The sequence below is a fragment of the Ostrea edulis genome, chromosome 2, assembly GCF_947568905.1.
Source record: "Ostrea edulis chromosome 2, xbOstEdul1.1, whole genome shotgun sequence".
NCBI lineage: Eukaryota > Metazoa > Mollusca > Bivalvia > Ostreida > Ostreidae > Ostrea > Ostrea edulis.
Genome location: NC_079165.1, coordinates 21,083,546 through 21,155,634, shown reverse-complemented (window position 1 = coordinate 21,155,634; position 72,089 = coordinate 21,083,546). Strand labels below are relative to the sequence as shown.

At 36.2% G+C, this 72,089-nt stretch overlaps 5 protein-coding genes across 6 annotated transcripts; 4 read left to right on the top strand and 1 right to left on the bottom strand.

The window, feature by feature from the left end:
* Positions 1-1,097: 1,097 nt before the first annotated feature.
* On the bottom strand, positions 1,098-8,654 carry LOC125681872 (tetraspanin-9-like). Its single transcript, XM_048922131.2, has 8 exons — positions 8,476-8,654; positions 8,155-8,237; positions 7,579-7,809; positions 6,931-7,005; positions 6,722-6,832; positions 6,459-6,644; positions 5,273-5,356; positions 1,098-1,967 (listed from the first exon to the last, which is right to left on the bottom strand). The coding sequence occupies exons 2-8, from the start codon at positions 8,218-8,220 to the stop codon at positions 1,881-1,883; spliced, it is 840 nt and encodes a 279-aa protein (XP_048778088.1). The 5' UTR covers positions 8,221-8,237; positions 8,476-8,654; the 3' UTR covers positions 1,098-1,880.
* A 4,079-nt stretch (positions 8,655-12,733) lies between these two features.
* LOC125679781 (uncharacterized) lies at positions 12,734-21,147 on the top strand. Its single transcript, XM_048919245.2, has 11 exons — positions 12,734-12,764; positions 13,041-13,061; positions 13,192-13,563; positions 16,058-16,269; positions 18,413-18,577; positions 18,686-18,833; positions 18,932-19,089; positions 19,287-19,435; positions 19,528-19,652; positions 19,782-20,213; positions 20,839-21,147. The coding sequence occupies exons 1-11, from the start codon at positions 12,734-12,736 to the stop codon at positions 21,018-21,020; spliced, it is 1,995 nt and encodes a 664-aa protein (XP_048775202.2). The 3' UTR covers positions 21,021-21,147.
* Positions 21,148-28,517: 7,370 nt separating this feature from the next.
* LOC125681874 (uncharacterized) lies at positions 28,518-32,902 on the top strand. Its single transcript, XM_056156396.1, has 5 exons — positions 28,518-28,579; positions 29,248-29,516; positions 29,711-29,788; positions 31,290-31,517; positions 32,518-32,902. Exons 2-5 carry the CDS (start codon positions 29,258-29,260, stop codon positions 32,760-32,762), a joined length of 810 nt encoding a protein of 269 aa, XP_056012371.1. The 5' UTR covers positions 28,518-28,579; positions 29,248-29,257; the 3' UTR covers positions 32,763-32,902.
* Positions 32,903-36,627: 3,725 nt separating this feature from the next.
* On the top strand, positions 36,628-47,176 carry LOC125681864 (sodium/glucose cotransporter 4-like). Its single transcript, XM_048922118.2, has 15 exons — positions 36,628-36,945; positions 37,066-37,137; positions 37,323-37,427; positions 37,618-37,677; positions 37,820-37,924; positions 38,977-39,082; positions 39,365-39,445; positions 41,099-41,304; positions 41,412-41,547; positions 43,121-43,228; positions 43,592-43,742; positions 43,996-44,164; positions 45,029-45,244; positions 45,375-45,498; positions 46,427-47,176. Exons 1-15 carry the CDS (start codon positions 36,862-36,864, stop codon positions 46,657-46,659), a joined length of 1,956 nt encoding a protein of 651 aa, XP_048778075.1. The 5' UTR covers positions 36,628-36,861; the 3' UTR covers positions 46,660-47,176.
* Positions 47,177-53,572: 6,396 nt separating this feature from the next.
* Positions 53,573-71,412, top strand: LOC125681875 (complement C1q-like protein 3). 2 transcript variants are annotated; one of them, XM_056156395.1, is made up of 4 exons: positions 53,573-53,623; positions 54,179-54,231; positions 56,788-56,953; positions 70,956-71,412. In XM_056156395.1, the coding sequence occupies exons 2-4, from the start codon at positions 54,229-54,231 to the stop codon at positions 71,354-71,356; spliced, it is 570 nt and encodes a 189-aa protein (XP_056012370.1). In that variant the 5' UTR covers positions 53,573-53,623; positions 54,179-54,228; the 3' UTR covers positions 71,357-71,412. The 2 variants fall into 2 exon arrangements, with proteins under 2 accessions (XP_056012370.1, XP_056012369.1); XM_056156394.1 differs by lacking the exons at positions 53,573-53,623; positions 54,179-54,231 and adding an exon at positions 55,813-55,863.
* The last annotated feature ends 677 nt before the right edge of the window (positions 71,413-72,089 follow it).

Genomic DNA, 72,089 nt, shown 5'->3' with positions numbered 1-72,089 from the left:
ACGACACAAATGAAAAGAAAAAACCCAGCAACGGTGGTGTGTTGATGTACAGTTTGGCTCCTGACATTTTGAATGAAATATTCGTCTAGAAATCCATACCACAATATATTGTAGTCTTGAGGTTTTAGGTCACACGCAATAATGCGAATATGATATATCGGGTTCTATTACATGTAGCTAAATGTATCCCAATCTGTGTAATATACTAGCTTTGTTTTCTTCAGAGCTGTTTAAAAGATGCTTTCTTTAATCATGTGATAAAGTTTTAGTTCTCTTTGTAAATATATGTGTGTGAATGTATATATTACAGTAACTGTTGGAAGTCATTATACTTATAGCTGAGGAATCAAAGATTAACGAACAGTGATAGATACGCGTAACTACAATTTTAATAAGTAACATATCCACTTAATACTGAAAATTATTTTAAATGTATTTTTCGTCAAGTTTTGATGAAGAATTAGAAAGTATTTTGTGTATGTTTTCTTACCACCACGTACCGGTCGCGGTAGCTCAGTGGTACATGTAGAGCGTTGGATTCATAACCGGGAGGTCGTGAATTCGAGCCCCCTCGTGCCATGGCCGCGTCAAACCTAAAACGTTAACATAGGTAGTGATGGCGCCTTCGGTTGTATATTGTTTAATGTCCCTAACGAGAATATTTCACTCATATCGAGACGTCGGGTTGCAAAATTTAGGCCTATGCTCGGCGTTAACGGCCTTTGTGCAGGAAGGGATCGTTATCGTGCCCCACCTGCTGTGACACGGGACCTCGGTTTTTGCAGTCTCATCCGAGGGACCTTCGGCAAATGCTTGGTATTTAGAAGCGAGAATCACGGGTCTTTGGGATATGACCTTAAAAACGGAGGTCACGGCAGGTGTTGACACGCTAAAGGAACCCTCAATGCTACGGGCCTGAACGCTAAGCACGCGTATAAATTTGTGGTACTTCACCTACAGCTAATGACGCCTCAACGGGACGTAAAGCAAACAAACTTACCAGAACGTGAAAAATGTCAGGCCCTTCATTAGGATTTAGCTTGCTCGGTAAGACAGAGCGTGGGAAGTATTGAATGAAAAAACAACGAAGACACCGATTTTTCTGTGATGTATATTTATTTTCGTCAACATAACAATAATAGGTGTTTTCTCATCATGTTTTGTTACTGCGAGTCGTTTCCAAATACACATTTGTGTGCAATAACAACTTCAAGCTTAACTGATCTTTGATTTCTCACTGGTGGAACTGTTCAGCGTTTTGAAGGGGAAAAACGCACATAAATATGATATCTTTGTACTTCAGAGAAAACATAATCTAAACACAATAGCGTGTACAAAAAAATGTTAAAATATAATCGTATTTTTGAGGTCGTCTTAACACATTGTCCCATTATAATTTTCTGAACGATAAAACCATATTAAGATTCATTATCAATCATCAAACAGAGCTAGAACTGAAGAAACTTAGACCTGAGAGTGAGATTATCATATCTTAGAGTCTTAGCGTGACATAATAATCATGTTCTTGAGTGAGTCGTTAATATATACGTCCTAAAGTGAAAGTATAACCCTGTTAGGGAGGAATTTTTATAAACATATCCGATATAGTAAATTTATAACCATGTTCTAGAGAGTGGTTTTATAATCATGTCCTAGAGCGAGTTTTCAAAATCAGATTAGAGAGTGACTTTATAATTATGGCACAGTGCGAGTTTTTAATGAAGTCTTGGGAGTGAGATTATAATCATGTCGGAGATTTTATAACCATGCCCTTGAGTGAGTTTATAACCATGTCCTTCCAGATATTGGGCACAGCTTATCAAATGAGGTCACAAAAGGCATGAAGAATTGGACGGATTGTGAGCATCTGTAGTTTACATTTACACAACTTTGGCGGCACCGGATAAACCCACGCCGTCGTCGCCTCCTTGTTTTATAATGACAATGGATCCAATAAACGCCACAATCTGCAATACGATAGGTAGACAATTAAACTACAGTACTAGGAACAAACTAATACCACAACGCTCACCTGAGTCATCTTAATCATGCTGGTCCTCATCATCAGATCTTTACTCTCTTTAATGTCACGAAGAATATAAAAATGTTGAGCCCACACGAGCCCCAAATAATCACGCTTTCACCGCACTTTTATCTACATTGGGTTGCTTCGATATTAATATCGCAAACTGGTCTTGCTGTTCCGGGGAAGATGTGTGGATTTTTTTTTTAATCTTTACCTTATATTCATGTATTATGTAAAAAAAAAAAAAAAAATGCATCCCTCATTTTAGCCCCAGGGTCTGGAAAAAAGAATTGAATCCACACAACTTGCGAATGTTTGCATATTAATATGATTTAATATGATCTTGATTACTCTTACATATTCTCACGTAAATATACATGTATGTTTCCCTATTTTAGCCCAACCCTAGCCACATTGACCATGAATTGATCCAATATGAATCGGTAATACACTGCAATGCTTGCATATTAATATGACTAACCATGGACTGTGGTTCTTGAGAAGGCTAACGATTTCTTGTATATATTTCAATGGAAAATGGAAAAAAATATTTCCGTGGGGATCCGGGTTAGAATAGGTCCTCAGTACCCCTTGCTTGTCGCAAGAGGCGACTAAATTGGGCGGTCCTTCCGATGATACCGCAAAAACTGAGGTCCCGTGTCATAGCAGGTGTTGCACGATAAACATCCCTCCCTGCTCAAAGGCCGTAAGCGTCGAGCATAGGCCTAAACTTTGCAGCCCTTCACCAGCGATGGTGACGTCTCCATATGAGTGAAAGATTCTCAAGAGGGACGTTGAACAATATTCAATCAATGTTAAATGGCGATCCCCTGCTGTGGTCCCACTCTACTTCCCTATACCATGATTCAAACAAACTTAGATCTGCACGAACTGAATAAAATCATACACCAATTATCGCCCTGTTGTTCTTGAAATTAATTTTCAAAGTTTCTTCCTATATATTCTCATATTAAACTTTGAATCCATATTGTGGAACAAACCTAATTTCAAGAAACTTGTTTGTGAACTACCTTGGGATGCTTGCCTATCAATATGACTAATCTGACCTTGCTGTACTTTAGAATAAAATTTTCTCAAATATATTCACATGTAAAACTCTTACCCACCATTGAGGCTCTATCCTGCCCCGGGGTCATGATTTGAGCAAACTTAAATTTTACGCTATCTGAGGATGCTTGCATATTTTATATAACTACTCACAGTCCTACTGTTCTTGGGAAGAGGATTTTCCAAAGTATTTCCTATAGGTTTACATGTTGAACTTTGCTCCCCTAGTGTGGTTCCATCCCATCCCCTGGTATCATGATTTGAACAATTAAAAATTTACGCCAGATCAGGAAGGTTTCATATAAGTTTCATCTTTCCTCATCCAGTGGTTCTTGAGACATTTGAATGACGCCATCCTGTTTTAACCTTTTTCGATTATTTCCCCTTGGAAGGGACAAGCCCCTTTATTTGAAAAAAAAAATCTCTTTACCCAAGGATATTATCCACTAAATTTGGTTAAATTGGTCTTGTGTGCTTCTAGAGCAGAAGTCGAAAATGTGTATAGTTTACAAACAGACTACCAGGTGGGGAGAAAGCTCACGAGTTTATAGCTTACGTGAGTAGGGAGAAAACTCACGAGTTTATAGCTTACGTGAGTAGGGAGAAAGCTCACGAGTTTATAGCTTACGTGAGTAGGGAGAAAACTCACGAGTTTATAGCTTACGTGGGGTACATGTAAAAGGAGAAAACAGCAAATCAGAATATAATATGAACATAATTTCACAAAGACCAAGTGTAATTCACTTTGACGGCGAATTGGTATACGACTTATAAATACGTTTTCGAGATCAGCAATATTTGTGAAACAAGATGCACTCTGACCTTGATACAAGAATTTCACCACCTAAATATCAAACCCTTTTCGATCCCATTAATAATGTAAATGTTATAAGCAATTTTCAAGTAGCTAAAGTCTAGGTAAAAAAGTCCTAGGGTGAGTTTATAATCAAGACCTAGAGTGAATTTAAAACATCATGTCTTTTATAACCGCGTGTCCTAGAGTGATTTTATAATATTGTCCTAGAGTGAGTTTACTACTACATGTATAATTATATTCTTGAGCAAGTTCATAATAGCATGTGCTTAAGTGAGTTTACAATCAAATGTTAAAAACCTTTAACAAAGAGTACATCCACTTAATATCAACGCCCTAGATCTCTAATGTCGTAGTGTTCAAACGCTCGTACACGATTTTGGCGTTTTCGAGCAGTGGGTCATCTTCAAAGCTTACAGGTCATCAACTCTGGCATCTTTAAAAAGGACTTTCCTGGGGAGCAAACTCAGTAAACAAAATATATAGGTTATGTCAAGGTTTCATTGCACGTCAGGAACAGATAAAAAGCTAGGATACGGCATACCTATATGTTACCGAAACTTCGAATCGAGGGGGAAGGGGTACGGTAAGTGGGGGAGGGTGGATAAAAGACCCAAGCAATTCAAATACCTTACAATATCAAACTGATAATCAGAGAGAGTGCAGGTAACTTACGACAGTGGAGGGTGAAGTATAATATACTGTAAAACAATGTGGTGAAGTAATGGTGGTTGTCATATATAAACGGAAAATAAAATGATAGTTCAACCTGTAGTATATAATTATAATTCAAAACAATGGATAAGATCTATCTGTAAAGGAAGATTTGCTACATGCATGTTTCAAACATCACCTTACATCACATGCTCAAAGCTTTTCACCAACTGTGCAGATAACGAGCATGTGTATATTATACCTAGTTTCCATACTGTTTCCGGTCCTCTGCTCGTGACTGACCTACTTTATAGATCAGTAGAATTCCCGCCAAAATTGACAACAACTACAATGTCACAGAAGACTTGCTGCTTAGATCGTTGTTGAAATTTATGATATTCTGTATATTCTACGGGGGATTGTTAGCAGATGTTAACTTACGAAACACGCCCAACCGGAGTGGAGTGTTTTGAACATGCCAGATTGTCTTGTACATGTATTAATGTACCGAAACTCAATAGAGTGTTTAAATGTCCTTTGCACTGTTGTTTTTGGGGTTTTCTATGTGTATTTTCCTGGATGGGGTAGAATTGAAATGTTCATGTCATATCAATTGTTAAAATGTTATAAGGTGCATTATACATGTATATATCCTACACGTGTGTGTTTCATCCACAATGCTATACAATATGGCGGATTGATATACTCACCTCCACAAGCAAGATACAAACACCAATGGCGATGAACACGGTGCTGTATGTGTTAAGTAAACTGTACGTGGCGTCATAACAGCCCTGAAATGTGAAAGCAAATTCCGTAATTAGTAGCTGGCCGCTTAGATTTCCACCCAAGGAGAAACAACACAAACTTTCTAGACCCATTTTCTTCGTTTACTTGTTCTTGGGTTCTTGTTTGCATAACACTAAAGTTTGATGAGTACATTCCCAGTTTCTTTGATTACGTTCCACCCGAGTCAAACTAAATAATTATTTTCAAAGAGTATCCAGGAAAAGAAAATTACCATCTCGTCAGCATTGTTGATAAATACCATCTCGTCACAGTGCATGACAATTACCATCTCGTCACAGTGCATGGCAATTACCATCTCGTCACAGTGCATGGCAATTACCATCTCGTCACAGTGCATGGCAATTAATATCTCGTCACAGTGCATGGCAATTACCATCTCGTCACAGTGCATGACAATTACCATCTCGTCACAGTGCATGGCAATTAATATCTCGTCAAAGTGTATGACAATTACCATCTCTTCACAGTGCATGGCAATTAATATCTCGTCAAAGTGCACGAGAATTAATATTTCGTTGAAGTGCATAATAATTAGAATCTCGTCACAGTGCACAAGAACTAACATCTCGTCACAGTGCATGAGAATCAACATCTTGTCACAGTGTAAAAGAGCGGCATGAGTACATGTAATCACGTCAAAGTCAACGGAATTGAATGGCCTACTACTATACATTTGAAATAAATCCTGAATATGAATTGGTCAAAAAATAACTGGTCGTACACGAGGAGAAGGTCCCATGCTTTCGTCACTCACCAATTTTACCAAATCTATAGTCAGGAATGGTGATCTACACAAATGTGAAATGTGAATTACATTGATGTTACAATTTCTACCATTGGTGACCTGAAGTAACTAGGCTGCGGATGGTGAAACTCGGAATGTACCTATTTCTTTTCAAAGTAGTCTATAAACCACCTATAGTTTTGTGGATGATGGGTACTACCGACCCGCAAAAGAGGACTACTTGGAAAACATCAGAGATTTAAGCTGTAACCTTGAAATTTACCCATAGAAAGTCATGCTGCGATGTACAATCTTCAAAATGCCTATATTCATTGAGATATAGTTGATAAAGTGCTAAATACCTTGGTGTGGTAATTTGAAGTGACGGTGTCCGTACACGATGTGTCCGTGAAGGTGGCGTAGTTCGACGCCGTGGCGTTTGTACAACAGAATAACGGGATATGCTTAGTCCCAGCGGAACCAATCCACACGGAACTGTCAAAGTCGTTTGTTGTACCAGTGACTGCATTGACCCCACAACAAGAGAGCTGGAGGGAAAAAGAATATCATACAAAACCAGTACTGAGAAAGAGAGAAGAGATAGAGAGAAAGAGGGAAAACTTACAGTCATAAACATATAGTTCCAGGCAGTTGAGATTTCATGCGAGGTAAGATCTTCATTTTTGTAATTTGTTTGCATCTGGGTTAGTAGCTCTGTCTTCATCCAAGTTTGAATCTTCAAAGAGCAAACAGTAGTACGTGAAGTTTTTTAAGTTATGAGGTTTCAAACAACATTTTGAGATACTGTACAATATTTCGTTCCACAAAACTTACCTTGTCGTTCATGACAAACCACAGAATAACAACTACTAGTTTGGCCAGGAAAAACACCAGCACCAGGGCGGCATACTGAAATCGAAAAGAAACATCATAATCCTTTGTGGCAATACTACACAATACTGCACGACAGTGAGAGCTTGACTTGATTTATTTCGGACATTGTATTCATGCACCAGAACTTTTTCGTTTTGGAGTAATGCAAGGTGAAGATAACGTAAAGTGCGATAGCTGCTTTATTTTCGTGTTCCTGCCTTACTGCTTTCGGTGAGCAATATTCGTGTTATTCGTCATGTACATGTATTTACCTCACTTGAAAAAAGGCGCAAGTGAGTTTGCGCCTAGACTGGATCATCCCGACGTTTGTGAGTCGGCGTTTATACAAACGTCGGGATGATTCCAGACTAGTTTGCGCTGACTATCCGTGCAACGTGCGGACACTTAGTGAACCTTGCTTTCCTGTTCACACAAATCGTATCATTCTTTATAATAGCGCTAATTATAAGTTCTGACCTACCCAATGTGTAAACATTAATTCAGGTAATATATAAGCACGTGTGTAACTTGTGCCCTCGGAAACTTCAATAGGTAATCGCCGTATCAAGTATTGAATATAAAATTGGGTGATTGTCCCAAACAACTCACCACGACTAGACAGAACCTCTGCTCACAGAGAGCTCCACAACAGCCAAATGTAGAAACGATGAGCACGAAGGCGCCGAACACAATCAGCGTCACGGAGAGACCCTTGGCAAGGTCACCCACATTCAGTGCACCGAATGATAGTTGCTGCAGCAGGGGGAGTATGTTATCATTGATGACTTGGACATCAACCAGCATCAAAATTCCGGGAATAAGAAGGCCGAGTCCAAGCAGCTGAAAGTATGGAGTAAGTTGTATTTTTAGAACATGGCTAATGATTAACATATAAGGTGTTTTAAAATGTTGTTTTTATTGGCTACATTTAATATGATATACTTTATATTGTGAAATAACTTTTAAGTACAGCTATAAGGTCAACAGATTTCAAAATCTCACTTCGGCTTAAAGTAAATAATCTCGAACCGCATATGTCAGTGAATGTTAAGTTGAATAGAATTTTAAACGACGTTGTTAGCTACATAATATTAATTTAAGGCGAACGGTATTAATTTATCACAGCAGTGTGTTATAAAACACTTCTACAAACAAGATAACAGAATCATAACACATTTACTGTACCATAAAAATAGAGTTGATCACCACTAGAAAGTATTTCATACATCTTCCTCCGCAAGACAACGCCATCTTGGATATAGTCACACCTGAAACAAAATGTCGATCAAGAAAAAACAAAAACAAAACAATCGCTCAATTTCATTCAATGGATTCAAATCTTGCTTGAATCCGTGGACTGCGATCAGAATGACTTAAAAGTCAAAATCACACTCATACATAAAAATAATTAATATACGTAACTAATGTGGGTATATAACTTCATTATTCACTATAATTGTGACATTTGAATGGCAAAATTGAATTATTCAGATTTATCCGTCTTACCTTTTGATATTTTCCTCAGTTCAGTTCGTATAAAATCGCAGAATAAAAACTTTTGATTCGGTAATAAAATCTACGTAGGTTAATACACAAATTAAATATCACCCGGCAATCAATGCAAACAGTGATCGTAATTCGAATCGATACGCAGATAGAGTGGGCTCGATCACGCTTGAAGGAACGCAAAACACCCGTGTACGCTCTTACTCTTTAATAATGTAGCGCTATCGATCTCCTTCAATATTTACAACTGATGGAAAAATCATGCGATAACAGACAAACATAGCTCACTATTTATTTAATTCTTGTTTATATTTTACCTGACTTTAAATGTTCAGGTAATGGTGAGTTAAAATTCAGATTAAAGCTGACTGATTCCATGTACGAGAGAATGTCATATGCATTATATATAAACATGTAATATATTTAGATTCTTTATCTATCAGCCACTTAAACGTGTCCGTTGCGAGAAACTATACCCCGCACTAATTATATTGATTGCTGAAATACTTGAATTATTGGTAACTTGGAGTTTCTTTGTTAGATATATATGTGAAGAAGGTCAATGTCACATGGATTCCAATTAATGCGCAGAAGAACAACAATTAACTGATACGTTATGAGGAAACAAACACTGGAGTTCTTGATTATTGTTTGCTTCTTGGTATATCTTTTAATGATTCGAGGAAGAATTGCCGGTTTGTACGTTAGCCAAGGGTTACCAAATACGGACACGCGCACTAATGCCGGTATTCGTTATCAGGCCATCAATTCTGTGTAGAAAACAAGAGGATTACAACGATAAATTGTTTGGAGATCGAGGCAGCATATTTACGGATGTTTCTTCATGCTTGTAATCTATAAACCAAGAAAGATCACGAATGTTGATCGTCCAAAACAAGGAAAGTTGCAAATCTCCATTTTAGTTCGTCGAAATTAGAACACCCAACCATAAAATGAATTGGCACATTTATACACATGTGCATTTACTTCCAAAGGACGCTTGACACGTGTTAATTCAATTCTGCCTTTTACAAGAATATGCAATGAACAGTTCCAGCTAGAAACATTACTTCCAAGAAATTCTGTCAGGCTTTTAGATTTCAGAATAAATATCGGATTCTTTTTCTAAAACATGACTTGTGCTTTGAAGATAGCGAAATAAAAAAAGCTATTTATACGGAATAATGCTTTTAACATCTAACATCTGGCACAAGGATTATCTAGAATAATTTTAAATCATACTGGATCACACATATAAGACTTTTATTCATTTTTTTAAATATAAAGAACACGAATAAACCTTATTATACACTTATGAACACTTCTTAAACTTGATCTTAAATTTCATGTGTTAAAGTTAGTAATTGCACAGGTTGAAGGGGTGGGGTCAAAATGTGCTTTCCTTCTCTGCGCAAGTTTTACTTGCCATCCACAGCTTGCGTTTGGGACTGCATCCAGTATTAATTTCAACTTTAAGATCAAAAATTGAAGAAATAAGATTCTACGCTTTTCAAAACTGTCATTGATACTTTCAATTCTATGAGTATTGATTTTATCAGATTTTTGTTGCACTATGACCATTACTTAATTCATTTGGAATAACACGTGAATGACCGGAGTCTTAATGGGATCTGAGCACTAATAAAATCTATACTTGCATATTCCTTGTTCTGGAGCACCTGTTTGTGATATGCAAGGTCATTTTAAATCCTATACACAATTGTTTCATGCGAAACTATATATACCTACAGTGTATCTCAATAGCACTGCGTTTTTACGGGTTGAATAAGGTTAAGGAATGGCGGGGTTGTTACTCCATATTACTGTACAAACCACCTAAAGCTAATCGTGCAGAAATTATTTTATGCCGTCGTTGTTTTCATACCTCCATAGACATAAACAAAACATGGGTATATAGATAGATATACATATGATTTAGGCTTAGTTTGGTTGTAAAAAGTACAAATATAAAATACCTAAAATGAATAAAGGACTTGCAAATTTTCTGTGATATTTAAAGTTGAAATATATTATCCCTCTAAAGATTTTCCTCTCCGTTTTGGACTTAATTGAGAAACCACGCAAGTAAATGACATTTCATACAGTAAACTGTAGTAATTTCACTTCTGAAAACCTTTCACTTTCAATTTCATCATTTTTAAAAGTTGATAGTACATGTAGGTGTCGTTAAATGTATATCATTAAACGCTAATCTTTATAACCGAAGCATTACTGATAACCTAAACTATGTTAGTAGTAAACCTGAAACACTGAATATTATTTAGATTGTCCTATGTATAAAAATCTACCACAATATTTCTTGGTCATGTATCCCCTAGCATATAATGTAAATATTGATATCTATATGTCGTATGTTGTATATATGATATTGTTTTCACCAAACATTCTAAACATTTATTCCATATATTTATGATTTGTTAATTTTATTATTTCTGTGTCAAATTTATTGTTAAATGATTTTATCCAAAAAAATAAATAGATAAAACACACTGAAACAGTACAGGTTTGTCATTGGCTGTCACTGGGAAGTGTACCTGTAGATACGTATAGTACATGTGTCCATTTGTCAAACTATGGTGCTACGATCGAAACGAAACACTGGTGATTTATTCTTGGCACACTGATTTTGACTGTGGATAACTCCGTTTACCTGATCAGGATATAGGGCTCACGGCGGGTGTGACCGGTCAACAGGGGATGCTTACTCCTCCTAGGCACCTGATCCCACCTCTGGTCTGTCCAGGGTTCCGTGTTTGCCCAACTCTCTATTTTGTATTGCTTATGGGAGTTATGAGATTGATCACTGTTTGTTATCTTCACCTTTACATTCAAATGATACTACGCCCTCTATCTAATTTCTTAGAAACATCACCAGTCAAAGGTCTATAGTATCCAAAATAGTAAACTAGGAATCCACAGTATTTACATGTTACCACTGTTTTGCACTGCCATTCATACATGTAGTACATACAGCTTATTTAACACGATACTGCTCCATGTAGTGGTACTGTAGGGTAATCTACTGTGTACCTTCAGAAACTTACCGTGCACCCTGTGTACCTTCAGAAACTTACCGTGCACCCTGTGTACCTTCAGAGACTTACCGTGCACCCTCTATTGTGTACATTGTGTCCCGGTACCAATTTGCGAGGCAATTTGCGAGGACATCTTTTGAAACTGTCTAATTTGATTAAGACATTAATCAAATGTATCATGAACAAGAATTTAAATATCGCAGAGCAAAATGCGTCTTGTGAGCATTAAATATATTCCCTAATTCGCACTGGATAAACTTCCACCATAATCTATCCTAAATACCAACAACGCGATATCTTATCAGTTTAGCTGAACCAATCATGAATTGTCCAACCCAATCACCCGAATACTTATTCAGATGTGGGGCTTTTCAAATCTAATTTTTTTTTTTACTAAGGCCACACCCTTCATAAAAATTTCATTGAGTCTCTCCTCAATACTTAGGGATATAATGAACAAACAAACTGGAGCAAAAATACACAGCGTACAGATTGAAGTCACCATGGTGAGTAGATGCTGATGTCATGGTGAAAGTGACTTTCACAGGAACTGTTGCGGCTAGATCCGCCTCGTGAGATTTTATTGAACACTCTACTCTCAGAAAATTCTACGACGTCAGTTCCAGTAAACAGACTCTCACGATGTTATGTAGCATTCAATATTAACGATGACGCATCATTTAACAGTTCCTGGTTGAAATCTTCAAGAAAGATTTTCTTATCTTAGATACCCAATATGACTATTTCTTACAATTCATTGAGAAATACTCGATATATGAATTTGATCTAAATAGTACCGTATTTTTGAAAAAGTAAGTTCTAAAAAGTTTGTTTGGTTTTGTTTTTGTTCCGTTTGTTTTCTTTTCCATGCATACACTCCATGACCGGAAGTTGCTCTTTGAACTTTGCTGTGGTCACTATATTTTGACATGTGACTAATCAAATCATGTCTTCAGAATTAGAATTTTGAAAACAAATCCATTATATGTGCCCTTGTTGAAAATTCGATGACACGGTCAAGATAAAATTGGTTGTTTTTGCTTATGGGGGTGGGGACCGTACTATCGAACATTTATAAACAGTTTTGGCCAAATTCTGGGCAGATTAAATAGCTATAGATACGAAGTGAATGTTGTGGTGAGGGGACATATTACAACAAAAAAGTTGTGTCAAATAAGAGAACATTGTGTTAATACTCAAAAATGAAATTTGTGGGATTATTCTATGTAACAGGTTGGTATTTTGGGCAATAGAGATTCTATTTTGACAGAAAAACACCAAATACTAGTAAGAGGCATAGTATCTTTATGTTTTAAATTATTCATGACGCAAAGGGTATGGTCCATCAAAAGAAATATCAGAATAAAAATCTTATGTTAAGCTTCTTGCATAAATACAGAAAATTTCATTGAAATCAAAAATTGGATGATAAGTAGAAAAATGGTACAATGCGATTTTCTATTATATAAATGAATGTCAGTTTAAAAAATTAATTGGATTTTATTTCAGTATTTCCAGTCATCGCTCTGGGTAAGTATTCCGTATTCGTGATTGTGAAAAACAATGTTGTCAGTTCTAAATGTAATGTTTGGAAATCTTGCATTTTATGGTTACCTTTTCTATTACATGAATGAAGGACACTATGTGGTTGTCATTTCAGCGGCAAGCAATAATAAGGTTGTCTGTGAATTTGATACAAAACCTCTTTCATGTCCTACTGGGACCACCATACAGATTCGGACTGTAAATTTCGGTCGGACAAATGCCATCGTGTGCAAGAGGGACAAACACATCGACTGCTACTCTACAGGGCGTGTAACAGGGAATGTGGCTCGAAGATGTAATGGAAATGACCTGTGTCAAGTCTCCGCGGACTCGGGGATTCTGGGAGAAAACCCATGTCCTGGCATTCCAAAGTACCTCGACATCCTTTGGGATTGTAACCCTCTCCCGACCACCACTCCACCCACCACTACTACTGCATCCACTACTACCGTGTCAACTACAACCGCAGCAGCCAATCAAAATTTAGGTACAGAAAAGGGTGCTTTTGGCAGCAAGTTGTTCTTAATTTCTTGGAATCTCTATAAAAACATGTGTTATAATTTTAAACGCATATTAACGAATTAGAAATATTCAACATACCCAAAATGCAAAGTCGTGGTAGCTCAGTGGTAGAGCATTCGCTTCATAACCGGGAGGTCATGAGTTCTAGTTTCGTGCCATGGCCGGGTCAAACCTTAGACGTTAACAGACATGTAGATTGCTCCTTCGCCAAACGCTCGGTAATTAGAAGTGAGAAACACGGACCCTTTGGATATGACCTTCAAAACGGAGGTCCCGTGTTGCGGCAGGCGTTGGCACGTTAAGGAGATATGCGACACCAGAGAAATGTCATGTGGATGAAAAGTGGAGGATATGTACAACAATATTTTGAAGTTAAAATTGTTCAAATTTACTTCATTTTGTCAAAAAGTACAGTTTTAGTAAAAGTTCATCTGGGAAAAAATAAAAATAAAATTCCTGCTGTATTCGAACCTGCGACCTACAATTCAGCAGTCGGTATGCTAACCTACTGAGCTACTCAACTAGGTATTTAAATTGAAAAGAAAAAGTCAAATATTGCTGATATTGATTTTTTCTTCCATGTTTTTAAAGGAAGTCACCCATTATGACGATGTAGAGTACATGTACTTCCTAAAAGAATCCTGACTTTTACAGCCCGATGCGCTGAGCATAACAAACAGTGATCAATCTCATAACTCCTATAAGCAATACAATATAGAGAGTTGTGCAAACACGGACCCCCTGGATATACCAGAGGTGGGATTAGGTGCCTAGGAGGAGCAAGAATCCCCTGTCGACCGGTCACACCCACCGTTAATCTCAGCGAGATTCGTCGAGGTTGGATATTTGGACTGACGACTCTTCCGAATCTCAGACCAGTGTCACACAAAGTGATTCGGGAAATCTTGCCTGAACTTCGGCCGCTTGTTGCGATTAAATTGGGTTAAACTGAATTTCTTGTCCGCTTCAACTTTTTGCCTTAGACATCCTATTAACTCGCTATCACAATGAAAGATGCATTTCTTACCTTCACATGGTGTAAATCCCACAGTAAATAAAGTTGGCTATTTTCGAAGCCTCCATTTCATATTTACCTTCTCAACACTGAAGAGTTCCGATATACTATTTCATGACAATTTATACTACGATTGGAAATACAGAACTTACTGATTGACAATTACTGTGTACAAAGCATTTAAGCATAAAAATTAAAAGCAATAAAAAGAAAACTTTGTAATATTTGATCAATATATTTGAAGGCGTCCTAAACTATCGGAACTCTTCAGTATTGAGAAAGTAAATATGAAAGTCCTCAAAATCAAAGTAAATTGAACTATCAATGTGTTATCCGGAGTGTGTTTTATAAATACAGGTACAAATAAGTTATGTTTTATGTCAAAACGTATCTAAACTAAATATACAGTGGCTTAAAGTTGATAAAATCATATATAACTCAATTTCTTGATAATTACTACAATTGTAAATTATGACAAATTAGAGAAAGGGTTTATAATTTTTATTTTTTCCTTTTGGAATCTGAAAACATTGCACAAGAGTGGAGATTAATCTTGAACGGTGCTCAAATGGCATCTCGCAGGAAAGGTCTTAAGGCGCAGTGTTCGTATATAGATATGTAACACGTTCTCAGGTAAATCTTCCGACTCCAAAGATACATATCGGTGACCGTCAGTATGTACTGCGCTACCTTAATTACGGGTGATTCTCATGGGGAAAATAAATCCATTTACAAAAAATAACTTTTATCTAGGATTTTTACCAAAATTTCAAAATCCTTCGGGAATTTTGAAAACATTTTATGGTATTCTTTTTACCTTAGGAGAAAAAATTCATTGACGAAATTTGAAACATCCTGTTTAAAAATTTGAAATTATGTGAGATTCTATTGAAATACTTCAGGAATATCATTTCTCCTAAAGTAAATTTAATTTCCCTTTGGAAGTACAGTCCTGTAGCTATATAAAGATTTGTTATTTTGAACAAAATGACAAAGTTCAGATGCGCTTGGGTACAATAAATCAACTCAACGGATGAAATATTTGGTATGCATGAGTTGATTGAAGTCTTTTCTTGACATTTATGTAGAAAATTCGACACAGTCTGTAATGTCATTTAATTACAAATGATCATAGCTCATTTATTTACTTTGCAATGAGAATTCTTTAAGGTGGGACTACATGTATATGGTAATGGTAGAGATTGTGATCTGCTGCAGTTGAATGTCATCTGACTGAATATTCTAGTGTTCGTCACTTTCATTTTGAATGAACAATATGTCGCCCAGTTCGTGGAGAGGGGATCACGTTTTTCCTTCTGTGGTGCTTAAGTGGCCTTTCAAGACCCATGGTTTTCATCTAAGAACAGAGCTTGCGATAAAAGTCATTCATGTATCTTGTTTCAACAAACAACAGTTATAAATGTTTCTTTCAAATGTGTTTCAGGTCCAGATGTTTGTCATGAAAACCTAGTTTCCGGTCCGCGGGGGGTCGCAGATAGTCAGATAACCAGCTCCTCCACATACAGTAACTCATCTAGCGCTAACTACGCCCCCTACCGGGGACGACTATACAGTCCCAGCCTGAACTACCAGAACGGAACATTCTTAAACGGCGGCTGGTCGGCCAAAGTTAATGACAGATACCAGTACATACAGGTTTGTGGACTGGACGACCGATTGTCACCAATGCCTTTTTTATATTATATATGCAATCGAGTTATATATGAAGGAAGTTGGTTTGGTTACTAAGCAATTTTTTCACTTATTCAAATTACATATATCGTGAAGGATACCACGCGGACGGCTTTGAGAATCTACCTCTTTGATGTAATTTTAAGGTTTGCTAGCTAGTGAAAGGTAAAGATAACGAACAGTGATCGATCTCTCGTGATTCGGATTACGATTAATAAAAATTTGGTACTAGGAGTTTTCTTCACAGCATTTTATTCATAACGATTAGAAGAGTAATGAATAAATCAGAAAGAAATTTATAGATTTAAAAGTCTTACTTTCAAGTCTTTGATATAGACCGACGTTTGGCATTTTAGCCTATATATATATATATATCATTTAAACATCAGACGAAAAGGACACTTTTTTTTAAATTCATTAGGAGATAATGAGAAAGTTAAGTTAATGTCGGTTCACATTTTGTGATCTTTTACAAAGCGAAGTTAAAGTTTCGTCTTTTGAAAAGAACTTTGTTTCTCCGTAGTGAACCTCACACGCTTGAAAGTTCAGAGAAAGACACACAATGAGGTGACACGTTCACCTTATTTAAAGGTCTAGCGATACCATTGTGTTCCTATTTGATACTTAGGTGTAATGGTTAAGGTGGTTTATTACACCAACATTTTATTTCATGACTCGTTAAAGAACCTTACATGAAGTATGATTTCACCATCGAAGTAGTGATACAATTTCTAAATTATTTAATACGAAATTTTGTGTTTTTTAGACTGATAAATCCGCGTTTCATTTCCAAATAAGAGATTTTAAAATCCAAACTCCGCTTTGATTTGATGCATGATATGATTATTTTTAAAATAAAACCTGCCAAGACGACTCTTGTAGATTATCAAACTTTAAAAAATATATTTATGAAAATTATAACGGTTATTCTTTTCATAAATCTACGGCTAAAATCATCACAAAACATGTCATTTGGAACAAAGATACATTTTCCAAAGAAATTTAAATAAAATGACCAAATTTCAGAAATATCATTTGAACAAAACCTGAGAAGAAGAAAAAAATCCCAATCCCGATGGAAATTGATAGAAATTACTCAAATAATCAAATTGCTGTGAATTTCATGCATGATTGAATATGCCCGTGACATTTAGAACTTAGTTTCGTTTAAAATTTCATTCAGTTTGTCAACCATTTTCCAACAAGGGAATGTACTTTTCTGATTAAAATGTTCTCTTTTTACATTTCCATTGGGCCAGGTTTAAAATTGAAAAATCGAAATATTTCTGATTTTGGTGGCTATTTCATTTATTTTGAATGTATTGTTTCCCATACATTTTTTCTAATTGACATTTTACTTGAAGATTTTAGTCGTAGATTTAAAAAAAAAAAATACAAAATATTGTTTTTAATTTTTATAAATATGTTTTCATTTAAAAACTTAAAACGTCTATCTGAGGGTTTTTTTAGGTATGTTTTATAAGATATTCATAATACCTTAAATCACAGCAAAATCTGGACCCTGATATATCTTATTTGCAAACAAAACATCTTTTTATCATTTTAAAACACACGCATACAAAACTCATATATTTGATAATTGTATCACCCTTTCGATGGTGAAATCATATTTCATATGAGATGCTTTAACGAGCCATGAAATAAACTTTGATGAAATGAGTTACCGTAAGAGTACGTAATTAGTAAATTTACAAGATCAAAGTCATTACCAGGTATCAATGACGAAATTACTGTAATAAGCAGTACACCTTTTTTCAACAGGGGAAAAGTATAAAAGGAAAAAGAATTAAATAGATAAAGTATTTTTCCAGCCAAAATGTCATACTTTATCCAATACTTCGACGGATAATAGTACTGGAAAAAACAAGAATAATTCATGGATGGTGAGCATGCGCTGTAAGTCGCCACGTGGTATTTTCAAAAAGTCACATGTAAATGTCACGGGCATATTCAATCATTTAACACAATAGCTGTTGTTAATAGCAAAATAGAATTTATAAAAGGAACATTTAATACTTAAATAACACATTTTTAAATATAATTTACAGAAAAAAGCAGTACTATGTAACTAAGTATATACATTTAGGTCCAGCTGAATTCACAAAGCGTAATAAGAGGCGTGGTTACCCAAGGCAGGAATATAGACGCCATATCCCAATGCTGCAACGAACACGTGACGAAATACACCGTGGAGTACAGTGTTGATGGAGTGAACTTCGAGTCTGTTAAGGATTCTAACGGAAATACGATTGTAAGTCATAATTTGTATTTCAATGTGTTATGAAAAATCATCATCATCATTTTCTTCTTCATCATTATCTTTTTGTTCTTCTTTTTCATTTTGAATTATCGATTCTAGGAGTTTAACGGAAATAGTGATCAGGAGTCAGAAGTTACACATATGTTTGGATGCTCAATCATTGCCAAGTATCTGAGAATCCGTCCAGTGGATTGGAAAAACCATATTACTATGAGATTTGAAGTGTTGGGATGTCCTACTAAATCGGGTATGACAGAGCAAGGCCAGTCTGATGTTTATCGATGAATGGTCATTATGTGACATAATTTTTACATTTTACATCCTGTATTTTTATTCTTACTGCAGACCCGTACGGTGTATGTCCACAAGACTGGAAAGAGCGACCCGGAAGTGACACATGTTATCTGATTACGACACGCGAAGCTAAAACATTCAATGACGCACGACAGATTTGTCGTCTGCAGCAGGGGGATCTGTTGGTGGTGGAAGACAAGGCGGAGGCGGTAAGCAGACGACTACGCTAAACTGTCAAAGGCAGAAACTGGAATTGGAAGTGCAATATGACTAAGTGTTGAAATGTTAGCTTTATCTTCGATAAAGGAGCACAATAAGTCAGTCGTTTTAACAACTTTCACATATCATTTTATCATCAGGCAATTGAATTGAGAATTTTTATATGAAAATCGATATTCCTTTGTAGGCTTGGGTGAAACAGGAATTAGATCAAATCAAAACAACATACTTCCAAAACTTCTTATATCAAGTATGGATAGGGATGTCAAACGCCCCTCGCACTGACACACAGAATTACAGATGGGTAACTGGCGCCCCACACGATATTAACATAGTGTAAGCACAATTTAAAAGACTCGTGTAACATGGAGTGGAAACTTTATAATCACAAGTTTACTTTTATCTTAGTTTTATTTCATCATTCTCAGACCCTGGAAAAAAGGGATGCCTGATAACTACGCCAAATCGGAACACTGCGCAGAATTTGTGGACTCTGGACTCAATGACGTCAGCTGCACATCACCAATAAATTACATCTGCGAGAAGAAAAAATGTATGCAGATATATTTTTAAAAATCTTCAGCATGTATATAATGTTGAAATGTTCAGTCATTTTCCGGCTTAATTTTGAATTTCATGTTCACCACCCAGACGTTACTTCAAGCATTGTGATTATTTATAGATTGGTCTTATCCCGGACCGGCGACTACACAAACCCCTCCTTCTAAAAGCAATTCTCCAAGTGGAGGAGGGTCCGGAAGTTCGACGTCCGGAATTTCAGGATCCAGCAGCTCGGGAACCTCTAGTAGCGGCATCACAGGAAGTGGAACTGGTACAGGAATTAGTTCAGGTGGAACCGGAAGTAGTGGATCGGGAACTGGTACAGGAATTAGTGCAGGTGGAACCGGAAGTAGTGGATCGGGAACTGGTACAGGAATTAGTGCAGGTGGAACCGGAAGTAGTGGATCGGGAACAGGCGGTATTAGCGGAAGTGGAACAAATAATGGCGGAAATCCTGTCACAACGCCCAGAACCACCTTAACTACACGGAGAACTATTACAGTAACACAGTCGAAGACAACAAGAGGTCCATCGGGACAACCACAATTTTTAGGTAACCTTATAGTATCTAATCATAGGAAATTAAATACAGCGTTTTTCTGGAAAAAACGGAGGTTCTGTGTCACGATAGGCGTTGACACAATAAAGAATCGACACTACCACAGCCTTTAGTATCATGCATATATCAACATTTGTGGCACTTCACTTAGAACTGGTGACATATAGAGTGCCGTTGTGATATTCATTGCCAATTAGTCATATCGCTTATTCAGATGGGTGCTATCGCTATCCAAATGAGTAGTATCCACTATGTAGACATTTACAATTATTTTGAATGCGTGGAAGAAGTGGAAATTATTTAGAACGAGTGCTAAAACTGCGTGGCTGTTATAAAGCTCCAACTTTCAAAATAGTCTTTCTGATTTTTCCAATCAAAGCGCTAATGTTAAATGAAATGAATCACTTCTCTTTTTTCATAAAATCTTGAAAACAGAGCTCAGAATTACTGCAAGAAAGAAATTTATCTGACTATTTTCGTAATAAATGTTGAGGTTAAATTTTCAAAGTACATGTAATAACTTTTCAGATATTATACATGGAGTAAGATTACTTCAAGTAACCGACGAAAATCTATGCATTAATTGGTACTTTGTACATAAAAATTGATTATTTTTCAGCGGGCTGCAAAGTAGAGTCGGATTGTATTAGGATCGGGATCGGATACCACCAGTCATGCCGGGGGTGTAATTACGTCCTGAAGTGTCTGCTCAGTGGTCCAGCGGTCCAGCAGTGTCCTAATGGTTACGTGTTCGATAACAATATGCGCTTTTGTACAACACAGTCCACTACGTGTTACTAAAAATCAAATGATATGAAGAATGTGCAGGAGAATCAAAACGCTTGTTTTTAAAGAATTGTACACCTTGTTAAATTATTTAATGTTCTTTATGAATGCAATGTTCGTAATTTCATGGATTTATTTTACTGATGGTTATTAATATTATATATCTTTAAAAAAAAAAAAAATATATATAATTTTTCTAATTCATCTAATCATCTGTTCTTGGAAAATTATATGTTTGATTTGGAAATGATATTTAATAACCATATTGATTTAATCAGGAGGTGTATAGAAGCAGTTTTAGAGTTAAATGATGGAGAGACATTTGACAATATATAATCAAAACCAGACTTCCTAGATCCATGCCGTACACTCTGCGTAAGAAGACCTAAAATAATGTGACTAGGGGTCATGTTCACGTGAGCTATATGATCCTTTTCCGTATGGTGCGGATCTAAGAAGTCTGATTCTAAATTAAACTGGGACGTTTGTTATTATTATGCCATACCCTGATAATTTGATGCAACAAATCAAAACAGATTTCTTCAAGTAGATAATTCGAAAATAAGTTTGATAATTTGTAATTACAAGGTAATTCTTACTTCAATTGATCGTATTTGGTTGCCAAGTGTCCGATTAGCTTAGAGAGTAAGCGAATCGAACACTTACCTAGCAAAAATGTCAATGACCAGAGATACATTGAACTCGCATGTGACCTGCGAATCTATAGTACAATGTACTACTGATCATGAGGTGCATGGTCATCGTTTGACTCTGCCACATTTCAGGACTTAGATAGAAGATTTTGTTAGGTCAGGTTCATATCAAAATCTTCATATGGTTGAAGATGCGATATGATTTTTGAAGATCACGCATTCTTGCAACGGAATGAACATGTTTGATATATTATACAAAATCATAGTTAGTCACACAATAAGCTAACTGTATATTCGGTGGTTGCATTCAACTTTGCTAACGATACATTAAGATTTAATGAAAAATCTAAAATTTATTAAGTTGATCATTTCGTATGAATTCGGAATTGTTCAAACGTATAGGGTAACTGGACCTACAGATGTAGGCTGGACACATACTTACTAAAGTCTGTAGACGTGTACGTGTGGGACAGTATTCACTAACACTCGTAGATTTACGTCAGAAATGAGCGTAACTTCACGTATGTTATACCAGTTCACGTAAGTTAATCCTAACTATACGAATAAACAAAGAAAGTGACGTATTGTCTTTTTTATTGAAAAAAAAAAAACATTCTAAAGATCGCGCAAATCCTCTAGATGCATGGAATGATTCACTAGTTTTAAAATTGTATCTATCCAGATTATCGTTTTCTTCACTAGAACATCATCTGCAAGGTGTGACAATTCTTCCTCGTGGTGTGGTGTGAAGGGACAGAAATATAGAAATAGCATCTTTTAAGTGAAAGCTATTCAGAATAAAGTGGAATGTACATACATGTACATATAATATGCATGTGTGATTTTAGATTTAAAAAGAAGAGAGTTCTTATGTGTACAAACATACGTTGTGATGCATATAGAGGTAAACCAAGAAATATATTTTATACTTATCAAATAGCTGATCTATACTAATAGTCATTGGCAATATTGGTAACCTTATACTCATCAAATAGCTGATCTATACTAATAGTCATTAGCAATATTGGTAACCTTATACTTATCAAATAGCTGATCTATACTAATAGTCATTAGCAATATTGGTAACCTTATACTTATCAAATAGCTGATCCATACTAATAGTCATTGGCAATATTGGTAACCTTATACTCATCAAATAACTGATCTATACTAATAGTCATTAGCAATATTGGTAACCTTATACTTATCAAATAGCTGATCTATACTAATAGTCATTGGCAATATTGGTAACCTTATACTTATCAAATAGCTGATCTATACTAATAGTCATTGGCAATATTGGTAACCTTATACTCATCAAATAACTGATCTATACTAATAGTCATTAGCAATATTGGTAACCTTATACTTATCAAATAGCTGATCTATACTAATAGTCATTAGCAATATTGGTAACCTTATACTTATCAAATAGCTGATCTATACTAATAGTCATTCGCAATATTGGTAACCTTATACTTATCAAATAGCTGATCTATACTAATAGTCATTGGCAATATTGGTAACCTTATACTTATCAAATAGCTGATCTATACTAATAGTCATTGGCAATATTGGTAACCTTATACTTATCAAATAGCTGATCTATACTAATAGTCATTGGCAATATTGGTAACCTTATACTTATCAAATAGCTGATCTATACTAATAGTCATTAGCAATACTGGTAACCTTATACTTATCAAATAGCTGATCTATACTAATAGTCATTAGCAATATTGGTAACCTTATACTTATCAAATAGCTGATCTATACTAATAGTCATTAGCAATATTGGTAACCTTATACTTATCAAATAGCTGATCTATACTAATAGTCATTAGCAATATTGGTAACCTTATACTTATCAAATAGCTGATCCATACTAATAGTCATTAGCAATATTGGTAACCTTATACTTATCAAATAGCTGATCTATACTAATAGTCATTAGCAATATTGGTAACCTTATACTTATCAAATAGCTGATCTATACTAATAGTCATTAGCAATATTGGTAACCTTATACTTATCAAATAGCTGATCTATACTAATAGTCATTAGCAATATTGGTAACCTTAATAAACTGTATTGTTAACTTAGACACAGTCGGGGAAATTAGCCTCTAATATTTCATTGAAAATATGCATATCACTCTAGAACACCATTTTGTCCAGTTTATTTGTTTCAGAGAGCTGTTGTGATGCCACCTAGTGTAGCACATGGGTACACAACAGGTTATATTCTAGTCAGCCGATTCTCACTAAACCATAACCCTACATTAGTCAAACCTGCAGTGACATTTGCAGCTATGGATGTTCCTTATCATTCACGATTTGAATGTAACTGACCTATATAAGTGACCATCTAGGTTAACGTCTCAGCAGCACGTGTTACCAAAACCCCTTGGAAAATGCCTTGTTGGTTGTATATTTCTATTCACTTTCCACCAATCTCATTGAAAACGCCCATTCTGAAGATTTCTTGCATTAATCTGTACGGCATGTACTTCTCTTATTCACAAGTTGGCTTATGATTGCTCTTATTCATTTATTCATTGCCGTCATGATATACACTGTGGAAACGGGTGATAATACCTTTGTCAATAAACATGAAATTCATTTCAAAATGACTTACTTAGATTGGGAAATACATTATAATTGTAATTATAATTATACACACAACAGCAAGTACTTAATTTCTAATACATTTCAGATGGTGATACTCACCTTTTTTGTTTGTGAATATCCATAAAAAATAAATAAAATAAAAACCACCACAACAAAATAATGTTGATACTATCTATGTTAACTTCATCATGGCTACATGTAGTTGCTCCTTCGCTAAAAATGGAACACGGAAATATTCATGATCAATCGCTCAAAAATTCTTTGTTAAACACCACTCTGATTTTACCCACAAGCACTATAAAGTTGATATCATAAACGTGCTGGGATTCCTCACTGACAATATCAACATAGTCTTCTTTCAATATTCTGTTTGAATATTCCTGTGCACGTTCTTATGCAACATTGAAAAGAGAAAATCTCTCTTTTTAAAAGATTTTTTTAAACAGCATATTTTTTCTATCCACATACGAGCGTTCTAAGAACAATAACTCTTATAATTCCATTCATTTTCAGAAGACATCGCGCTAATGTATGTGGACTTTATATCAAAATTCTTAGGCTTGTAGAGTTCCTGGAAGCCTCAGCCTGGAAGATGTGGGTCCTTGGAATCTTATATTGACGCAGTGCAGTGTGATATCGAAGATATCCTGTATCAACGACCATATATTTTAGACAACCTCAACAAGGAGGAAAGAGCTGCCCTTCAATCTCTCAAATGCCGTGACGACATTGTCATAAAGAAAACAGACAATGGGTCTACGGTAGTTGTTCTAGACAAGGAATCGTACATAGCTGAAGCCAACAGACAGCTATCTGACGAGCGGTTTTATAAGAAGCTGAATTCAGATCCTGCAGAGGAATTTTCAGTCCTCATAACCGAAACTCTCGATAAAATGTACAAAGAGGAAGAACTAGAAGACTAAGTTTACGAAGCACTTTGTCCGGCTGACTGCAGACCAGGGCAATTCTATCGTCTTCCAAAAATCCACAAAGAAGGCATGCCTGGCCGACCCATTGTAAGTGCCATCAGACTTCCCACGGAGAGAATTTCTGAATTCCTTGATTTACATCTCCGTCCCCATATAGAATATTTACCGTCATGTCTCATATCTCAAAGACACCACCAATTACATTAACAAGACTCCTTCTTCTGACCTTCCTGACAACATATTATTGGTGACAATGGACCTCACATCCTTGTACACCAACATCCCACACGAGGAAGGTATTGAAGTTTGTAGGGAAGTCTGGGATATGAGGTCTATTCAGAGACCCTCTACTGAATCGTTGGTCAAACTCTTGGAACATGTTCTCAAGTTCAATAACTTCATGTTCAACGGCGAACATTACCTACATATTAGTGGCACAGCCATGGGCACCAACATGGCTCCAAGTTATGCCAACAATTTTTATGGGGAGACTTGAACGCAACCTACTAATGCGGGCACCAATAAAGCCTCTGAGTTGGTTGCGATTCATTGACGACATTGAGATGAAATTGGTAGAAAGTTGAGGGGACCTCTACAACTTCATTGAACTAGCCAAAGCATTTCATGCTTCCATTAAGTTCACTGTCGATATTTCTGCATCCAGTAACGTCTTTCTAGACACTACATCTAAGATTGTTGCCGGAAATGTCGGACTCCCATCTATATCTCATGCCGTCAAGCTGCCATCCACCCCATACGTTCAAATGGGTACCAAAAGGTTTAGCCACCAGCGTCCGTCGTATCTGCTCCACACAGAGCACCCATCTGCAAAACCATCTCTGCAAGAGAGGTCACGAAGCCCCAAAAGTGCAAGCAGCTATTGATGAGATGTAGAAACACGACAGACAATCCCTACTACAATATAAAGGCAAATTGGTTGGTGACAGAGTCCCAATGGTTAATACGTATTACTCTGTATTGAAAGACCTAAACAAAACTCTGAAGAAGCATATTCACATTCTTCACATTAACCCAAGAATGGCCGAGGTCTTCAAAGAACCTCCTATGACTGCCTTCAGACATCCGAGAAATTTGAAAGACACGGTTGTGCGAACCAAATTGGAGAATCCTTTGTCCAATAGGGGCCTTAAAACATGTTCTGATAGCAGATGACTGTTGTGCAAACACAGCGCGAGCACAGACAGTTTTGAGAGCCCTGTCACCGGCCGATGCTACCGATGGGAACACATCCTGTCGCACCGACAACTGCGTTTATCTCATAAGCTGTAAAGTCTGTGACCAACAATATGTGAAACTGGGGACCTACGTAGAAGGATCAATAACCATCGGTCTACCATTAAAACCAAAAGAGTCAAAGAACCCGTTGCCGAACATTTCAATCTCGCAGGACACAAATGGGAAAACATGACTTCACCAGAATGAATGTGGCCTAGCTTCTCCTAGTTGTTCTGTTGGTTTTACACTTCTTTGCAGTCTATTTGTCACGGCATCGTCATTAACAGTCAGAAACATTTTTAAATTTATTTATTAATTTTTATTTATAATATCCTTACTTAGTCCCCCAATTTTGAGTGCAAAAAGGTCGTGTTTAGAACACTGTAGCTCAATAACAAGCATTGCGACCTCATTTTTTCTTTTCAGTTTCCTAATTCTCATTCAACGTAGAAATTAAGAATACACTTCCCCAAAAAAATGCCATTGCTCCAAATCTCAGATGCGAACCTCTTTAAGGGCTAAATTATGAATACACGTCGTTCCTTCTCGTCAAACGCAATAATCTAAAATATAATGCATTATATAAATGCAGGTGTGGATCCAGGAAATTCTTAAGGGAGGGTCTACCATTAATTTTGGTTTTCAAAGGGGGGACCATCCTCAAAATGCGTGATTTTTACGCTTTTCTAGTATAATTTTCTGACGAAGGGGGGATCCGACCCCCGGAACTCCCTCTGAATTCGCCATTGGAATGATAAACAGAATTTAAACTGTTATATTGTAAACAGTGGAATGATTTTTGGACATTGCCAGGTAGTGTACAACCTAATTTCGGTAGAATGTTTTAAGTTATAAGATGCGAACTTCCCAGAACAGTCTCGGACCAATCGATATCTAACATATTGGACAGTTTTCGACTTATTACTTACTTTCAAGATCTCTGTCATCACAAACAAGTTCAACCAAAATAAAAACTGTTTTATGTTTTTATCCATGGGTTTGTACATGTAAAACTTATACGGTACCAATTTTGATGCACCAGATGCGCATTTCGACAAATAATGTCTCTTCAGTGATGCTCAACCGAAATGTTTGAAATCCGAAATAACTATGAAGTTTTAGAGCAAAATATAGCCAAACGTATCAGTAACTGTTAATAATCATTACCAAAAGCTAGTGGTAACTGTGACATCTATAATTACGGGAAAATAAGAACATCAAAAATATCAGATGAATATCGTGTTTAAAATTTTATCGATGTGTCAGATAGTTGGTCTCGGAAAGGGGGGGGGTGTCCTTCGATGAATGAGATGTATATAAGTAAAATAATTATAAATCTTCATAAAATGATAAATATGGGCCTAGTCAAAACTATTATAAGTATAACTAACACTGAACACCTACACAGTTTTATGCTGGTCATATTGTAAACCATTCGTAACTTCTCGGCTTGCCGGAGAGGCCCGAGAATGTGATTGGTTGTAGACCTAATCTGGAAATTTCCATAAGGCTGATTGAAGACAAAATCATGGATCGATGAAACGAAAAGGCATATCTTATTTATTCAACAATTATCAAAACTTATTTCTTCTGTAAGATCAAATTCAAGCATCGATAAACAACGGATTTAGTTCATATCGTATTATCTTAAGTTGTCATTTTAGAAAAAAAAAAAAAAAAGGGAAAGCTAAGCCAGCTTTATCCGCCACACTACCCTCATTTTTGCTATTTCAAGATAGTTTATCAAAAACGAAAGTAGGTTTTTAATCAATTTTACGATATTTACTAATCAAGTAAGATTCTATCATAGCTTACGGACTTCATCTCACATATGAAGCAATATTAAATGTGCCAGTACATTTTGTGCAAACGTTTCGGAGTTTATTGGCAAAATTTGTTAATTTATAAGTATAGATACAATGTATATATAATCGCAGCCCATAATCACTGGTTTTCAATTTCACCAAAATATATTATATTTCACCTTAATGACAATATCAACACGCGAGAGCCTGTATATATTATATATATATATATATATATATATATATATATATATACCGCCAGAAGCTGGCCGTCGCGTATAGTTCCTAGCACTCGTCTTTAATGTTTACAGACGTCATCAGGTTTGTTAATTAATGATCATGCATGAATTAGAATGTTACTGTATATGTACAAGTTTTTACAGCACGTACTCTAACCGCACTGTACAATTTACCTTGTAATATTTTGAACAAGTTTTAAGTTCAGAGATTCTTGTCCTTTGGAGGGAAGAATAATTCGGCCCTATTGGAAACAAAACCAGGATAAGATAGCTAGTTGTTGTATATGTATTTTACATGTTCGTGCAACACATGTGTATTATGTGTGTCATATGCTCTCGGGACTACGCACCGCAAATTTTCATTTGCAAGTATTGATTCTTAAAATTAGGTTAACAATATTTTTCTATTCAAACATTGTTTTGTATTGCACTTGCCAGTAAGTGTGCTTTTAAAATTAAGTGTAATGTTTAATGAAAAGAGTTTAAAATTTCTAAACCGACGTACTTTTAAAAAAACAACAAACATCTGAAACAATTATTGACGTTTTCTCAGCTAATACGACGATTTATCTGCCCTCATATTGACATAACAAGTCCAATAATTGTGTGACACTCACCTTAAAATTGTTTATTAGTACATGTATATAATTGAATAATCTAAACATCAAAGAAAACAGCTATTAGAGCTTCATAATACCTAGCTAACCATCTTTGTTCACAGTGCAGAATTGATCGATTTTTTTCTTACAGGCATTAGGAAATGCTTTTCACAATTCTCCTCTTCATCCTTGTTCAACAAACAGGAGGCAGTAAGGATGCTGGAGAATGTAAAGAAATATTGCAAGGATTTTTGAGCGGACAATTGTCGTCTGCTCTCCAGATGTTTCACGTAAAAGCATTACGGCGGGAATTTAAAAGTTTCAAAAAATCATTGCAAAACACATTGAAGGAAATAGAAACAAAAAATAAACTGTATACCGACAAATCAATAGGAATCTTGAAAGAGCAGGTCATTACAAGTAAGCTGAACACGATTAGTTGTTTTATTTTTATTTATGCGTTTAAAATGTTTTTAAAAGTATGTACATGTAATTAAATAGTGGATATAACTAAATAGCCAGTGAGTTTGTAAGGATTTATAAAATTTACAATCATAGGCAGCTCACCTGCTGTACAATCCATGAAATACATTATTGTTTAAATCAAATTTCAGATAGCGGGAATGGGAGTTCTGTATACATTCGTTGGGGAAAAAAGACATGTGCGCAAAACGCAGAACTTGTATATTCAGGTAAGTGAAATTGACACGCATATTGGAAAGATTGGGCCGTGAATTTCACTTTTAAAAGGGCATGGACACGATGCTGTAAAGAAAAATTACTTTGATATTTGATTAATAATATAAAAGTATTTCGTACGCGTAAAACATAGCAAGAAACCCAAATTTCAAAAATTGACACAAAGACGTATTTGATACATCTAAACTTTTTATTTTCAAAACAAGGCACGAGCCCTGTTTATGTTTTAGTTACAAGTCACGGGACAGAGCGCCAAAGTTGACAGCTTCAGTGGAAAAAACCTTTTACAACGAACATATATATTCAGTTCTTTTGTGTCTGCATACACCCTGAATAGATTTATCAATAACCTATAAATAAGTAAATAATTGTTCATTCGGTATATACATACAAACATACATAAATACCAAGGATAACCCATGAAAGCTCGAAAGCTTATTTCCAATGGGGTCCTTTGATGCACGGATGTTTGCGCTATGGGATTATTTGGGTCAGAGTACCCGGAAGAAACCCAAGCGGGCGTCCGCCATACCCTCTTACATACAACCACTGCCGATCACTGACGAACTCGGGTCGCAGCAATGAGAAGCGAGAGCGCTACCTCTGCGCTACCCGGACACTATGTTGAATAGTTTTGACATACTTTGTAAATCTTGTTGTTACATCTGCACATGTTTTCTTACCTGATGACAAAAGTTTGTTTACATTTCTATACAGTGCACGCGCATTTGTCTTACTCTAGATGTTGATAAACACTGCATGTACAAGGGTACCTGTAAAATGCGAAACGAAATCTCCGAGACGAAACGAAATCTGCCGAAACGAAACAGACTGTAGAATCGAACTGTGCACATGTAATCATGATAATAAAAAATGGTATCTCAGGTCCCTGTGAAAGTTACCACCTATAAATGAAATTCTCTTTCCTGTTGATGTGGTCTTTCGGGTTGACTGATATATGTTTTAAGCGGTCCATCAGTTAGCATCAAACATTGTTTGAAGAATCTGGTGTTTGTGAAAGTTGAAAGGAAGACGTTTAACCTCTTATTGTATCTCTAACCACTGAGGTGCGAGTACTTTCGTATAGCTCCGCCTACAGTGTATTTTGAAATTGGTTATCAATAGAAAGGAATATTATTGAATGAGTAGTCCCAGGAGAACCACTGATTTTGCAGGGAGTACTTTGTCATCAGTTGGGGAAATAGTGCATTTGCAGGGAAATAAACAGTAAAATAATGTGTATTGTGGCTTTGTGAGTACGGGTTTGTTATTTCGGAATTGCGATATCACGCTATTTTAAGTAGTTGCCCTGTAAAATTCTTCAGATTTTATAAGTTTTTCAGAGATAAATCGATATTCATATGTATATTATCGCTATATTACATGCATTTTTACTGCTACAATTCTATTTCATGTTTTTGGTGTAGGCTAAAGAAAACAACAAGTGAGGCAACTAAAAGACTTATCAAACATAAGTTATCAGCTTTGTTTTAGGTTACATGGGCGGATCCTACTACACCCACACAGGGGCCGCCGTGGAACCCCTGTGTCTACCGACAGATCCACAGTGGGGTTATTACAAAGAAGGATTTGATGGATACAAACAGTATATTTATGGGACTGAATTTAGAACCTATGATTTCAAGAAGTCTCTCAACCTCCATGATGTACCGTGCTCTGTTTGTCGAATTTACGGGAGAACATCTGTTTTTATGTTGCCAGGTTTGTTGTTTACAATTAGATTGAATAAAACTGCATGCGGAATTATTCTATAATTCACACTTCACTACACAAAAAATAAAAAAGCATATTGCATATATCGCAGGAGGTTTATAAGAATGAGATTCCGCCATTCCTTTTTGTTTGGTAAGCACTTACAGGTTTTAGCTATTTATTCTTCCTTTGTAAATACAGGTGGGTGTTTTTTTTCAAGAAGTGTAAGTGCTACCCAAGTAAAACAGAATGACAGACTCTTATAAATCTACCGTGAATAAATTCAATTTTGATTGGTTTGAAAAGTTACCATGTAACATTTGACTTAATCGGGTAAAGCGTGCACTTGAAAATGACAACTCATACCCCAGAATTTCACTCGAACACGTCACACAATAATTCAATTTAAGGAGGAATACTACACGGCCTACACCAGAGAAATTTGACGTAGATGAAAAGTGGAGAATGTGTACAACAATTTGAAATTGAAAGCCCTCAAATTTACTTTCGTCAAAATGCAGTTTTTTTTTAAAAAGTAATATGATTTATTAGAAATAAAAACCTCTTGGACTTGAACCCGTGATCTACAGTTCATCAGCCGACACGCTAACCCTATGACCTATTCAGCCAGGCGATGAATGTTAAAAGGAATAAACAAATATTGCTGATATTTATATTTTCATTTATGTGTTAAAAGGAAGTCAGCCCTATGACAATGTAGCACACCTCCCTAAATTTTTCGTTGGCCACATATGTAACACCGTGCACTACAGAATTACACACCTTGATACGTAACTTCTGCCAATTTACATAGCGATACATACTTGTCGTTGGGACTTTACAATTCTCCCTATGTCCTATCGTAACTCGAGACATTCCAAGAACACGTATCTTGTAATCTTATTACCACCTCCATCCCCCACCCCCACGAAGAATTAATCTATTTTCCATTTGTTTCCCTCTGAGCATAATAAATGTAAAACTTAATGTTCTATTCTCATCGTTATAGCGAGGAAAACTTGCCACAAAGGCTGGAATTTGGAATACAGTGGATACTTGATGTCTGGTTATCACGCTGCGAAGTCCGCTTCCAAATTCACCTGTGTGGACGAGGACCCGGACTTCGTGACGGGGGGTAAAGCGGAGGGATATGGTTACATGTTGTACAACGTGGAGGCGAGTTGTGGCTCCCTGAAATGCCCTCCTTATGTGGGAGGAAGAGAACTCACGTGCGCTGTTTGTTCTGCGCTGTAATTATCCGGCCACAGATACAATGCAGTTCCTGGGTTATTATATGAAGACTACCAACACGGTATCCTCATGGGATTATATTAATCATGTTATTTTTTGCTTTACCGTTTGATGTTTCAATTAAAGTAGTCATGCAATTTGAATATTGTTGAAGTAATTTTTGCTTGTATTAAACATCATGACATCGGGTTTCCTTTCAACTGCAATTGCCAGCAAAAGATCTGGCCACCAGAAACAAAATTGTATCGTACACCAGATACTATATAAATAGTGTTGTAATATGCTCGTGGTGATCTGTCAAAAAGGTTTAATCTAATTTGATAAACCAGTTTTTAGACAAATATTGATGCTAGGAAATTAGTAGAAACTACAAGAAAACAGAATTTTATAATAATTATAGATGAAAATTTAGCAACTATCAAAAATTGTCAAGTTACACAGTAACACGAGATCACATATGCGATATGAAGTGGCTGCTTTGTTCAAGGGTGATTGAAATTTCCAAGGTCTTGGTATTGTTGCAAAATACCATGAACAGAAATGGTTTTGACGATTTCGTTTTTAGCCAGATAACTAGTATACTGTATACATGTGCATCACTTACTAAGCACCAAAAGAACAAGAGGCACATGGACCACATCGCTCACCTGAACAGCAGTTCCTAGCAATAAACAAGCTTAAGCAACACTATCATTATACAAGCAGCTTGGTTCAGAAATACTTTTCAAAGGTAACGACTAAAAAGTAATTGATTATCAAATTTGATTATTAAACTTGACCACAGATCCATCAATTATCATATGCCCTTGTAGAGGGATATGACCTTTCGTATTAGAATGTTTTGTGCCAAGTTTGGTTCCCTATACATTCGCATGTAAAAATTTGATCCCCTATTGTGGCCCCTTCCTAGCCCCAAGGGCCATGCTTTTTACAAACTTGAATCTCCACTTTGTCAGAAAGTTTTCATGTAAATTTCAGCTCTCCTGGCCTAATGGTTCTTGAGAAATATTTTTTTAATGACCCCACCCTATTTTTGTGATCATCTCCCTTTGAAGAGAGCATTGCCCTTCATTTGAACAAACTTAAAACCCCTTTCACCTAAGGAAAGTTTGATTGAATTTGACCCTGTGGTTCTGGAGAGGATTTTTCTATATATCAAAATGTAAAACTTTGACCCCCTTATGTTGCCCACCCTAAACTCGGGGACCATGATCTGGACAAATTTGGATCTACTCTTAATTAGGAAGTTTTCACTTAAATTTCTACTCAAATGACCTGGTGGTTCTTGAGAAGAAGATTTTTAAAGATCTTCTCTATATATTCGCATGTAAAATTTGATCCCCTATTGTGGCCCCATCCTACCTCTAAGGTTTATGATTTTATCAAACTTGAATCTCCACTATGTCAGGAAGCTTTCATGTAAATTTTAGCTTTTCTGGCCCAGTGGTTCTTGATGATATTTTGAAATGACGCACCCTATTATTGCATTTTTGTTATTATCTCCCCTTTGAAGGATGCATGGCCCTTCTTTCATTTGTACAAAATCAAATCCCCTTCACCCAAGGATGCTGTGTGCTTAGTTTGATTGAAATTGGCCCACTAGTTCTGGAGAAGAAGATGACAATGTGAAAACTTTACACCGACAGACAACGAACAAATTTTGATCAGAAAAGCTCACTTGAGCTAGCCTTCTGCACAGGTGAGCTAAATACACACCGCACCGTGAGACAACGAACAATTCACAAATTAACATCTACACGTGTATCTGTTTTATTTTCATTATAGAGAGCTATGATTACCAGATATATCATGTAATATTAAGTTTACATCTTGATTATCACGACAACGGAACCTAAAACGATCAATACTTATCTGTTTTGAACATATTTTATTGATGAAATCAAAAGGATTGGGAACAAGTTCTGACAACTTACAAGTCCCTCTCCTAAAATATTACAATATGTCATGCAAGGTAATAATTAACAGGTAAAATGTACAATGATTAAACAAATCTTCAAGTTTCTTCTATAAATTTATGAACTGAAAAAATAGTTATATTAGTTTGCAGAGGTAAATTGACATCACCACATAATAACAATTTTGTATCAATATTAACCAAGTCAAACATGAAAAGGTGATTAAAAAGATAATTTCTAGCCCTGGAGTAATTTTTACAAGCAAAAAAGAGATGGTATACATCTTCATTAATACGTCCACATGTACAAAACGGAGAATTTGTAATATTTAATTTATAAAGATCATAATTAAGTATACAGTTGTATCTTAGCATTGTATGAATAATGTTGATATATCGTTTTCCAAAAGAGTAATATGATGGTGGTCTTGTAATGTCTGTTATATTTTTTGCGGAATGAATTGATTGAGATGGCTTCTCTGGCTTCTACATTTAATAAATTCCACTGTTTTACAGAGTCAGGTACAAATGATTTTTTGAATAACTCTAATCTGCATTTTGGAATGTAAAACTTATGATTGTTTCTGGTATTATAAAGGGATATATTTTCATGTTTATGTGGAATAATTTCATTTAAATAATCAGGGGCGCTACCATTGCAAATTTTAAACATGGTAGTCATTTTTGCAATATAACGTCTACTTTTTAAAGTTTGCCAGCCTGTTTCTAAATAAAGGGATTCTCTAGATGCAAAAATAGGAAGACCAGTAACAATTCTAGCTGCACGTAATTGTACTTTTTCAAGCTTATCAGTATCGTGAACAGAACAGCCATCCCAAACAATTGAAGCATATTCAAGAGTAGGTCTAATAAAAGCTATATACAATTTTGACAGATGTTTTCTGCCAATTTTGAACTTAAGCCTTTTTAAAAGCCCTAATTTTTTAAAAGATTTATCAACTATGGAATCAATGTATAAAGACCAACTGAGGTTATGTGACAATAATAAGCCTAGATGACGATGGACTGGAACACACTCCAATCTATCACCTTGGAAAAATAATTTCGGTAAAATAGAGTTATCTTTTTTCGAAGAATAAACAGATAATACTTATCTATGAATAAGAGTATTAAAAAGCAATTTAAATGATTTGAAAAGTTGTATATATAAATCAAAATGTGTCGATCACACCAACACACCGTCACATTGCTATATCCCGGGAGATTTCGCTGCTAGGCGATTTGCTAAGTGTAACCGGTGATTTATGAAATGACAATCAAACATATCTTATAAAACCCTACAACTTAAGCTGCAAAACGTTTCTACAAAATAATCTAACAGAATTACAAAACAACTGTCCGTATTTTGATTTCAAAATCGGATAAGACCAGTGAGTGCAATCTTATATGTATTCTATTTAAAGTAAATTCAAGGGCAAGAATTATTTCTAGAGAAATACCTTAAATTACTAGATTTTCCACCTTTAATTAATCTGATTGATAGTTTTAGAATTTATGTTTGAATTCTGACAAACACCTAAAAAAAATCCATCAAGGGTTACGTCAGAGTAAACTTTCACAGATGAGTGAACATGAAGTACAGTTTGAGAGAAGCGGTACGTAACGGAAACAAACAAGACTGTTTTATATAACACGAACTTGCATAGGAGAAACAGTTTATTTATTTATATAAAGACAGATTACTTTCGTTTCATTTTTGTTATTCTTTAAGTTTTTTAAAGTTAAAATATTTTTCCATCTGTTAAAAGTTTTTAAAGGACGCAGCAGTGAAGTACATCTCCATGCAGTACACCTTCAGCTATAAACCCATTTATTTATCCCGATGTTATAATGAATAAAAAATATGCACAGGTTATATATTTAAATTCCGAAGTAGCTAGATAGCGTGGTGCCTGCTCAGTGCAAAAAATCAAGGTAAACATGCGTTACTTATCTCGTGTCTGTGATTATAAACTTCATCTCATTCAAAGTAGAACACAAACCTATATCTTTAAATGAATCCGCTCTAGATCAACTGACTGGGGTTCTTCAGGCTGCATCCGCGATAACAGCTCGTTTACAACCAGATAAACTTTCTCCGAGTTAAACCAAACAATTAGTGATTGAGGTCAATCTTTGTGCTGGACGCCATTAGAAGCCGTTCAGTGTTAATTGTGAGGGCGAGTCATGGCGTCCCTGGGGTTGGATCACTGGTCTGACATAGTTGTGGTGATTATATATTTTATCGGGGTACTCGGAGTTGGACTATGGGTAAGGAAACGTTTTTCTTTCTCTTTTTTTTCGACTTTGAATTTTTAGTGCATCTTATTTTGTTCAGCTTTTTGTTCTTGTTTTGTTTCTATATTCTGGATCTTTTTGTACATATATTAGACTGTTTTCCGAGGAAACAGGGGAAGCGTCAACAGTTACTTTTTGGCGGGAAGAAGTATGACGTGGTTTCCGGTAGGGTTAATATGTATAATATATACTTTCACTTATTAATTAATCAAATTTGACACGGATCTTATCCTTTTAATATTCAATAACTGTGTTAATGCATACATGTATGGCGTCTTTCTCTACACATTATAATATTAAAGAAAACATTAGATTTTTGAATATCACACAGAAACCCGTTCTCCCTGTAGGTGGGAGCTTCTCTGTTTTCCAGTAACATCGGCAGTGAGCACTTTGTGGGACTAGCGGGAACAGGTGCTGCTGCGGGCATAGCCATGATTTCCTACGAGTGGGCGGTACTTATCTATAAATGTGTACAACACCCATCCTGACTGCGCATAAATAAACGTGCTATTCGCATGTTACTGATAAATTTCTATATAAGAAAAATATTAACTTTTGGTTACATGAAATTTTCTCTATTTTTCAAAGTCATGGTATCTAGTACATTGTTTATTTTCCTTTCCGTGTTCTTTCTAATTACAGAGCATGCCCCTAGTTCTCCTTTTGGGTTGGCTTTTTCTACCTGTCTACATATCAGCTGGTGTAAGCATTCTTAAATAGTTTCCAACATATAATAAATGTACTTCTTGATCTACACATAAGAAATCTACAGATTCTTATTACTTTAAGATACACCACTGCATTAGCAATGATGTTAAATGTATTGCTTGGTGCCCGTTTTCAGGTATACACATTGCCAGAATTCATGGAGAAGAGATTTGGCGGACGCCGGATCCGGATATACCTCAGCGTTCTTGCGCTTGTTCTCTACATTGTCACCAAATTGGCGGTAAATTCAAAATTCTGGTATCATGCAGACAGTGGTCATAAAAATCCACGAATATCAAATTACAGTTATGTACTACTGGTTGAGGTGGCTCAGTAGTTAAAGCGTCTGATTCATAATTAAGGGATTGTGAGTTCGTCTGATTGTACCTTAGCCGCGTCAAATCCAAGACATTAAAAATAGGTAGTGACTGCCCATTCGCCAAACGTTCGGCACTGAGAAGTGAACGTCGCAGGTCCTTCCGATGGAATCTTCAGATCCTACGTGAGGTTCCATGTCACAACAAAAGGAGTTGACACATGATAAAGAACCCTCACTGCTGCGGCCCTGAACGTCATGCAATAGGTCAAACTTTGTGGCACTTCAGCTACATCTAGTGACGTCTCATCAGCAGTGAAAATGTTTCAAAAGGAATTGTAACAAACGCATATACTAATAGGAATTGTACAGACCACGGTTAAATAGGTTGCCATATCTTTTAATATAACCTCAAGATACACACTTTGATAGAATTCTTGGACAATAAAAACCCTTTCCTCACAGCAGTATGTGCACTTATAAGGTAATCGCCAGAAAGATTAGAACTCGAAAATGGGAACATGAAATGCTGACATTGTTAAGGTAGAGAGCAAATATAGATACTCTAAAACAGATGTTAAAAGATATTCTGCTACTACAAAGAGTCTTTTTATGTAAATATGTAATTCATCATTAGCAAATACTTTTTCTCCCCTAGTCACAAAAATATTTAGTTTGTAATCATATTATGCGTATAACATATTTTAAAGGGGGCATCAGCTGTTATTTTGTCACCAAAAATTGAATTCAATGAAAATTTATCTATTGATACACATGCATTTCAGTAATAACACCAGTATTTTATTATCTTTAACACTTTTTAACCTCAAAGCAGGCACATGAATATGTAATTTTAGTAATTAATATACATTCCTAAGCCATGACGAGATTTTCAGGGGGGAAATGGTTGTCATCACTTTCACTGCTAATGCCCCCTTAAGTTGTTTGTGATAACTTTGATTTGTTAATCTTGACAGGTGAGTATATTTGCTGGGGCGCTGTTCATACAGTTAGCCCTGGGCTGGAACATGTACGTTTCCATCGTGGCCCTCCTTATTCTCACGGGTATCTTCACTATACTGGGTAAGAACAGCCTGATTTATTACAAGTTTACCAGTGGCGTAGCTTCCATTGAGGCAACCGAGGCAGCTGCCTCGGTAAAAAAAAAAAAAACACCTTTAACGTTGCTAAAATGTCGATAGCTTCTGGGGGGCACAGCCCCCCAGACCCCCTGCCTCGGTAATATTCGAACCCAAGTTACGCCTATGGTTTACTCTCTAGTCAACATGTGCTATACGTGTATGTAGATTACTATTGTATTCCGGACTTTTTGTTTTATTCTTCTCTTTTTTCGCTGACATGTAGGTGGGCTGAAAGCGGTGATGTACACGGACACTTTTCAGACGGTAATCATGACTCTGGGATCGTTCGCTTTGGTCGGAATCAGTAAGTAATAATCAAAGGTGAAGGCATAAAAGGGATATTCATTAAGTTCGTGGACACATGCTATTTTTCTATTTATAATAACGACTATAGGATTTATGTGAAATCGTATTCTTAAACAGACCATGATAATGTAAACACACAAAAATCAGAATAGTGCACAATATTTTAGGTGCTTTATCGACATGAATACTTGGGATATACAAGCCGCACGGCGCAGCCCAACGTTAACCCAGATAGGCGTTTCCGTAATGTTGCGATCAGGAGTTTCCACGAAGTCACCATCACACTTCACACATTTCCTTCGCCATGAATCAAACAGACTTTAATACCATTTAATCTCCTTGGTGAGGATACTGTAAAGTGAAAACCGTCACAAATAGACAAATCTAGACGTCTGTCTTTCATAATAACGTCATTTCTTATTGTCAGTACACAATTCTAATAGTCTTCCTTTTCATGCACCATTTCTCAAATCGAACACACCATCGGAAAACAGTTTATAACACTTGTAAATCTCCGATTATTCATTGTTATTTTTGTCATGGTTTTTTACTCTATCAGTATTTTCCCAGGTCAACACAGAAATTTTACTATAACACTACACACTGTTTTTCGGAGACACGCTGTTTTTCGGAGACGCGCTGTTTGTGTGTTGTCTTGATACCCCCGATCCAATCGGAACTCCTCGAATGTCTCGCGCACTCAACATAGATCTCGGATGTAATACGATGGCATCCATGAGCGAATTTGATGCATTGCTGTGACGTCACAATTGACAATGCATCAAATTCACTCATGGAAGCCATCGTATTACATCCGAGATCTATGTCGAGTGCGCGAGACATTGGAGGAGTTCCGATTGACCCCCGATCGTCAAATAACCGATACTGGCGGCATTAGAAAATGACGTCAGTTGTTTTTGTTATATCACAATGAAAAATAATCTAGTTTTGATCAATATTATAAACAATGTAACCATTTAAATTCCAAATCTTGATTACGAAGATTGTAACATTGTAGCCTAACCCCCCCCCCCCCCCGGAATTTTAAGACGGTAATTTACTGAAAATACTCAAAAGCAACTTATTTTGACTTGGAATTTTATAACAAATACTTGGGTATACATTTCGTAGATCTAAAAATATTCAAAATGACAAAAACACCACTGTCCACGAACGTTTTTGACAACCCTTGTAATTTTTATCAATCTAATTTCATATACTCTGGAAGAGGGCAAAAATAGGCTGTGTCTGCTGCCCAATCCCATTCATTTTCACTTATTTCTGAATAATTTTATATATATATATATATATATATATATATATATATATATATACTCATATAATACTCTATATCCCTGGAGAGGCATAAAGCCCTCATAACTATTCTATATTTGTATGGGGGCACAGAAAACAAAAGATGGGGGGGGGGGGGGAGGGGTGGTGCGACGGAGGGAGACAGTGAAAAAGAAAGAGGGATGGAAGAGGAGAGAGATGGAAGAGGGAGATAGAGAAAGATGGGTGGTAGGAGAAAACGAGGGCGTGTCCGTGCACCTCCAATTGACACTGGTATGTTCTTGGCGCTCTGCTTCTCCCAGAATGACCCGATACATGACAGATGTACATGTGACATGCTTTATTTGACTCGTTCTAGGTTTTCATAAGATTGGTGGATATACTAATTTACAGAAAAGGTACATGGAAGCCATACCTTCCCTTCGGAACCCTAACAGTACCTGCGGATTCCCTCGGAGTGATGCGTTTCACATCTTTCGTGACGCAGAAACGGGAGATAACCCGTGGCCAGGCCTTATCCTACAGTCCAGTCTCGGGTGCATGTGGTACTGGTGTTGTGATCAGGTAACGTGACAATTATTGAAGAGATTGATAAGTGTAAAAGAAAATAGGAAAGAAGTAGTATGCCAATATTTACCTCCAATAGTACAAGTTTATTCATTGGTTTTTAGGTCATAGTCCAACGATCACTTGGGGCCAGGAATCTCTCACATGCAAAGGGTGGATCTATACTGGCAGGGTACCTCAAACTCTTACCACTGTTCATGATGATCTTTCCCGGGATGATTAGTAGGGCTTTATATCCAGGTAAACAAAAGATGTCCGTCTATGTAAAAGATAAATGAAGTGCTACTTAAAGTCGGTACGACGATAAAGCCACAATTTATTGCTAGTAAACAATATATAGTCATTGTTTTATTATCATACCGACTTAGAGTAAACATAACGCGTCTCTTCAAGACCTGTTAGCAAACTAAACATTTGTTTATATCGGACTCTTAGGTTTGGCAGACAATACCTTTTCCTGCTGAAATGAATTGCTATAAATAAAACAGACGTGAAGTTCTGACGTTTGTATTGCCCTTAGGTGAAATGAATTTCTAATTGTTGTTTTTGTCCGCAGATAAAGTGAATATATGGCTGTTATTAGCTCATTCGAAACAAAGACTCTTAGAATTTATTGTTATTATAATTATTATACTAAATATAAGGGTATAGTCCCAGATCAAGGGGAGACAATTTGAAAAGCATATATAAAAATAAGCTCTCAGATATTTACCAAATTTGCACACACAGACACGTCGAAACAGGGAGTGGTTCAGGGACACACTTTTCCGTTATCATTGTATGCAAAGTTGGTTATTTTACGCGCAAAGTTTCATCTGTAGACTGTGCCTTTTTAAGTACATGTCAATTAAACCGATTAATTGAATCGGAAGATCACCTCCCCCTCCCCCTGTACAGTGTAAAATATAGAGACCTGGGTTTTTAGTAAGTCATTTTTTTTTTAAACAATTGTGAAGTTAATTTCCTTTCTGGCTGCCCCCTTTGAAAAACCCTGTTTAATTGACATAATTTTTAGATATATTATCATTGGCTATATCATTCAAATATAGAAGACAGTTATGATTTTGGAAAAGTTTTGTGATTTCAAAATTTACTAGAAGTTCTTTGAAATTTTTAAAATCCACATTTGATTTGCACCACTTCTGACATACTGAGGTTTGTCCTTCACAGCGCTAGCAGCTGATATTTTTGCGAATAGTAAAGATAGGGGCTTAGTAGAACTGTCCAGAAATAAAATGAAGTGAGAATGAAAACCTTTATTTGATATACATACAACTAACTACGGTTATACAGATATAGATTAAGCTAGTTTCAAAATATAACCTGTGTATTTGATACACTTTCTTTCCGAAACGAGCCGAGTGTTGACCACGTGACTGTCTATAACAACTGCGTGTTATTTTCCCACGAATTATCGGATATGTGCATACCTAACTATAGTGTTTTATACAAGATCTAGCACAATGAATTTAGTCTGATAGGTACTTATTCCTATATACCAAAGATGACTTACCTAGGTCATTGTTTTCTCTCTGACCACGTGGCAATTGGGAGTGCGCCAGGCATACATTATACAATTAAAACTGACCAAAGATGTTCAAGACTTAGACAAGAATGCAAAATTTCCTACGAGAAGCGTTTTAGAGACTCACGATCATCTTCCAAAGTACTAAATGTCTGACTGGCCTGTTGTTCCGCCTTCAGACGAAATAAATTTCTTACTATTGGGGTTGCCTTTAGATGAAATGAATTTCTGATTGTTGCTTGTACTTATAGAAGAAATATAAAGTTTTGACTGTTGTTTTACCTATAGAGGAAGTAGCCTGCGTGGATCCAGTAAAATGTAAAGACGTCTGTGACAATCCGGTGGGCTGTTCTAACATCGCTTATCCCAAACTGGTTTTAGAGCTACTGCCTTACGGTAAATCATTGAACTTCAAATAACGCCAATCAATTACGCATGCTCCAAAACGCCTTCCCGTCTAAGCTTCTGGGCTGTTACCTCATTGTAAGTCAGCAGATATCGGTTGTTCATTGGTTAAGTAGGAATGTCCATTTCTTGCTATTTACAAGCGTTACATCAATGTCTTGCAGATGTCAGTTTCTCATGATTGTAACATTTCTTGCTATTTACAAGCGTTACATCAATGTCTTGCAGATGTCAGTTTCTCATGATTGTAACATTTCTTGCTATTTACAAGCGTTACATCAATGTCTTGCAGATGTCAGTTTCTCATGATTGTAACATTTCTTGTGATCTGATGACTAATCTCTGTATCCTTAGGTGTCCGTGGCCTGTTAATGGCGGTGATGTTGTCAGCCATCATGAGCTCCTTGACTTCAATCTTTAACAGTTCCAGCACTATTTTCACAATGGACCTCTGGCGACGCATGCGCCCACAAGCTCACGAACGAGAATTACTCATTGTTGGAAGGTTTCTTTTGAATACAGTTTTCTTCATTTGCAACTTTCAAAAATCATTGCATGGTAAACTTGAAGTAGTGGTACAACTGTTCCCCTTTAAAACATCTTTTTTTAAATGCAAAACACCATTAAATAGCAATTAGATCAGTAACATTAACCATAACAAGACTCAGTGAACACATATTTTACTGGTAAGTTACATGGATTAGTATGGAATAAGTAGTAGATCATGATTTTCTTAACTGCCTTTTTTTCATTTTAAGGATTTTCATCGTCTTTTTATGCGGTGTAAGTATTCTATGGATTCCACTTGTCCGATCTTCTCAGGGGGGACAACTCTTCAACTATATTCAGGCCGTGCAGGGTTATCTGGGAACACCGATAGGAGCGCTCTTTTTCATTGCCATCATGTGGAAAAGGATGACAGAAAACGTAAACAAATAAAAATATTTGTTATCTAATTAGCATACCAAATCATTCCTACAATAATTCTAAATCGATGTATTAAGTGATATATCCTGTCTTTGCCAATGGCTTACCTTCTGTTTACTATGTGTGCCTGTTGAGCTATTGACAAATAACAAATTTCACACACGGTATAAAGTAAAGTAGTAATATATTGAAATGAAAAGGTCTGATCCTGTTTTAGATTTTCAGACAACATAGCTTGCCGGGAATCGTGACTCCATGTGACATATCCCCCTTGATTCAAAAGGTTAAAGTATCTGAAAAGTAGATTAAACTCCAAGGTCGCTATGTCAGAAGTCTTGGTACCAAATGGGAAAAAAGCCTGTTCATGAGGCATCTATATATAAAATATCAAAACATATAGCCAAGGTTAAAGTTTTGAAAAGTATGTAAAAATCTAGGACCAAGGCCACTAAGTCAAACGTCTAAGTGCCAAAAGGTCCTATGATATCTATATGTGAAATATCAAAGCCCTATTCTCCTTGCTTCAAAAGATATACCCAAGGTCAAAGTTGTTGAAAAGTAGATCAAACGTCAAGGTCACTAGGTCAAGTCTTGGCACCAACAGAAAGACCTGGTCATGAACGATATATATATGCAATATCAAAACCCTATCTCCTTTGCTTCAAAAGATATGATACATGTAGCGTAACTATGGTTAAAGGTTTTTCCGTAAAGTGTGACGCCGATGTCACCCTACAATGGCAATAAATCTCACCTCTCCGTTATTCATCCCGGCGAGCTAATGAAAGGAAGCTGAAATCTTTGATTAAATACCACCCAAGGAACAATACGGTTACAGACTAAATGTATACAATGATTATTCAGGGTGCATTCTGGGGAATAGCAATTGGTCACACATGCGGTATTATCAGAATGGGTATAGATTTAGCGTATCCCGCGCCCGACTGTGGAGAACCGGAGACACGACCCGGAATATTACTGAATGTCCACTACACGTATTTTGGAGCGCTGATGATCGTGATTACATCAACTGCTATTGTTGTCATCAGTCTTCTGACCACGCCACGGACAGAGGAACAGGTCAGATGACAACCAACATGCATGATATTGGTTTTTCAAACTGATCAATAGATTTTTTGGATGGGTTGGAAATCCATTGTTATTTCGTACATAACATTTAAGAAAGAATCATTTTAAATTATCATTTTAGCTGAAAGGTGTCACGTGGGCTACAAGAATAAAATACGAAGACTCGGGAAATGATGTAGAAATGACGAAGTCTGAGGAAAAGAAAGAGAGTGACGATGTGCGCAAAGGGGAAGAGAATGGTGAAGGTACATACTGCAACTAGAGCATTTACAAAGATTACCAGGATCCTGCTCTGAATTGAAATAATACATGCTATTGTGACCTTGACTTTTGACTTCCATATTTGTCTGCTTTTACCTCCACCTACCTTTGTACCTAATTCGAAGACTTGATAAAATACTTAGAAGATATTGTGTCATATAATCCAAAAGTGATTTTCTCACCCATTCTCTTTACTTTTTACCTCGTGACCTCAAGAGGAATGGATGTTTGTTTTGTTTTTTTTAAATATAATACAGGGACTGTTAATATTTTGTTAAATTATCAACACACACAAATCCTAATTGACAAACAGGCAGACATCAATACATACAGTGGCTGTAGCATTCCCGATGCAGGGTAGTAGTTAAAAAAAATAAAGTTAATTAAAACAGCAATAATACCCACCTCCACGAAATAACCCACCAACAACCAACCAAAATGATATAGTAAAATTGAACAGAAACAAAACCCAAAGCCTTCACCCATTGTGACACTACATTCTTCAAAGTTTGTCATGGGGGGATAGAAATATCCAAATATAAGTGCATTTGATTAAGGAGGAATACTAAACCAGAGAAATGATATGGATGAAAAGTGAAGGATATGTACAACAATATTTTGAAATTGAAAACTTTCAAATTTACTTCATTTAGTAAAAAACAATGCAGTTTTCGTAGAAAGAAATCTGGGGAAAAATTAAAACCCTTGCTGGACTTGAACCCGCGATCTACAGTTCAGCAGTCAATGCGGTAACCTACTGAGCTACCCAGCTGGGTAATCAAATCTAATCGAAATATACACATATTCCTCATATTTATATTTCCATATAAGTTTAAAAGGAAGTCAGCCATTATGACGATGAAGAGTTACCTATCTGATTCGATGATTAAAAGAAACTTCAATATATTTCAGGTGAGACAATAGAAGTGATGGACGATGCAAGCGATAATAGACCAACGTGGAGACGGTGGGTGGATCAGATTTGTGGAATGCCCACCCAAAGTCATAGCCAAGACGATCCTCATATAGGCCCAGAAATGACGCGAGTATATCTGAAAGAAAATCCAAAATGGCGGACAATTCTGAACGTGAATGCCGCTGTGGGTCTCATTCTGACCGCGTTTCTGTACGGCTTTTATCATTAACTTTGTAAAAAAAATGTTGTGACGTAACTCTGTATAAATAGAACCACTGTCTGAGTGTTATCAGCATGTGTACATGTACCCATAGAATGATTGTATCTAAATTGATTAGAGAACATTTCGTCAGTGGGAGTAGCACAGGGACAGGTCGGGGAGTACCCATTGCTGCACGTGCATCAATTCTACGGAGATGGTAGCTCTTGAATCACATGCGTTTGCCTGTTTCATAATCCGACTAAGTGGAGGCTGCGGTGTAGTTTTAAAAGTATACTGTTTGAAACACTGATGTAGAATACTCAAATACAGGGATCAAAGCGTTCACAGTATCTCCGACCCAATCGATATGTAACTTCTGTGTATTTGAACGGTTTTAGAATTAATAATTGATATAAACACCTGTGTATCTCCGACACGAGAACAATTCCTTTTTGTTTAGTAGAATTAATGCTTTTATTTAGGGGCCTGGGTAGGAAATTGAATTTCTTATACTGTACTTAAAAATAAATGAAATAGAATTCAACATGTTTCTTTTATCGTCTCCAAGTGTACGATTATATTTGGTTGAAATATACTGTGCTATACGTCTTCCCAAAATAATACCCGTCGCGGCAGATCAGTGGTTTGAACGTTTGCTTGGTGACCGGAAGGTTGTGAGTATAAACCCCGCTCGAACCATGGCCGCGTCAAAAGAAGTGAAACTTGTTGGTATTTTGGATTTAACCTAAAAATCGGAGGTTCATTGTTGCGGCAGCCTAAAATTCACATAAAATTTCTTTTAGGTAGGTATTGTGATTCGTCATATGGGAATTCATCTGTAGGGTGAAGTGAAAATGAGGATGTGAAGAGTCCCACACCAAACTCCTGTGAGATATATTCATGTGCTCAATGTGTGATGGCTTAGGGAAGTTGAAAAAAGGTCAACTCCTAAAATGACATGATCCTATCATTATAATTGAATCTAAAGCCCCTTTCACATGCGCTTTTTTTTTTTTTACATACAGTGTGCAAACTTTACAAATACGCTTTTGCATCTGGGTATATTTTGGTGCCGTGAACGCGGGTAATGTGTACATGTAAATGAGTTCTTATACTTACATTGTTTAAAAAACTAAAACACAATCCACATTAATCTGGGTTGCTACGAATTGTTAAGGATAAGAGTAAAATTTTTACACAAGATTTAAACATGAGTATTTTTACTCCTAGTACAAAATTTACATCTAGTAAGACACTTTGTGCAAATCAAATTTACACATGAATGAATTTACTTCTGGTGTAAAATTGCAAATTTTACACACATGTGCAAATTATCGTAATTGTTCATAAAACATGGCATGATTTTCTTTAAATTGCATCTTATTAGAAGTTCTAGTCAGTGACCCTGGTAAATTCAATTTTTAAAACATTATTTTGAATAAGTACTGACAAACAAGTTGATGGTACATGGGTTTCAACAGTCCCGATTGAAGTCAGCATTTCGCAAATAATATAGTCGTTATAACGATCTAGTTCGTCAATAAATCTATCATTGACTGACTGACAGGGGATACTTCTCCTAGGCACCTGATCCCACCTCTGGTGTGTCCAGGGGTCCGTGTTTGCCCAACTATGTATTTTTTACTGCTTTTAGGAGTTATGAGATTTATAACTGTTCGTTATCTTCACCTTTCGTCGGCTCAATATGATATGAATTAATGCTTTCTTTTTATTATGAATTTGATGGGTTTTCACATCTCCTTAAATCTCCCTCAACAAGACATCTATATGTTGAGAATGAAAGAAATCATAACGAAGAATAATCAATCTCATAACTCCTATACGCAATACAAAATAAAGCGTTGGGCAAACACGGGCCCCTGTATATACCAGAGGTGGGATCAGGTGCCTCGGAGGAGTAGGATCTTCGGTCGACCGGTTACACCCGCCGTGAGCCCTATATCCTGATCAGGTAAACGGAGTTATCCGTAAGCAAAATCACTGTGCCAAGAACTGCCTAACAATCGGTATGAAACACGTCAGACAGCATATGACCCAATGTAAGGTTGTATTTTAGTAGGGTCATTTGCGGTTACGGAAATAGCCGTGTAGTTACGATTGGTGATATATGATGTGGAGATTTAACTAATACAAACATGCTCTTAAATTAATTAAAAAATATCGTTAATTCAATTCAAGTGCGCAACAACTCAGACATGCATAAAAAAGCCCTTTCTCTATGCAATATTATTTAATCGTGATTTCCCGCACTTGCGCAGTGTTTCATCTAGTAATGTATAAAATCTGTAATAAGTGATACATGTATCGGCTCCTTGGTAAACTAACCAATTAAGACATACATGTACTCATTGTTGTTCTTTATTGCGTTTTAAATATCTACATGTATGTCAACTAGGATATCTAACTATTAAGGCGGTTTCAATAATTAATGAGATGATAAGTTAATACAACACAAATATTTTCTCCGGATCCTCTCTGTTCATTCTAAAGAAATGAGGGGTCATTAAGTCTCTTCCTTGATACGTCTTTTTGATTTCTGCGCATGTCTTCCCCATTTTGAAAAGGTTACGTAAATACTTTTTAAATCCCCAGTACAAATTGCTTTATATGCGTTATATTGAATAGTAATTATTGGTAAAATGATAAGGTAACGAACAGTGATCAATCCCATAATTCCCTTAAAGGAAGGATAAATGATGATGGGGGACTTAAAGAGACACTGCAGCTCATTTTGTGCAAAAATCATGAAATGACAATTTCCCCAACGCTTTACCAATTTTTGTTGCATTGTTGAATGTGTGAGCTTTGCGAAAATAACACTTATCTAAAGTTTAAAATTCTCTTTTGAACATAAAAATTAATGCTTTTCGATGGCCTACACAAATGCAAGGTGAAGATAACGAACAGTGATCAATCTCATAACTCCTACAAGCAATACAAAATAGATAGTTGGGCAAACACCCCTGTTGACCGGTCACACCCGCCGTGAGCCCCATATCCTGATCAGGTAAACAGAGTTATCCGCAGTCAAAATCAGTGTGCCAAGAACGGCTTAACAATCGGTATGAAACACGTCAGACAGAATGTCAAAATATATCGAATCTCCTCCTTTCAATCTTCAGACGCATGCGCATAGACAGTAACCCGTGCAGCATGTCGTCCAGTGAGAGAAAGTGTAGTGGATTAATCCAGAATTCTGTGAGAAAAGAGGTAAAAATAGAATAAGATAAAACTAATGTGTGAACTAAAATCTACTTTGGGATCAGTATGACCGTTGGAAAATAAAGAGCTAGGAGAAACTCATGCATGACTCAGTGGCGGATCTAGGATTTCCGAAGGGGGATGTGAAAGTCAAATATTAGCCAAAGTAATCGGCATACAAATCTGGTGTGCAAAATGGGTGCAAAATCTGGATTTTCACTCACAATGTGTTGCGAAAAAAGGGAGGGGGTCCTGGCCCCCTCTAAATCTGCTATTGGGAATATGTCGCGAAGACATTGCTTTAAAAGTAAGTGCTATGTTTATCTGAAAACGACACCTGTTAGTTGTAAAAACATTGGTCAATAGTAACATGGAAGGGTTTCTGATAAAATAATTATTTATATGATTACTTATTATAAGGGGCAGGGATTAATCTTATACTTGAAAGATGAGTGTGGACCCCCTTGAAATAATTTCCTACACAACACCTATGCTGTCACTCAAAATCACGTGGTGTAAATAAGTATTCAAAAGTCCGAGTCAGCATGAAGAAACCTTTGAATTCCGGACGATCTTCAAAGCGCAGTTGAGAGTAAATTGATGCATCCAAATTGTTCAAAATTGTCAGTATCGATATGATTTTTTCAAATTGTTTCAAAAATACAATTGAAATGTGGAAAATGAGCTGTAGGGTCTCTTTAATTAAATGTTCAATAATAATAGTAAAAAGGTTTTTTGTGAAGGTTAAAAAAAACAGTAACGTATCTGTTTGCAACCCAACGGACATCATTTAAATTTCAGTTCTTTGAAATACTCAATAACACTTGCTAGAAACTACGTTTGTTCCCTTCAAATAACAAATAAAGACCCAAAATTATTTAAAATCATCATAATTGAACGATTGTAATAATTGATAAGGTATCATTTTAAAACATTTATCGGGATATAAATACGGTTTGGTCACGTGATTAAATTACATAAACCTCTGTGGACCCCGTATAGGTATTTATACAGTGATAAATACGTATGGCTCGTAATAGTGTTATATAGGATAATACAGTTGAAAATGTAAATATAGTTATAACCCTATTTCGTTTTTGAAACATACTGAATAGATATAAGATAAATAATTTATGAACTAATTCAATTTATCCATTAAGGAGGTATGCTACACCAGAGAAATTTTTGATGTAGATGAAAAGTGGAGGATATGTACAACAATATTTTGAAGTTGAAAATTTTCAAATCTACTTTATTTTGTCAAAATATACAGTTTTAGTAGAAGGTAATCTGGAAAAAATTTAAAACCCGTACTGGACTCGAACCTGCGACCTACAGTTCAGCAGTCCATATTCTAACCTACTGCGCTACTCGTCTACGTATTTAAATGGAAAGGAAAAGTCAAATACTGCTGATATCGATTTTTTCATCCATGTTTTTAAAGGAAGTCAGCCATTATGACGATGTAGAGTACTACCTTAAATGAATTTTTGAAGGCCGCTGACTCATAAAACATGCTATTTGACACTTTAATGGAGAATACACCGGTAGAGGGAGTGGTTTCATTTGGGGAAAGAGGAGAGGAAGTTGCGACTTGATAATGGAGACCACTAAAAGTATTTTCCATCTGGCTACAAATACGGTTTTTAAATTTTCCTATAATCGAGAAAAGCGAACAAGCTAAGAATTTTTCCAAAAGACTACCCAATGCAGCTGATATTCGTTTGTTAAACAAGACTTGTGCCTAAATAACACTCCCACGATATGGCGTGGTAATGTAAATGGAGAGGCTGATATGTTGGATTGCACGCAGCTGACATTCGTTTTTTAAACCAGACTTGTACCGAAATAACTCTCTCATGATATAGTGTGGCGGTGTAAATGGAGAGGGGATATGTTGGATTGCCATGGAATACACACGTCACCAGCTGGAGTTGTCATATATCTCTCCAACTGATCACATATATCATTTTATAGGATAAAACCTGTGCCATGCCTCCTCCCTTCGATTGGTCCAAACATGTTCTCTATAATACCGTCTGGTAGAACAATTCTTTGATACTTCAGGGTAGGAGTTGACAGGCGCGGATCATCAGACCCAACGAGAAGCGAAATTAAAGACTAAGCTTTTTAACATAGACAGCTACTTTTTCAATACAAATGGAAATAGAAAACATTCATATCTTATGATAAGTCATCCAAAGCATTACTTTGTTAAAGATCACTTTTATTTTATGCTCAAGTATTCTGAATATAATATTGAAAATATGTTAGAATTCGTCATTGACAATATCTCCGTAGTCTTTGGTGACCAGGTTTTCCAACATTCTGTTGGAATTCCCATGAGCACTAAAAGTGCCCCGTTATTAGCTGACCTGTTTGCATATTCTTACGAGGCAGAATGTATTCAAACGCTTCCATATAAGAAGAAAAAAATCTCTTGTCATGGCCTTCAACTCGACTTACTACGTTTGATCTATTAACAATAATTTCCATTCAAATGTTGATTAGATATATCCTAACGAACTCGAAATAAACGACAACACTGTCTTCCACATCTGCTCCGTAGTTGTCTATCTTATTAAACATTATTATATGTTAACAGCAAACTAACAACTCCACTTTCTAACAAACAGGATGACTTCAGCTACTCCATCGGCAACTTCCCATATTTATGTAGCAATATTCCATTATTTTTTTTTATTTGCAAATTTTAGTATTTGATAACATCCATACATACATTCACACACATAGTTTAGTTATAATAACACAATAAGGTTGACAGTACCAAGTAAAGAGAGGAAAGGCATTAATCAAAAATATTTTTCCATACAGCCCAGATTGTACTGAATTTTTTAAAATTACAGTTTTTTGAAAATATACAATGGTCAATTTCATATTTCATCCTAATATATTGTAGTACACCCTCAAAAGATGGTAATCTGTTTTGTTTGCAATATTCCATTATCACTTCCATAAGGTGCATATGTCTTACCACTGATTCGATATGCAAAACTTGTTCTGCGTATGACCATTTTTTTAATCAAGGCAGGTTGTTGACATATAAGTTAATACTACAGGGGTTTCAACAATCTTGTTTAATGTCAGCATTTCGCATTTTTTATGTTCATTATAACACCCTTCAATCAATTATTACTCGAAACCTATAATTAATCGATAAGTAAGACCAATTGTCAGTATGTCCAATGAGTACTAGAGATCGTCAGGATGTATTTAACTTCATGATTACTCGAAATCTTCAGGATATATTTAGACTATTGATTATTTGAGATATTTGATGTGTATTAGACCAATTTTTGGGGCGTGTTTAATAGGTCAATGATTACTCTCACAATCTTAAAGCATGGTACATTCAATGAGTATTTAGATCAATGGTCACTCAAGATTTTGAATGTCTATTTAGATCAATAGCGATTCAAGTTCTTCAGGGTATATTTAGATCAATGATTATTCGAAATGACTAATTACTTTCAAACAATAATGAGTATAATATATTACATGAAATAAGTTAACTTCGGTTCTGTTTAGTAACGATTAAGTGAGCAAGAATTTCATACATCAGCAATAATATTCTCAGCTGTTGTAGAGTCAATTTCAAGTTGATGTCAATTTGATATTTCTCTACGAGGAGCAAGTGTTTAATATTTCAGAACATTTATGAGAAAAGAAGGATAATAAAAACAAAATCAGTATATAAATAACTGTCAAAAATTAAATTATTAGTAGTTTCATCTGAACCACACCTCGGGTAAGTTTGTTATCAGTACATGTATAACGAGATCACTTCGATGATGATAAGGTTAGGTATGCAAAATTGACTATACAATGTATTAGTAGAGCTATATAGTCCATTGATAAACTGAGGGGTTCTCGCATTACAATTTCGATTTTCCGATTGATTTGAAAAGATAGTTTATTGAAAAGTTTATTGTCATTGAAACGTTTAGTAAATCATCATATCTGGAAAAAGTGTATGTAAAGATGCCGAATTTCACTTATGTGTTAAAAGTGCTTTGGTTCGAATAAAGACAAGATGAAATGTTATACAATTCATGATCTATAATTATTTCATTAGTCATGTAAAGAAAATGATATTTGATTGAGTGCAAAGTCCTCGGAGTAATCAATACATCACCAATTTTTATATAACGTTATTGCAAGTTCTGCTCTTGAACAAAATAAGTATAAGTAAATGCACACTTTTCAGGTTGTTGCGTCACTTAATATTAAATATTGTGATTTGAAAATTCAACTGTCTACAATAGACTTTGAATAACCAAACAACAGTGCAATTCCATTTCAGGTATATCATCACACGACAAACTCAGTAGTAATTAACAAAACATCTTTGAAATGGTAAGAATAATGATGTTTCGGTGTATGGGAAGATTACATGCTTTGAAAATGCATTATCATGAACATGTCAATATTTCTCAATTACTGCCCAAGTTTTCTGCCCAATTGCGTGCTTTTTCAGAAATAGGCTCAACAGTTCTCTTTTACATTAAAAAAGAAATATTGTTATCAAAAGATGAAATTTTTCAACTCTAAGTATTTGTAATATTTCAGTCAATAAGACGAACAATTTAGAGTTACAAACGTTTTGGTAAATTTGAAATCGCAAAACTTTTCCACAATAAACAGCATCAAAACATTTCAACACTTTACACCACTATTCCTCATGATAAATGAAAGACTAGGTTCTTTTTTACATCATAGACAGTCATCCTTCAATTAAAACGGAACTCAGAAATATTCATGTTCCAAAAATTACTTTGATAAACACTACCATGCACAAGAATTCTGAAGTTGATATAAAGCTCACATACCCCACGTTACAACACTGTTTGACAATGCCTCACAAAATGAATAGTAATGCTATGCATTACTGATGGGCAAAGTCATCCATGATATAAATTTTTAATAGCCTTTTATATGCTTACCTCTACATCTCAATGTTTACTTGAATAGCAGCATGTTGGGAGTATTGAACAGGGGTTTTCAATTTGAAAAAAGGTATTTATAACAATGTCAATTTCAAAGGACAATTCAATGGAATTGAGTTCGATTATATTTCTATTCATTGTTTAATTTTATGTAATTTGTTACTTAAAATTCCACGAAATTGTTAGGGCCAATAAAACATTATTCTGGCTTATAAGATTGCCAATGTTATCAGTCAAAATACCTGACAGAGAAAAAAGTTTTCAAGAACTCTGTGAAATTTGTTTGACAAAAGTTGATTAAAACATTATATTTTCGCGCTAGTTCCATGTTGGAATGGGGCATAACTCCCAGAAAAATTAATGAATCAGAATTTCCTGGTAATATCCATATCTACACAGTGTGTCCTTATTAACTACAAAGTTTTACGAAATTCTGTTGAGCGGTCTCAAAGGCGTTTGCTGACAAGAAGGGTACTAACATACGGGCAAAAAAACATAGCCTCCGCAATTTGTTGCGTGGGGGTGTAAAAGTTGCTGGAGTTCCTCATTAATAATCTTTAAGTCTTTGGTAGCTCATTGCACTAAACGTTTGTTTCATAGATAGTTTAAACACTACGTTTCAAGCATGATTTCACCATCGATAGAGTAATTGAAACTCTCAATTATTTCATTTTATATGTTTTGTTTGCAAACAAGAGATTCAAGAGATTCTAGAATTCAGACTTGGTTTTGATTTGATGCATGGTATAAATATCTAATAAAAATTGCAAATAAGATTATGCAGATTGCTCCATTTCCCCGATCAAAATATAGGATTATTGGCAAGTTTATCGGTCAACAGGGTTTGCTTATTCCTCTTATGACACTTGATCTCACCTTTTTTTTCAGGGGTGCATGTTTGTCCCACCCTGATTTTTTAATTTGTTATTGGATTGATAAGATTGATCAATCTTTGTTATAATTTTTTCCATTGCCTTTTCATCAAGCTGAGAAATTTGGTGTGACGTTTCCTAATCAATGTGGCCACGACTGGCTCTTATTGGTACGGAATGTATAGTACTGAACGCAATGATGACTATTACACGTCCATATACTGAATTTAGTAATTAGATCAACAATGATATCGACTATTGATTTTATTCGCGCTGATGTAGTCATCATTGCGTTAATATTCTATAAATATAATTACAATGAATATTCATCAAAATACAGCGCGAATAAAATCAATAGTCGATATCATTGTTGATCTAATTACTAAATTCAGTATATGGACGTGTAATTCAGTATTGAAGCATGTATTTTGATGAATATTCATTGTAATTATATTTATAGAATATTTATTCTTATTTGAATATATATTTATTGTTATGTTGAAAAAGTTATACATTGCATTTACGATTATCTATATGGTCATTATAACGACCTATGTACACACCAGAGGTAGGATCAGGTGTCGGACGGGGGGGGGGGGGGGGGGGGGGGGGGACGGCCCAACTGGCACTAAATACGCCAGAGAGCATCCGACTCCACGAAAGTATACTCCTGTACATCAAGAATCAATGTGTTGGTTTATCAATAAAGAAAGAGAAGAAATTTATACTAATTTCTAAAATAATATACATCGTCAGAATGAAATATTTTGTGTCGTAATGCTTCAATTGATATTTCATTTTGCAGGTTTTAATGCTTAAGACTATTACAATTTAAAAAGCTTCCAGGTCCAGCAGAAAATATTTTCAATACTGTCTTCGAAAAATTAAATTCAAATTTTAAACTGCAGACTACATTTTCCCTTTTATTTATATTGATACTTCCAAGTTTATTAGAATGCTATTCGAAACATCGTCATTAGTATTGTATTATCTTCACTTGTAAAATGAAGTACTTTTAAACTACATTCCTGATTTTTTTTTCAACTAGACAAAACTGACCTACAAGCAAGTCTCACGAAATGTATCTGTTTCAGAAAAGTACATACAGCACGGGACTTTTGTGGTTGATGTTTTACATATATGCAACTGTTAATGGCGATTGTAATAGAGGAATTGCCACGAGAATGATTAAAGACCAGCTGAAAACTTTGGAGAACTCTGTTAACATGGCGGTGGATGATAATTCCTGCTGCAACCCAAGTATGTCTCACTAAATGTATTCGCGTGTGTTTTTAGCCTTGCAAGGGTCTGCTATCTATGATAATTAATATATGATGCTTGTATCGACATTATTCAAACTTTTGGATATATTACATGAAATGTAAATGAATACAATATGATATCATTACATGCATATGTATACTTAATTCTATGTCGTTTTATTTCTTTCACGCCCATTCAAGAAGTTTAATATGATCCCTTGAGGATCCGGGATAGGATAGATCCTCAGTACCCCTTGCTTGTCGTAAGAAGCGACTAAATGGAGTGGTCCTTCCGATGAGACCGCAAAAACTAGACCCCGTGTCACAGCAGGTATGGCACGATAAAGATCCCTCCTGCTCAAAGACCCTAAGCACCTAACATAGGCCTAAATTTTGCAGCCCTTCACCGGCAATGGAGACGTCTTAACATGAGTGAAAAATTCACGGGCGGGTCGTTAAACAATAATAGTGGAATTTTCCCCTATTATAGCCAGATTACCCTTGGGAAAACCTACTGTATACCGATACTAAATATATTTTCATGCCTGGTAAGATCACGCTAAACAATATGCATTCAATCAATCACTCATATAGAAACGATTCCAACATTAAATGATTGATTACTATAGATTTTGAATTGTGTATGGTGCACAAAGCGGTGGGAGTGAGAGTTCTGTATCCGTCAACACCTGTCGTGATATGGTACTTCTGAATTTAGGTTATACAAAGGGTATATGAAATACCAGTGGTTCTAGTATCTACACGTAATACAGGGGAAATGGCAAAATAGCTGTCACTACCCATCCTAAACGTCTTAGATCAGACGCGGCTCCGAGATCTGGAGTCGAATCTGGAACTTCCCCATTGCGAAGCGAACGACCTACCCACTAGGCTACCGTAACCGATGTTATGTAGAAGTCTTTGTCGCTAGTCATCTAATTAGCTATAGAGCACTTTTACTATCAAGTTCTTTTTCCACACAGCAAGCTGGTAAGATAGTCAGATTTCCCTCTATCATAGCCAGATTACCCGTTGGGGAAAACCTACTGTTTGCCAGTACGAAATATATTTTCAACCTTATTTTCATGCCTGGTAAGATCATTCTCTGCAATTATATGCAATATTTGAAAAGAAATTGACTATCTTTTGATCAAGTATACATATTATTTCCACTATGAAACCAATTCATTTCATGAAAAAGTATATTCTTTAATTCATCGCGAATAAAGGTCGTGTAAAGTGTTGAAAAGTCATACGTTTTGATGTTATTGATTTGCGAAAAGATTGCGATTTCAAATTCACTAGAAGTCCTTTAGAAATTTTTTAAGAATCCACATTGCATTTACACCACTTTTAGCATATGTTGTGTCACAGTACGTTTGAAGTTGTTTCTCCTTCACAGATGTTAATATTTTTGTGAGGAGCAAAGATAGGGGCCTGGTGAAACATTTACTCGATCCAGGAATCCAGTATAGGTACAATAATTCAGATTCATTCCATTGACTGGTATATTAAATGTGTCTAAAACTGTAGCTGGATTTTTAAAAAAAAATTATCTTTTGAAAGGGCAGTTGGAGTATAAGTAGGATGTGGAATCAATACCAAGTTCGTTAAAATACAATTGTAACTAGTTCTAATTGTAACGGGGACCGTTACATATGTTCCCCAAACCTCCCCCAATTAAAAAGTGATGTCCTTGTGAATCTATAGCAAAAAATCATTTTATTTTAGCCTTTAATTACATGTAGTACGTTCAATATGGTCATTTCAGTACCAAAAAATGAAAGAAAGCGTTGCACGCGCATACACGCGCACGCGTGTATGATTCCGAAATTTTGTTGATGTCGTTCAACAGGCATGTGTATCATATACCCACAGTGTGAATTTCATAACGTTTCCACCAAATACAAGGAAGTTATAGCGATTTTAAAATCGTCCAATCAGAATTCAGCACACGTGCATGCACGTACTGAGCAGTAATTCTAACCACAGCAATTTGTAAGGAGTACCAAGACACATCTAAACCATTAATATCAATAGAATTTGATGAAAAACAAAAACGTTATCGTCCTTTAAAAATTGAACATTTAAAAAACGTTGCACGCGCATGCGCGTGTGCGTTGGCATTTTTTTGTTACACCAATATATAGATACACATATTGTCTACGTATGCTGTGAATATCATCTCATTCGCTTCATAAATAAGAGAGTTACAAACGTTTTAGTATTATCCAATCAAAATGAAGCGCACGTGCATGCGCGTGTAAATTGGTAATTTCGACCATGCAAATCAGTTAAGGGTCTCAATATCTACCTATGATATGAATTTCAAGCCATTTCAATGAACAACAAAAAAGTTAGACTGATTCCAAAGTTAGCGTACAAATTTTGTAATGCGCGTGCACGCGCATGCGTGCGCGTGCTGACAAAATAACTATTATATTTCATATGTACAAATGATATACTATCATCCTATTTAGGTTTTATATCGCTTCCTTCAATATTCTGATTTTCCATTTTTTGTACCAAAATTGCAATGCACGTGCGCGCGCGTGCATGCACGTGCAGACAAAATGACTATCACTATGCACATCTACAAACGCTATACTATCATCCTGGAAAGTTTCATATTGATCCCTTTTGCAGTTTCTGAGAACACTACCTGTGCAATTATTTATTGCGATCCAAAACCCCCGGAGAGGGTACAAGACTGTAACAAATAATACAATAATAAATTGTACATTTAAAATACAACAATACAGTTATATCATAAACATGTGTTTCCTAAAGCAGTCGGAACAGTTTTCAATAATAAGACAAATTGCCCCAAAATAATAGCAAAGGGTATGAAATTACATTAAACGCCATTTTGATACATGTTATACACAGCGTCCTTGATAACCAAAGTAAGAATCATGAAATTTTACATTAAAATCACCTACAACACAGCTGACAGATAATATGCATACTAAATGAACATTATTTAAGGTTATAAAATCAGGGATGCATCAAAATACTTACTCCGTGCAGAGCCAAACACCTATTTCTAAATAAAAACATATTTGTCCCATGTGCTTTTTGGCGTACATCCGGGTGAGTAAATTTCTAAAGTACAAAACCAAAATGGTCAAACATAAAAATCCGGAATTGTGTAACACTACACTCCCCTCCTGATTTTACTAAAAATCACTATTATTTAAAGGTTTACCAAGAAAAGAATATTCCATACAGAGAATTAAGACACAATTAAAATGACAAAAATTGTGTCCCACATTTAAAAAAGGAAAATTAATTTACAAAAAAGTTATCATAAGTCTGACAATTCAAATACTTGCAAATTTTTACAAACATCAACTGTTCAAAATGACTTTATTGAGTCACTGAGAAAGTAACAGCACAAGTTGATGAATTGGACGAATATATGTTTTCCTGTCCTTTCCAATACGAATTTGGACTTTCCGTACACGATTGTCCTCACTGGGGTAAATTTGCTCGACGATAGCTATGGGCCAACTATTTCTGTGTGCTTGGTCATCTCGCATAAGAACTATATCCCCTACTTTAAGGTCGCTTTCAACAGATGTCCATTTGCGTTTGACTTGAAGTCCGGAAAGATATTGCTCACGCCACTTTTTCCAGAACTCCTGTGCAAGATAAACAACATGTTTCCATTGGGCGCGATACGCATCTTTGATATTAAGTTCAGGTAGGTCATTAGGAAGAGAATCTATCTTCTGTGTGAGCAGAATGTTGGGTGTCAGTACGGCGGAATCCTCAGGATCTGACGAAACAGGAATTATGGGCCTTGAATTAATGATGGAACATACTTCTGCCATGAACGTAGTAAGTATCTCATGAGTGATTCCTTTGGAGTTGGTGCGCAATAACATTGCATCCAAAATTCTTCTGGTTGTCCCGATCATCCTTTCCCACGCTCCTCCAAAATGTGAAGCATGGGGAGGGTTAAAAACCCATGTCACACGGTTTTGGTTTAAGAATGTTCTCACAGAAGGGTCCTCTACAAAAATAGAATCTATCCCCATTTCTTGAGCAGCTCCAACAAAGTTGGTCCCTCGATCTGATCGAAATTGTCGAACTGGGCCTCTTATTGCTATAAACCTTCTAGCTGCGTTTATAAATGAAGAGCTACTAAGTTCTTCTACCACTTCAATGTGTATAGCACGGCACACAAGGCAGGTGAATATTATTCCCCATCTCTTCGGATTGAGCTGACCACCCCTAGAACGTCTGACAACAACAGTCCATGGGCCAAAAGTGTCCACACCCACGAAAGTGAATGGTGGTGAAGGCGTAATTCTCTCCTCTGGTAAATCTGCCATAACTTGTTCACCAAATCTTCCTCTGAGTTTTCTGCATAAAATGCATCGATATATGTGGGAAGTAACTTGTCGTTTCATTCCTATGATCCAGTATCCCGATGTTCGAATTTTACCTTCCGTGAGGTGACGTCCTTGGTGTTGAACACCTTCGTGACAATGACGAATGATAAGCTCTCCAATGTGGTGCTTTCTTGGAATTATGACTGGATGAAAGTCTAATGCATCTGCTGCTTTATAACGTTTTAAACGTCCTCCCACGCGCAATATACCATTGTCATCTAGAATTGGGGTAAGTGGAAGAATAGCACTTGACTTTGGGATATTCCTCCCCTCCTTAAGAGCACTAATTTCCTTAGAAAAACATGACCATTGAACTTCTTTCAACACAAATATCTCTGCTTCTAACAGTTCATGGCTTGTAAATGTTGATCCAAATGGTTTGGATTGTTCAAGTGAATTTGAGAAATACTTAGCCAATCGTTTCAAATGAGCAATTGCACGAAGAAGTGCATAGAGATCGGAAAATCTTTCAAAGCGGTGAACACCTAGAGTGTTTTGTGAAGCGCAAGTGGTTTTAGAAGCATTTATCAAGGGTCTGACTTCGATATCAGAACTTGGCTCAATCAACTGATAGTCTATGGCAGATGTCACAGCTGAACTGATGTCATGTAAAAACGTAGGTCCTTGGATCCAAGCACATTGGGTAATGTCGGTTGCAGCAATAGATCGTGTGGCAATATCGGCTGGATTTTCTTCTGATGATATATAAGTCCATTGGTTTGGAGATGTTGACTGACGGATCATATCCACACGATTATTGACGTAGACATAAAAACGACGACGTTCGTTATTTATATATCCCAACACAATTTTACTGTCCGTGTACATAGTCGTGGAGTCAAGGTCAAATGACAAGTGCTGAGTAACAGTATCCTTGATATTGCATGCAAGTACTGCCGCACATAATTCTAAGCGCGGAATGGTATGACCATGTGTGGGCGCTACTCTGGACTTGCCATGTACAAAACTTATGTGATGGTCTCCATTAACGTCAAAAATCCTGAGGTAAGCTACTGCACCTATAGCCCTAGAAGATGCATCGGAGAATACATGTAGTTCTCTGCGGGTGACCTGATTGGACACAAGATTAGCGTAACATCTAGGTATGACGACTGATTCAAGGTTTATTAGCGATTCCTTCCAGTCCCTCCAACGTGTAGAGAACTCCTGAGAAAGTGGTTCATCCCAGTCGGTTACTGTAGACATAACATCTTGGAGAATGAACTTCCCTCCGATAGTCACTGGTGACACAAACCCAATAGGGTCGTATAAACTGTTGATAGTAGCTAATAGACCCCTTTTTGTGAATGGTCTGTCATTGCAATATACTCGAAAAGTGAAAGAGTCTTTGAATACGTCCCAACTTACTCCTAAACTGCGATGTAAGGATGCCTCACTTAAGTCTAGATTAATGTCGATGACCTCCTTGGCAAGGTCTTCCGTAGGGAAGGACTTGATCACATTAAGAGAATTTGATGATACTTTGTGCAACCGAATGTTTCCTTCCTCCTTCAAGGTAGTCTGAGTACGAGAGAGTATACTAATGGCTTCTTCACAGGTGTCTACAGACATTAAAGCATCGTCAACGTAAAAGTTGTTGAGAACAAAGCTTTTCACATCTTCATCTGCTGTAGATACACATTTGCGGAGTCCAAATGTTGCCACTGCCGGCGAAGGACTGTTGCCGAACACATGTCTTGTCATACGGTACTCTATCATCTCCTGACTTGGTTCATTGTCCTTGTACCACATGAACCTAAGGTAGTTACGATGGTCATCGGGGACAGAGAAGCGATAGAACATTTGCTCTATATCAGCTGTTATCGCCACAGGGCCTTGTCTAAATCGCAGAAGAATTCCTAGGAGTGAGTTCACTAAATCTGGTCCTGTTAAAAGAACATCATTAAGACTGACGCCTCCATATTTTGCAGATGAGTCAAATACGCAGCGAATATTCCCAGGTTTTTTGGGATGATACACAGCGAAAAGTGGTAAATACCAACATTCAGTACTGGCATGCAATTCCGGTGCTTCTTCAGCATGTTCGCAATCAAGAATTTTCTTCATAAAGCCTACAGCGTGTTTCATTTTTTCAGGGTTTCGACGCAAATTTGCATCCAACATGCGAGCTCTTTTCATTACTTGTGGCTTATTGTTAGGAAGATATTGACGGTTTTGCCGGAAAGGCAATGGAGCTGTCCAACATCCGTCCTGACCTTTATACATTTTCTTGTCCATAATTTCTAAAAATTGCTTGTCTTCATATGAAAGACCTGGAGTATCATCATCCTTTCTTTTCTCAAAGATGTGATCATTTGCAACATGCATGTTACTCATGCAGGGTTGAAACATTGTCGTTCGTCCATCCTTCAATGTGAAAGTTTTCATAACAGATATTTCATCTGGTTTGTGGCTTGTACCAAGACACACATCGCCAATTATGACCCAGCCTAGCCGAAGTCTTTGTGCAAATGGTGCATGAATAGGCCCTAGTCTCTGTTCAAGAATGTGGTGTGCAGGCAGCAAGTCTCGTCCTAAAAGCAAGAGTATCTGGGATTCATCTCTTATAGGTGGTATAGCGTCCGCTAAGTCACTTAGATGTGAATGTACTTTTGCTGCTGATGGCGAGGGGATTTCATCTCTTTGATCCGGTATCTGATCACACTCAATAAGCGTGGGTAGTTTCATCTTACATGATGAATCGAATGACTCAATGATAAGGTTAGAGCACCTACGGCCATACTCTGTTGACAATCCAGAGCAAGATGAAAGAGAATATGGCAATTCAGGTCCTGATATTCCAAAATGATCAAAGAGTGATGATCTCGCTAATGAACGATTACTCTGTTCATCGATTATCACATATAATTCAAGAGCACGGTCTCGCTGTCCATCTTGGTAAACTCGAGCAAGTAATGTTTTGGCACATGATCTGCTTGATCCTGATAAGGTTGTATACCTTGTGGTCACTTCATGTTCCAGTGATGACAAACAGTTATTCGTTTGTTCCATAAACTGAATCCTGTCCTCATGTAAGGCTGTCGGATGAGTAGACTTACATATACCACATTTCACAGTTGAACGACAGTGTTTTGCTAAGTGAGGCTTGTGGCCACAACACTTGAAGCACAGTCCCTTACTGGAGAGAAATTCCTTCCGCTCCTGTATTGGTTTTTGACGAAATTGGAAGCACTTATTTAGGCTATGAGATGTTTTATGCAAGGGGCATAGTGGTCCTTTGACTTCCTGTTCTGTAGGTATGTCAACTTTTTTCACGCTTACAGAGATGGGGCGTGTACCATATTCACTTTTCACTTGTTTCGATTTGTATGAGTCCTCAAATGCAAATGAAGGATCATTTTTTCGTCTAGCCATCTTTTCCAGAAAAGTCACAAACACGTGAAATGGTGGGTATGCTGTATCATTTTCCTCCTTGTATCTACTAGCCTCTGTAGTCCACCTCTCTTGCAACTGATATGGAAGCTTAGCTACAATCAAATTAACTCCTGCTGATGAGTCATATGATGCAAATAAGTTTTTGAATTGATCCTCATTCTTCAGTGAGTCAATCTCTACCACAATATCAACAAGTTCATACAGACGCTTGAAGTCTTTGTTTGTAATTTTCGGAAAAGATAACAGTTTCTGTTTGACGGAAGATTCGACCATCTCAGGTCGCGCATAACGATCTGACAATCTCTGCCAAATTCTGTCTTTAGCACAATTTGGGTCACTGTAATTTGCAGAGCGAATAGTTATTGCTGACTTCTTTGACTCTGGTCCTAAGTAACGAATAAGCAGATCTACTTCCTCTGCTGCACTAAGGTTGAGTTCACTCACTACATCTCGGAATGTTTTTTTCCAGGAACCAAATGATTCAGGTCTATCATCAAAATCATGGATTCTTTTCAGCAGCATATCTTTTTTCACAATATATTTCGAAAACTCGATGCAGATATTTTCCTCCCTCTTCACAAATGGTGTAGCTTCAGGGTTGAGAGGAGTATCATTTTTCGGCAGAACTCTGTTGGCATTCATATCTAGAGCACAATCATTACGAGTCTTGTATTCATTAACAGGGTGATCCGCGAGAACTGGTACTCGAATTTGTGAAATGTTTGTTTGAGATAAATGTTCATGATCCTGTAACTGGACATCATGTACATACTGTCTAGTTCGCGTTTTAACAGTATTTGATAATTCAGGGTCACTCACACTTGAATTCGAATCTGCCACATCGAGAAATTCATCCATTGCACTAAGACCTTGCGCACATTCTTCTAACTGCCTTTCACTTTCAAGAATCTTTAGTTTGGCATTCAGATTTGCTTGTTCTCTAAGAATATCAGCTTCCTTTTCAGCAAATTTTAATCGAACACGAGCTTCCTCTAATTTGGCCTTTTGTTTCACATACAGGGAGCTGACATGTGAATGTGTTGATGACAAATGTTTCGATTTGGCACTTAAGTGTGACTTAATAGATTGTGCCTTTGAATGAGAATTTTCCTTCCTAATGGGGGATGACTGTTTGTTCATGTTAGGTTCAGTAAAAACAGGAACTATTTTATCCAGACTTTCACTCTTCATGTGCTCTGTTTTAAGTGGATCATGTGTTGATTTCCACTCCAGTTCTTTTATCTTGTCATGAATAAAAGACATCAAAACTTCTTTCATGGAATGTGCATTATTTTTCTCAGTGTCACTTTGCTCTGATCGTACACTGACAAGATAGTCACAAAATTCAGTGTAAACATTTAAATAATGTTCAGATTGTTGCTTAAGTTCATTTATCACTGCAACAGGGGGATAAGATACTGCCGAGGCAATGATAGAGTCCAATGTTTGTTGTATTTCATGTAATGAAAGTTTATATTTCTTAACATGACCTTCATAAACCTCAAGTCCTTTGTCTGTGAGCGAGCGTTGTTGTCGCAGCTCTGTTTTCTCAGAAACACCGCCGGATGCCATCATGAGAATTCCAGGGAATCCGTGAAGTTGGTTCTATTAGGATCTTGTACTGTGCAATTATTTATTGCGATCCAAAACCCCCGGAGAGGGTACAAGACTGTAACAAATAATACAATAATAAATTGTACATTTAAAATACAACAATACAGTTATATCATAAACATGTGTTTCCTAAAGCAGTCGGAACAGTTTTCAATAATAAGACAAATTGCCCCAAAATAATAGCAAAGGGTATGAAATTACATTAAACGCCATTTTGATACATGTTATACACAGCGTCCTTGATAACCAAAGTAAGAATCATGAAATTTTACATTAAAATCACCTACAACACAGCTGACAGATAATATGCATACTAAATGAACATTATTTAAGGTTATAAAATCAGGGATGCATCAAAATACTTACTCCGTGCAGAGCCAAACACCTATTTCTAAATAAAAACATATTTGTCCCATGTGCTTTTTGGCGTACATCCGGGTGAGTAAATTTCTAAAGTACAAAACCAAAATGGTCAAACATAAAAATCCGGAATTGTGTAACACTACACTACCGGACAAAAAAGTTCCGGAGAAAAAGAATAATAACTAGACACTCATTACTAGTAATGAGTAGGTCTTCCGTTAGACAACTTCCGGTTAAGAGCTTTCTATTCCTACAAAAACCATTTGAATGTATCAGAAAATGTGCCTTAACAATGAATGAGAAATGTATTATCGAAATTTTTACTCCTTTCTCGTAACTTCCGGTGACGACCGGAAGTACTATTCAGATGCGTTTTCCTATAAATGAGAGCGACTCTTTACTGTTGATATTCCCTGAGAATTTCACGTCTCTATCTGAAAGAGTTCTCAACAAAAAGAAGTAGACTAAAGAAAGAAAAAGTAGTAGGTTACTACCGACCGGAAGTCAATTTTGAAAAACAAAATTATCAAAACTTTAGAAGTTGATACTTTTATTAAGACATGTGAAAATCATATGAAAGACTTCAAATATAAGCGAGATTTATGGGGACAAAGAGACGAAAAGTAAAAAGTCATTTTATCAAGAAACCGGAAGTAGTCGTTTTGACTACCGACAGAGTCAATATTCTTTTGACACTTTGAAAGAGAGTTAATAAACTAGTATAGGTTTCAATTTAAAGGAAAAAGTTTGAAATTTGCGATTCTTTCCCTCACTTCCGGTGACGACAGGAAGTGAGGGTCGACATGTTCAACCCCCTACTGCACTCTTACAAACGGAGATTGATCATCCCTGAATATTTGATGAACCTATATTTTACCTTTTCGAAGTAAAATGCTGGACAAAATTCCTTTTGAGAAACAGAAAATCGGCCATATTTTCCGACCGGAAGTGAATTTTGTAAAAACAAAAATAATTATAGCAAGGTCATTTCATCAGACATTATTCCTGAAAATATCAAGAAAATATATCCAGACTCGAAGAAATCGGAAAATCAACATTTTTTCAAATACTTCCGGTAGAGACCGGAAGTGACGGATGAAAAAATTGAATGTATGTGTACATTGGACTAATGTTAGTTGATCAACTCTAGAAGTTTCAAGCATCTATCTATATTCATTATTGAGAAAGTGAAAAGACAATGTTTGAATATGTCCACCCCATATCTCACGACCGGAAGTGAATTTTACAAAAATATTTATATATACTGTAGACATTTATAGTATCTATAACATATATAAAATTCAAATCATTAACTTGTTTCATGACCGAGATTTATGGCACTGAAAAATGAGAGAATGAATAGTCTTTCTTTGATATAACCGGAAGTTGGAAATTCAACTTCCGGTGGGGTCAACATTTTTTGAGAATTAGAACGAGACCTAGAAAACCGATATAGGTTTCAATTTGAAAGAAAAAAGTTTGAAATTTATGATTCATTAATCACTTCCGGTGACGACCGGAAGTGACGGCCGACATTCTTAACCCCCTCCTGCACGCCTACAAAGTGAGATCTATTCACTCTGAAAATTTGGTGACTCTATCTTTTACTGTTTCTGAGAAAAACGCTAGACAACGAAAACAGCTAATAAGCCGTATTTGCCGACCGGAAGTGAATTCTACAAAAATATTTGACGTTACTCTAGACATTTATAGTGACTATAATATATGTAAAACTCAACTCATTAACTAGTTTCATGACCGAGATAGTTTTAGGGGTCATCCCCTTAATTCCTTAAAAAGGGGTGTAAAACAAAATTTGAAGATGGCATATTGTTTAGAGTTACATTCTGACCAATTTGTATTATGCTTTACAAAATATTTTCCGTTTAAGAGATAGAAAGAATGACATTTTTATACATTATTCCTCTTAAAACCCCTACTTATATAATCAATGATCATTTTGCTGAAGTCATCAGTTGCAAATCGTTACAACAAAGAATTTTGCTTTAAGGTAGTTCCACCCTCCTGTGACATCATAAGATTTTGCAAAGTCAATGATTTGATAAAATTTATGCATGCCAGAAACATACATTTTGAAGGAGTCTTTTTAAATAGTTATTGTAAAAAATCTTGTTAACCATAAAATATTTCAAACGTCTAGGTTATATATGAATAATCAATTATATGTTTCAATCAATTAAATCCAAGGACAATAACTCTGTTTTCATTAAATTATTTATCAAGTTCATTATGCTATAGATTTTCTGTATTTTTCACAAACAATTTGTATATTTTTTAAAGAAACAGATTCATGAAATTGTCGTGAATACTTTTATATCACTATAACCAGTTTTTGTAAAATTTGGTAACGCTGTTAAAAGAAAATTGCAATTTTCTAATGTTGATAACGGGTATATGTGTCCTAATTGATAGAAAAAAATTATTAATACCACAACATACTAATTTTATCATTTTTATTTGAACCTATAATTCTAGAACGGTGGAATTACCTTAATAATGCTTCACACATTCTTTTTAGGTTTTAAAATATTCAGAAAATACTTTCGACCACATTCAGACCTTTGTTTCAGGATCTGGCCCATAAAATTGGATATCGGCAAAAGCATCTTTTCATTATCTGCAACTTTTGTTATATGTCTTTACAAAGTATTTACGTATTAAAAGATATTAACGAAAATGTATCAAAAATTGCACACACAAATTTGTCGCACATTTTCGAGTCCAGGTGAGCTTTGGTGCCTTTTGTAACCAACAAATCGTAATACGCTTTATGTTTCATCTATCAAGTCTCCTCTACAATCGCTGAAAATTTAAAGTTGATATCTTCCATAGTTTTAAATAACACTCGAGGACAAAGTGACCCTCTGAAAGTTAATATCGTACGTAATACGCGACGTAATCAAAATCGGAAAAAAGTTTCGAGTTCAAGTAAATATCTACCATAACTGAAAATTTTACAAAAATCGGTCGACACATATCCGGGAAATCGCGCCCATAAAATTTTGTTTAAAAATATTAGAGAAAAAACGTTACAATAACAATAAGGTCTTCCTTTGGAAACGGAAGACCTTAGTAATAATAGATAAAAAAAAGTTACAATAACAGTAAGATCCGTTAGAAACGGACGACCTTAATAATAGAGGAGGAAACTCACAATAACAATAAGGTTTTCCGTTGCAAACGGAAGACCTTAATGATAACTGATGTAGTACCATCGTGTATCCTAATGCAAAGCAGGAAAATTCGGCCATACTGCTTGAATGGGAGAAACTAATAATTATCATAACAATACCGGCGTTGCAACCGATACTACGTGATAATGCAAGGTTCTGATTATTACAAAACATTAAAACTGTTTGTAAGTAACATACACATTGCACGCATAAACAGCAATACTAGATATATATAATTCCCCACCCTCTCTTTCTATATAATTAAATTGGTTATGTACATTTAAATGGCATGTCTAGCTAGTTCACATTCAGCAGAAACTGGTTCAATATTTTCAGTTAAGAAACCATGATAATTTGTTTTCATCGTCTAATTTAGCAAAGTTACAACAGTGTTTTGGATCACATTCATCGTATCCTCTCTGCATACTATATACCATTGATTGTACGTTGTTTAACGTCCCTCTCGAAAGTTTTTCACTCATATGGAGACATCATCATTGTCGGTGAAGAGCTGCAAAATTTAGGACAATGCCCGGCGCTTATGGCCTTTGAGCAGGGATATTTACTGTGCCACACCTAATGTGATACGGGGCGTCGATGTTTTTAAGTCTCATCCGAAGGACCACCTCATTTAGTCGCCTTTTACGACAAGCAACGGGTACTGAGGACTTATTCTAACTCGGAATTCCCCACGGGAATGCATACAATAATTTAGACACCCAAAACGTATAACAGCTTCTCATCATATATCTGCAGAATTATCTACACCATTGATATCACTGAGCAAATGTCATCAGTCCATCACTTAGATAATGATTCGTATATTTAAGAATGGTAGTCGACAAAGTCTAAAGACCGATATAATTTCTTTACATAATGATCGAACAAGGCAATGTACAGGGTTTCAATGTACCCATTGGATACAATTCCTTTAAAAGATACATTTCTACCATGCACAAAGTTTTTAATTCCTTGAAGATTTTGCAAACATTCGCTACCTTTAACTTTCTTCCTCGTGTATTTTACTTTGTAGAACCGAAAATACCTGTAGCATTCCACGCCGAGCTTGGCTCTAACAGAATTTACAAAGGCGGTTCAGTCTGGGTCTTTGACAATGTCGTCACCAACGTAGGAAATGCGTACAATCCAAAGACGGGGAAGTTCACCACGCCAAGTAAAGGTATCTATCTGTTCAACTGGTACACTCTCAGTAACCCTGGTAAAGTGTCACATGCAGGGTTATACGTAAATGGGAAGATGAAAGGAAGACAGGCCTCAAATAACCAAGGCAATGACAAAAAGTATATTACTGCTGGTAGCAGCATCGTCCTGGCTCTGGAGAAGGGAGATTTAGTATATATCATGGATGCTCACGGAAGAACATCAGATGTGAAAAGCTCTTGGACAGCCTTTGGTGGTGTGCAACAGGGCTGACATGCATAACAACCAGTTGTTTATCTACTTCCTTCAATAAAGGTTTATCTAAATTATTTCCGATTTTATTTTCATATGCCCGTACAACTGGTCCAGAGACAAACTTATTCTAAATTTATCAATACAATATAAATTAACAAGGTTATGCAATTTGGTATAACAATGTTCAGGTGTCTGTAGGATTGATTGATTGATGTTTTCCGCCACACTCAACAATATTTCAGCTATCTGGTGGCGCCCATTTTTTTTATTGGTGGAAGAGATAACCCAGATACAATGTACCTGGGAAGAGACCACCGACCTTCCGAAAGTAAACTGGGAAACTTTCTCACTTACCGGCGCGAGCGAGATTCGAATCCGCACCGACAGAGGTGAGAGGCCGTGTGATTTTGAGCGCGATGCTCTAACCACTCGGCCACGGAGACCCCTTCTGTAGGAAGTACAGATTCAAAAAAGAATTAATTAGCTCTTGTGAGTGTGCTAATGGTACTGAGATATCTAAAGGCGTCTTGTAGTAATGATTTAAGGAGGAACTAGAGATATTTTTTTTATGAAAAACAAATGTCTCCCTAGGTCCCCAAATTGGAAGTGCTCCAAATCAAACATCCTCCCCTTAATGTACTGCATGGTATGGAGGAGAAAGCATGAGCAGGACCATTATGAACTCCGATAAGCCACATAGGAAAAGTGTTCAGGAAAAGTGTTCACAAACTATTTTACACCCTCCATCCCT

Bases quoted from the DNA above. Each gene is read 5' to 3' on its own strand.
- LOC125681874 (XM_056156396.1), top strand. From the start codon at position 29,258: ATGCTTTTCACAATTCTCCTCTTCATCCTTGTTCAACAAACAGGAGGC. The intron at 29,517-29,710 runs GTAAGCTGAACA...ATCAAATTTCAG, and splicing joins GAAAGAGCAGGTCATTACAA to ATAGCGGGAATGGGAGTTCT. The intron at 31,518-32,517 runs GTTTGTTGTTTA...TCATCGTTATAG, and splicing joins ATCTGTTTTTATGTTGCCAG to CGAGGAAAACTTGCCACAAA.
- LOC125681872 (XM_048922131.2), bottom strand. From the start codon at position 8,220: ATGGCGTTGTCTTGCGGAGGAAGATGTATGAAATACTTTCTAGTGGTG. The intron at 6,833-6,930 runs GTAAGTTTTGTG...TGCTCTTTGAAG, and splicing joins GGTTTGTCATGAACGACAAG to ATTCAAACTTGGATGAAGAC. The intron at 6,645-6,721 runs GTAAGTTTTCCC...TTTTCCCTCCAG, and splicing joins GGAACTATATGTTTATGACT to CTCTCTTGTTGTGGGGTCAA.
- LOC125679781 (XM_048919245.2), top strand. From the start codon at position 12,734: ATGAAATTTGTGGGATTATTCTATGTAACAG. The intron at 13,564-16,057 runs GTACAGAAAAGG...AATGTGTTTCAG, and splicing joins AGCAGCCAATCAAAATTTAG to GTCCAGATGTTTGTCATGAA. The intron at 19,090-19,286 runs GTAAGCAGACGA...ATTCCTTTGTAG, and splicing joins TGGAAGACAAGGCGGAGGCG to GCTTGGGTGAAACAGGAATT.
- LOC125681864 (XM_048922118.2), top strand. From the start codon at position 36,862: ATGGCGTCCCTGGGGTTGGATCACTGGTCTGACATAGTTGTGGTGATT. The intron at 41,305-41,411 runs GTAACGTGACAA...ATTGGTTTTTAG, and splicing joins GGTACTGGTGTTGTGATCAG to GTCATAGTCCAACGATCACT. The intron at 41,548-43,120 runs GTAAACAAAAGA...TTTTACCTATAG, and splicing joins TAGTAGGGCTTTATATCCAG to AGGAAGTAGCCTGCGTGGAT.
- LOC125681875 (XM_056156395.1), top strand. The intron at 56,954-70,955 runs GTATGTCTCACT...TTTACTTTGTAG, and splicing joins TAATTCCTGCTGCAACCCAA to AACCGAAAATACCTGTAGCA.